The 63,510-nt window shown below is 40.0% G+C and overlaps 1 protein-coding gene across 1 annotated transcript; it reads left to right on the forward strand.

Annotated features, from left to right (window-relative positions):
* Nucleotides 1-7,447: 7,447 nt before the first annotated feature.
* On the forward strand, nucleotides 7,448-57,452 carry INTU (inturned planar cell polarity protein; the record flags this gene model as incomplete). Its single annotated transcript, XM_080629020.1, has 16 exons — nucleotides 7,448-7,536; nucleotides 17,280-17,866; nucleotides 28,871-28,956; nucleotides 35,219-35,422; nucleotides 39,332-39,450; nucleotides 40,887-40,976; nucleotides 41,536-41,613; nucleotides 42,405-42,594; nucleotides 45,450-45,503; nucleotides 46,444-46,506; nucleotides 47,572-47,793; nucleotides 48,054-48,476; nucleotides 48,990-49,087; nucleotides 49,812-50,001; nucleotides 54,866-55,020; nucleotides 56,807-57,452. The coding sequence occupies 16 exons, from the start codon at nucleotides 7,448-7,450 to the stop codon at nucleotides 56,916-56,918; spliced, it is 2,760 nt and encodes a 919-aa protein (XP_080485146.1). The 3' UTR covers nucleotides 56,919-57,452.
* Between the last annotated feature and the right edge of the window lie 6,058 nt (nucleotides 57,453-63,510).

A 63,510-nucleotide genomic window follows, 5' to 3' on the forward strand; every position in this document is an offset into this window, starting at 1 on the left:
AGGAAAAGTCTAGAAATCAGATTTTAATTGATAACTTTTTACACATGTCCAGAATTTTTAAGCTCAAGAACACGCTTTAAAGTCCCTAAAACCTTGTAAATAATAGATAAATATTTAGAAAAATAAGAGCCTATAAGAAAGAAGGAGCAGGAAGCATTAATAATAGAGATAGTGAAAACGTTAAGTCCTTAATCATTTGACCTCAAATCGTGATTGTGAAAGGCGGTAGTTTATCTATACAGCAATAATGTCCAGAAAGTGATTGGAATTGCTCGTAAAAACTTTGCTCAGCACCAGGTGGTGCTATTCTGCTTTTTTTAGAACTTGTAAGCTACTAAAATATTTACATTTGAAAAGAACAACCTCTGATGAAGACTGAATGAGTGAGAAAAGTATGTTTTCTTAAGCCAAAAGTCAATTGTGACTGCCTTCAGTGTTTACACTGATTTACACATTTAAGAAGCAGAGGATTCTCAGCACACCTGATAGGAAAATTAAAAAGGACTTTAGCCTTTAAAATAATCCTAGTCACCTCATGAGTAAACTGGTTACATACATTGTTTAATCCATACAAAACTCTACATATGCTTTCTTGAGTGTCTCCCACAAAAAAAGAAAAATCAGTTTAATCCAAAAGTGCTGCCTGTGAGATGGCGCATACCAAGTATGTGAATTTTTAAATTACACAGGCTGTCTAATCAATGTTTCAGGATTTTCCTTTCCTTTAGAGTTAAATAATATTGATACACAGTCTCAGCATTGCTATTACATGAATATATGACAGAATGGCTTTTGCCGGGGGTTGCTGTCAATGATATACTGCATTGCCAGCCCCAAATATCAATTACAGTAAGTCAGACCATTAACCATTATAATTAAAACCTAAGATCTGAAAAAAATATGTTTTTGCCTTCTCAGTAGAACCAATAATGTTGAATGTTCATGTTCTACTTTGAAACCAATAGGATTAGTTACAGGAACAACATTCTTCAAAATAAATTTTCACATGTCTCTGGGAGCTGGACTTGCAAAAAAAGTGCCTACTTTTGTAAAAACAATAAAAAATCAACAACAAACATTCAAGTTAAGTTTTTGCAAACAAAACCACAATGCAACATCATGCTGCTTGCCTTGGATAAGACAGGCAAACAGGCCTACTTGCTGCTTGAAGGAAGAAAAGAAGATGGAAGGAATGAACGATGTCTTTGCCTCCAGAAACTAGATAGGTTCAGAAGGTGGGGATAAGAGGCAGAGGGAGCCTTAAATCAATTCTAGAAAATAAATCTGAGGTCAAAGTTCGAGGATTTATTTTTAATTTAGCATGTTTGCCAGACATTCTTGTACTTTGCCCAGATGTTCATATAAAACATAAGTTGCCCCTTTTTATGGCTCTCATCTATTTCTCAGAAGACCAGATGGTCACAAACCATATTTATAGACAAATTTACAAGAACTTTATCAGCTTCAGTTTAAGAAAATCTAATTATGTTTTATAAGTCTTTGCAATAAATCAATAATCTAATAATTTTTAGGCTAGCTTTTCTAATTAATTTAAACTCCTCATATGTACCAAAAACTTTCTTAGATGAAGTAATAAGAATCCAGAGAATTATTTTAAAGGTCATGACGTAGACACATGTTGCCGCCCTACTCCCACTGTTCTGCATACTGAAAAGTCTTCGCACAGGGGAACTGATAGATTGATATAAAAGGAGTGACACCATCCTATGCTGCTCTTCATTTCATCACTCTTTGGACTAATGATTTAAACATGGACTACTAACTCTTACTTCCAAGGGTTCTTGTATTGCTGAGTCCTTCAGCTTGTCAAAAGCATTGCCTTTTGTGGCTGGCTTTGGAGAGATCTCAGAATTACAGCAAAGTTGCTTGATAGATAAACTGGATCTTCTCTCTTGCTTCTAGAAGGCTGAACTGAAGGCAGATTTGACAACTGCGCACAGTGTTTAGTGCCCTTGCACTAAAGAAGGACAGATCATTAAACCCAGCATGGCTGTGCTAAACATCCTGCTCTCTGTAGTGCAGAGCAGGTACAATACAAGGGAGCTAACAGGGTAACAGCTTGGGGAACGCAGATAGAGGCAGAAAAGAGTTACTGATGCATTAACAACAAAATCTGTGTGTTTGGTGAGCTTGGGGGTTTGGGGTTTTTTCACTGTTTTGTTGTTGGGGTTTTTTTTAGTATGCATCTAGCCTCAATTAGAATGAAAAACAAATCCAGAGGTGGATGTCCATATTTGACCCTGTCAGAAGTGAAAAGTATAATGTTGCCTCTACCTCTTGTAACCCTGATAGCTGGTTGTGGAAAGGAAGCAGAGCCTGGAAACATCATGGCAAAAATACCCTACAGACTCCATCCCTCAAGCATTTACATGCAGCAACAGACAAACAGCAGCAGCCTTAGTATGCATCTTCTGGTGAGTGAGAGCCTACCCTGTTATCAGAGAACAAATATTCAGTGGACAAAATTGCCATCACTCTCCATTATTAATCAGGAGAAGATCAAATAATACTAGAAATAAACCATTATAGGCTTGAAGAATGTTTCTACACAGAATGGCAGAATTTACGCATGTTTGTTCCTTATGGGTCATGATTCTGAAGAACTATATTCACTAATGCAAATCACTGCTTTTGACTAATCTTTGCTGTTATTCTTCAGTTTTAAGACAGTGGAAGCATATTTGTTAATGAACCCACTTACCAGAGAAGGCAATATAACACAACACAGACCAATCCAGTGCTAATTGAGCAGTTTCTTTTATGGGTTTTCATCCCTTGTGGTAATGTGGAGCCCCTGCTTACCTACTACTTTCAAAGATAAACAATATCCTATTTAAAAGTAAAAGGTAAACTACACATGGCCCTGTCAGATTAAAAAGAAAAAAAAAAATCCTTAGGATGTCAAATCTCTGTATTTTCAGATTAGTAAAAAATGTGGTTCATCATTCCTGGATCCCTTCAGTTACTGTAGCTTAATGCAACAGATATGTGAACTTGTGTCCTGGTTTAGCAGTAGCAGTCATTTTTTTCTACTGGTGCAGTGCTGTGTTTTGACTTTCCGCCTGGGAACAGAGCTGATAACACAGATGTTTAGACTGACCAAGGACTTTGAGAGTCTCATGCTCTGCCAGGGAGGAGGAGAAGCTGGGAGGAAGCAGGGACAGGACACCTGACCCAAACTAACCAAAGAGGTATTCCATACCACAGCACGTCATGCCCAGGATGTAGAACGGAGAGTTCCTGGAGGGGGTGGATCATGGCAGGGTGGGGGTGAGGTACCGGTTGGTGAGCGGTTGTATTCTCTTCCTTGTTATTTCCTTTATCATTATTACTATTAGTGGTAGCAGTAGTGATTTGTGTTATACCTTAGTTATTAAACTGTTCTTATCTCAACCCGTGGGAGCTGCATTCTTTTGATTCTCCTCCCCGTCCCTCCAGGAGCGGAGGGAAGAAAGGTGGGGGGGGGGAAGTGGACTTCGTGGTTCTGATTTACGGCCTGGGCTTAAACCACGACAACTTGACACTCAGCTGCCAGAGTTCATAGCTTGGCATAACAAACTAAATGAAAGTAGACAGGTTTAAGTTAATATGCTGGAGTATGAATTGCAGCTGGTAAGATGCATTCTCAGTGGCTGTTCTGCTGCCTCTCAAACAGGGGCAGTTTCAGAAGCAGAGGTAAGGAAAGATGGAACAGCCAGGAAAGCAACCTTGCGCTCAACAATTTGCCATAGCCCTTAGTTTGGACACTGAGTACAGTAAGGTGTGGTCTCCTTTATAAGCAGGGGAAAAAAAAACCTAACAAAAAACAACAAAAAACAACTTTTTATTCAAATCTATCACCAGGACAAAAAATGTTGCAGGCAAGAATGATCTATAAAACAAATACTCCAAAGCCTCCCTGCTCAGCACTCCTAATTTCCATTAAATTCTTACAATCTTGTCATGCCTTTGGTCTTGTTCAGCTGGAATCACAGTCAATTCACTTTCATTCAAGCCTCATACTTAACCCATACTTAGCAAACAACAGCCCCCAGTTAGCTACTGTCAGGGTATTGGACTAGGAAGTATGTGTTGCCTCAAGAGAAGGGGACTGATAAATAATGATCTAATATTTCCCCTTCCAAAATTCAGTGGAAGGACCACTTCATCGCTAATGATATAAACGACAAATCATAAAAGTGAAATAACGATAAACTGATTTCCATGTTGTGCAGTCAGTGAAAGTGGGTTAGTCTTTGATTCATAGGCATGCTAAAACTTACTAGCCAAGTCAAGGAAGTCAAAGGTCTTCTAGTATAGCAAAAGTAGCTTTACTACCTCTTTTAGCCTTTTCCAAAAGGGGATTATGATTCAAAAACTTCTCACCCTGTCAGCATAGGAAATAGTTTCATAATTCAGAGCCTAACAACTGCTTCTTTAAGAAAAAAACCACATTACGATCTCAGAAAGAGATCTCTGTCATAAACATGGCCTCGTAATACTTTGTTATTTTTTTTCTTCCTTTTACATTAGAAATTGTTCTTCAACAAGCAGAGGGCTTTCATAAGGCAGCTCAACTGGCAGGAAAAGCACCACAAATGGAAGCGGAGCCCAGGCATACTACAGTTATTTGGTGTGCAGGGTGCCTATTTTTTGTTTGTGAGGTTTTGTTGTCATTGATTTGGTTTTAACCTGGTTACATTTCCTTCTTCCCCAGTCACTAAAGGTTTTCTTTCTCTGCACTGCAGAACTTTTTAGTCTTTCTCCAGTTGCACGTATTTCATTGGATTCAGGAAATACGCTCTAATGCCATGTTCTCTATATGTAGTCAAAGTTAAATACAAGAGCTGACAGACTTCAAATGGAATGGTGACATTCCTTTTGCTATGGCCTACTGCACCCACACTAAAATCCTGCAGAAAATACAATGAAATGGCACTTTGTGTTTTAGTGAAACTTCAACCTGTAAGATTTAACTAAAATAATTTTTGTAAATGTCAAAGGCTGGGGGATTTGCAGAAGTTGAGTTAGAAGATTAATGCTAGCTCAGAACTCTCTCTTAACACTCTTTTGTGTGGCTAAGGTAACAAATACATTCAGGAAAATATACATGGCTCTGAAAGTATCACTTCTGGTTTTCTGCTCCTTTTTCATTTCCCAGTTGTCATCTGCAAATACTGAGCCTAGGCATACTAAACATGCTAGAAGCTGCAATTCATACCTACGAAAACATTCTATTTGATATTAAAAGTAGTAATTTTTTCTGTTTTATCAGCAGCATGGTGCTGTTGGATCTGCTATTTCAAAAGCTGCACAAAACCTAAATCACCTTTTTTCATTTTGAGGCTCTCTTTATTTATGTTTACATGTTCTGGTTTTGCTGAGCTGTAAAAAATTCTAATAAAGATCTTCACAATCGATTTGAAGCCCATGTAAGAGTACAGTATTAGTAGCAGATATCACTAAGCTCAGCATTAGGTCAGTAGTTGCAAGAAACACCAAAAAACCTCCCCTGAGAAGGAACCCAGGGACAAAGAAAAGCTGACAAGCATCTTGGAAAAGCCTTCTGGCAACGCACTGTGATTTTGATGGTAATGTTTGAGGGTTTTGTTGTTTTCTACCATCAAATGCCCACCCTAGAAATGGGTTTTGTGTTGTCCTAAGCAAGTTGGGAAAACACATCACTGTTGTGTACAAAATTAAACATCTCTGCTCCCTCAGGGCATAAAAATAGTACTAAAACTGAAAAAAAAAAATATAGCAAAGTAAACCTCTACAGCGTTTTGCTCTGCTGCTGATACATAATGCTGTTCTGAAAACCACATTGTAGAGGACTGATGCAAGTCAAAGCCGTCCAGATAAACTGCTCAGTGCCAGATCTGCATGAAATTCTAGCCTAAAATTTATAGCTTCAGTATGCATATGCAGGGACTTTTGCCTCTCATTTGCATAAGGAAAATACACATAGCACTAAAAGCTCTGGCTAGAAGTTCTCCACTCAGTGCCCCCTGCGGAAGCATTATGCTTATTTTGATACTGTACACCTCAAACCCCTCCAGCTACTCCCCACTGCTCCTTGGACACAAAATCCTGGTATACCTTCAGTTTCCCTGGCACCATGGCCCTGGCACTACAGATCTTCACAAAGGTTTTATGGTCATAATTCTTGATAGTACTGCTGCTGTTACTCACCTCAGTGGCCCATGCTGGCTCCGAGGAGACTGTCCTTCTCTCGAAATTTTTAGCTGTACCATAGAAAGCAAGCAAGCAAAATTTGCCAAAGGAAAAATGGCAACACATCTAAGTACTAGAGACACACTACTTAGTGAGAATCCTAGCCACAGACTCGTGGTGATTCTTCATTCACCCTTTCCAAACTGAGCTGCTGTCACTGTTTACTCAAGTCAAAGCCTTCAAGAAAGCTGAAGCTTTTATTCTGTGTAATGGCCAACATCACATGGAGTTGGGTGCTAAAATATTCAATGGCTTCCAATTTGTTGTCCATTCTGTATTATGCTAATGGTCCTCCCCTTAAGGGTCTTTCCGGTAAACAACTTCATTGCTGTGTTGCTAGAATTCTCAGACAGGATGACTTGAAATTAAACCTGACGCTTTTAATAAATGACTGATTGCAATACTTTATTAACTATTGATCTTAAATTACATATAATATGGAGGAGATCGATAACCACAACTTGAAAGATTCTGAACATTAGAGATAACTGATTTCTTTGTAAAAGGGAGCAAATAACTGATGGCAATCCGTGGGTAAGAAATAAAAATGAAGATATGGGTCACACCACTTTTATGCATTCACATCCTTGATCATTCAATGTATTGTGTCAGAATTTCACAGATGGGAAACCAGTAGGGAGTCCTGTAACTCAGTGATGATCTGAAAGCACTTGTTAATTACTATATTGTGAAAAATGGAAACAAATACTGGGTTATATTTTGTGGGAGTGATAATTTTTCATGTTAAGGAAACAGAATCAACTGGGCAAATCCATTAATCAACAGGACAGTACGTGGGGAAAACTGTTTTCTCACATAATGGGAGCTGGGGATGAAGCTCTGGGAAAACAAACTACGGCCACAGTTTGGCATGATTTCACTGCGTTTATACGAAACTTGTGTTTTGAGGGTTTGCTAGCTCCTGAGAAGCAATACCGCGCAAGTGTAGGGCAGCCCCCTTCGGCGGCTGGTAAGAAGCCTGGATCAGCCCTCGCGGCGGAGCTGGCGCAGCAGATCCCCATCTCTCCAGACCGGTCCCACCATCTCCCCACCGCACGCCCGGCCCCCAGCGGCGTGGAACGCGCTTCCCCCGAGCCCCGCGGCGTGGCGCCGGTGGGTTCTCGGACCGCGCGGGAGGTGCGGCAGAGGCGGGCGGGTGGAAGGGCTCGCACCTGCCCGCGGCCGCCCGCAGTCCGGGGCCGCGGGGCGGGCGATGTTTGGGGCGGGCAGGTACAGCATCCCGCGGCCCGTCACTAGGAACCTGGAAGACCTGGACTCGGTGCAGAGCGTCCTGCTGCACAGGTCAGTGGAGAGGACGGGGAGGCGGCTTCTGCTCCGTGGGTCGTCGCTGCTGGGGGCAATGGAGGTCTGCCTCCCAGGGGGCCGGCAGCGAGGCCCGCGGGGCTCCCCGCGGCTGCCTTCTGTTGTGGAGGCGGGAAGCGAGGGGGGCCGGGTCCAGCCGCCTCTCACCTTTCCCGGGCGCCGGTGGGGCGCGGGCGGGGAGTGGCGGACGACGAGAACCGGGGCCGCCCCGGTGCTCATGGGACGGGAAGGGGGGGCTGCCAGCCGGGCACCTACTCGCCAGCGGGTTTCCCTCCGTCGCTCCCTGAGCAGCGGGGACCCGCATGCAGGTGAGGGTAGCGCCTCTCATGCCCTCTGGAAAGGTGCCGTGCAGCCCCATGGCAGGGCTCCTACTGGAGCTCTAACGCGCTCAATGAAACGGGTTGACAGAAGGAAACTCGGCAGCGTCAATTCCGTAATGACTTAGAACTCCTCTTTAGGGGGAGAGAAAAGAAAATAAATCTGAAGTGCACACAAATCTACGATGGGCACTCCTTTAGCAGATATGCAGGAGGCAAGCTGCATGAGAAGCAGCTTCTTTCTGTCATGCTTCACCATCCTAACGTGCAATTCTCCACGGTGTCTCCCCACAAAGACATCTCAACAATAAGACTGTGCCCACAGGCAAATGGAGGGCTTTCAAAGCCACCCTCAGTGCCATTTTCTTTGTGCTAGGCGAGAGCCACTTAAACTTGTCAAGGAAAACCCCATCCCATTCAGCAGTGTCCAAGAGAAGCGCATCTCCAGTTGTTCTGTGTTCATTTCCTAATGCGTTTTCTCGGCTGCACTGATTTATTTCTCACCCGAAGAAGTATGCTTTCTTTTAGTGCTAACTCCAAACAGCTCTTGCTATGGAAACTAAGCAACTATTAACTCAGCTTCTCTCCAGCTCAAAGCATCAAACTGAATAGTCACTTAAAATCCATTCCTGTGAACACTGAGGATGAAAACGCTGAGTACAGCAAGGTGGGCACACCAGAATCGGCCTGTTTCTGCATTCCACTCTGAAGCTGCTTTCTAAGCAGTAAATGTGTTCCGTTGCTAACAGGAGACCCTCTGAAGCCCTGTGAAATATATTTGTCACTGACTTAACTGAGAATGTTCCATTTCAAAGAAGGATTAAAAACATGCTGACCCAGGGTACTGCTTATATTAGTATATTCTCAGTGTAGTATGGTTCTATTCATACTCAAAACACTTGCGTGTTGACTGACTGCAAATAATGGTTCTCTTTCGTGCTTGACATGCCTGCTATGCAGAGCAGGTGATCCTAAAAAACTCCTGTAGATTTACAATGAAATAAAAACAGTAGGGAAAAAAAAAAATCTTACTTGAAATAACAGCTGCTTTTCATGTTAGGGGGAACCCAGCGCTGTAAGGCTGTTTTCCAAAAGAATGGGATGGGTTGAGCTCATCTTCCCGAATGCTTCCTGACTGTCTTCTGTTGGTTCTGTGTTCTTCTTGTAAAATACTTTCTGTCATGCAATTGCATAGAGGGAAGTTGATACAGAAAGCTTGGAAAGTCAGAACAGTATATTTTACTTATTGAGCACTGGAGTGTTTTCTCACACGATTTCTGTTCCTTTGGTCTGAAGGTAGCCTTTATTCTGCATTTAGTCTGTTTCTATGTAAATAACCCAATTAAAATGACAGTCCAGCATCACTGTTCAATCATACCACCTTGCAATATTGCATGTCTCTATGCAGTAATGTCAGAAAAGCTGTGAGCGGAAGATTTTTTTTTTTACCTCAATCTTAATTCATGTAGTTTTATGTAAACCTTGTAGTCACAAAATCTTATTTATGAAGGAATGCCTGTGAAATGTGCCTTTTGTCTCTTAAAAAAAAAAAAAAAAAGACTTTGCCGGAGTAGGGGAAAGCTGTACAGCTGTCATTAATCTTTAAAAAAGAGGAACTTCTGTCTCAGTTTTCTGATGTTGTGCACTGGAGGAATAAAAAAATCAATAGGAATCAATGGCTGAAAAGTCTGTAACGTCACTCTTTAGCAATCCAGATTTTCTGTTAGTTTTTCTTCAGTTGTTTGAGTAAATCAGGTGTCAGCAGCAAGGAACAGACCTGTTACACAGACATGAAAATATTTTCCTCTTAGTTTTATCTGCTTGTGATGTATCATGTTAAATCTGTAACATCTCATGTTCTGTTTGTCCAGTTGATCGAGCCTTTCAGAAAATACTATCTGCTTGGAAAACAAGCAGAAAGGAAGAAATGAAACAATAAGTCATTCTTATTTCTTTATCAGTAATGAAGAGCTGTAATTTGAAGTGTGGAAGGAGAGGGGGAAAGCAAAAGGATGCTTAGACCCAGTCAGTATAAGATAGATTCAACTACAGTCCAGCTTTATCCAGTGAGATTTGTTTTGCAGTAGTATCATGGCCTGTTTACAGTGCCTGCACTGTACAAAAGATCTAGAAAGCTGGAAGATCCAGTTGTTGAACTCCCCGTTTGCGGCACTGTTCATATAGTGCAGAGGTGGCATTGCAGTCCATGCTCATCCTCACCCATGCTGGCATTAAGCAGGGGGAATGACCCTGATGAAGAAGGAGAGATTGATGAAAAATGAGAGATCTGATATAATTCCTGGAGAGTGCATTGGCACCTCACAGGCATAAACCAGGCACTCCTAATTATCAGGTGGCATTCACTTACAGCAGAGAGAGTGTTAGTTTGCCCCAGCATACCAGAGGCATAACGCTGCCCCTGTTTTCAGCCATGTTGGGAACAGCCCAGCTACATCCACGCCTGCTGAGTGTGAATCAGTGAAATCAGTCTGGCATATCATCAGTGAATCATGGGTCCCAGTAAGATTGCTAAGATCACGCCTGATTGTACAAACATGACAAGTTAGTCGTAAACACTAATCCTAAATTTCCCTGTGCTCTTCCTTCAAGCTGCTAGGAAAGACTATAACTCCCACCTCGTTTCTTCATCATCAAGTTGAAAAAATCAGCTGTCAGTATGTAACAATATAAAAAATGCTAGTAGTTTAAATTGGACAGTGGTTGGAGTAAGGATTCACAAGTATCCATGCAACAGTACTAAAAAGTAGAGTTATGCTCTAGTTACTTTCTTTCTTTATTAGAAAGGACCTGTGTATCTTTCTAGTATGTCCTACACTGTCATCTTTTAACTATGATCTCTTCCTGAATATCAATGTGGATCAAGGCAGTGTTATTTTTAAAATGCAGCAGATTTTTGAAGCATGCTAAGCCAAAAAAGTAAAAAGGAACTCTTGTTCTGAAATGAATTTCCACACATGGATTTAGTTCCTTGCAGGAGCAGCTAATCAGAACAACCTTAAGGCAAAAGAGAGTGCATTTTAATTATTCACTTTTAAATGCTCATTAACCAGTTGTCCAGTAAGGGGGAGCAGTAGTATTGATGCCAGTAATGCCTTGTGGCAAATTTTTACCAGCTGCTTGTTGATAACGGCACCATTGCATGGAGGGTTCCTTAGTGAGAAGCATCAGCCCAACTTTTCGACTAAGTGTAAAGAATCTGCCAGAAGACAAATTATTTCAAGCCTTTTCCTAATATTTATGCACAATAAATGAGAGGCTTTCAGCTCAGGAGGGGTTGTGTGGGAAAATCTGTGTCTTCACTAAAATAAAATCCTGCTGTGTGAGATATGTCTTGCAATCTTTAATTGTTCCCACAGAAGCAAAAATTTCACGTTTATTTCAGAAGAACACTTAGGTGACTTCCAACTACCTCCCAGTGGACCAGGATCTTCCATTGTCCTTTCCTTCATGATATGGTTATCCCTAGAAAATAGCAAGTAGTGTAATACTGCCACCTCCTTTTTAGAGAGCCTGTTTTTCTCACTCACAGAGCAAACAACTGGAAGTAATTAACCAACTCTTGAACTCAGTGAAATTTAACGTAACTAACATGGGACCATCTGGCACAGACTATCACTTCTCTACAGAACCACTTTAGTGTGCTGTTCAGTGTATCAAAAAGGCTTGCAAATAGAAGCAGAATTAGGGAGGGTGGAACTGTATCTCACCTACCTCTATTAAAATTCTAACTCCTGCGGTATTCCTCTTAGAAAATCGTAACACATCAGGCTCTTTGGGAAATGCTGTTCGTGCAGACTGTTTTGTTTTCACAAGGTAAATTGTCTGGGAAGTGGGGGTACTTTTAAAATATTTTTTCCACCTGTTCTTCTGGAATCAATAGAAAGAACAAAAGCTGGTGCCTATCTTGTGTTCTGACACCTGGAAACAACCAAAAAGCTTTCTTTTTTTAAAGAATTGTCTATCATTCATGGTTTATGTAATCTGTGTGAAATGGTGGCTGCCAGCTCAGATAGGAAAAAAATTATCTACAATATCCTGTCCTAAACTGAGTGAAACCATATCAGAACAAACGTTTTTTTCTTCTTTAGGTAGGAAATGTTTCTGTCTCCTCTTTAGATACATTTTTAGTCTTAAAATCCACACAACAGTGATTTATCTGTAAAATCAGATCTTTTACAGGCACTTTAGAATGACCACAAAATTTAATACAGGTGACTCCAGTTGAAGCCTTAAGCACATGGATATGAGTCAAAAACATTTCTGTCTGTTAATTCACTTGAAATCACACTTATTAATGAAAGCTTCCCTAAAACAGTTTTAAGCACAGGAATTTCATACCAGATTTCTGTGCCTCCTACATAGTGCTGCAGCACTATAAAACCTCTCTGCTGAAGCTGTGCAAATATCCCACTGAGCAGAGATTAAACCGAACACATTAAAAATGTTCCAACAATTATTCTCCATCCCACCATGCGTGTCCTGATGGGTTTACTGACACAGCTACACAGCAAGTTGTCTGCAGGGTTGCCATGGGGCTTGTTTTTCAGGGATGTAATTTAAGTCCTGAAAACTGAGGGGTTTTTTCCTCTCTGTGCATGATTTCTGATTCGTAGGCCTCATCGAGTGCTCTAAGGTGTCAGATCATGTAGCTTGTTTGGGTTGGTCTTATATCCTTGCCTCTCCTTCCTGACCTAACTGCTCTCCTGGTGACCCTGAAGAGAAGTTACCGTAGTGCCTCACCAGTCCTTAAAAAGAGCATAGTGTAAAGCACAGTAGTGCACTGCTAACCATTAGACTTGATGAAAATTACTGTTTACCTCATGTTTCCTTCTCCAACTCTTTTTTTTCTTATAAGCACTATTTTGAGGCATTGAGGACTGTGAATTTCATTACTAGTTTCTTCCGTGGGACTGTTGCTCAGACCTTGGTGTCAGACAATTAAATAGTCTTGTACTCCATTGTATGTTTCATATTGGCCCACTGGAGGATTTTCAAGGGGCGGCTGTTTGTTATGAGGAAGTAAACGAGGTGGTTGGGCACTGCCAAGTGTTTATTATCACTGACAGCTAAAGGAGGCAGGTGATGCTGCACTAAAACCTCCTCCGAGGAGGTCAGTGGTAATTAGTGCTCATCGGAGCCCCGTGCTCCGAGGCCTGGGGCAGGGTCTCACAGGCGCCGCCGCCACCGTTAACGGGACGTGGCTCCAGGCTTCCCGCTCCGTCTCCATGGAGCCGGGCCGGGGCCGCCAATGGGAAAGGCACGCCACAGGTCACGTGACCTCTCGGTTCGCTGCGGTGCTGGTGTCATGGCGTCCGGGGGGGAACGGCGGATGCCGAGCTGCTGAGAAGATGGAGCCGTCGAGGGGAGAAGGCGTTGACTCTGCGGACACCGGCAGCAACAGTGAGAGCGGCTCCTGCGCCACCTCCCTGTCCGCCAGCTCCGAGTAAGGGCGGGGCAGCGCAGGGCTAGCTGCAGAGCCACTGGGGCGGGGCCGGCGGTGGTGCTGCCCGGCTGCACCGGTGGAGGGAGGGAGGAAGCGGGTTGGGGGCTTTCCTCATGCGGGAAAGGGGGCAGGTGGGCTGCGGCTGTTTGTTGGCTGTGTCGTTTGTACTAATGGGGAATACGGTTTGCTTTTCGAGACCGTGTGTCTGTGGTGCACCCCTGACAGTAACGGGGCAAGCGGTAACCCCTGGGCCGCTTCCTGCCACCCAGGTGGGCGCTGCCTGGAAGGGACAAAGGGAAAGGGGAACTTAGCTCCTGTATTATAAATGTGTTAGTACTTGAGGGGCTACTATTTGAATGGCCTGTCTTTTGGGAAATGGTAGGTGAGAAGAGAGTTCTGTAATACCAATACATATTTGAAGCCATTTATGTAATCACTCTGGGTTTTGTTTGGTTGGTTGTTTTTTAATTTCATATAAAATTTACTTTCTGTTCCTTGCATTAAAGAGCTTTGCTTGACAGCTCAAATGTGCGTTTCAAAGCCTATTCAATGGGATTTTATTTGGCATGTTACTTTCTTTGTGTAATGCGGTGGAAAAGAACAAGAAGATTTAAATGGGAGAGTTGTGAAGTGTGTTTAAGTATATATTTTTTGTTGTAGTGGTCCCGTACTTGTAGCTCAGAGAGACAAAGCTGTTGGATGTACACCCACCATATTTTGTTCCTGTGTTTATAAGTCAGAACTCAACTGTAATACATTTCTGCCTGAAGTCATGCCTTATTTATTTATTTATTTATTTGCCTTTCTTCTCCCCCCCTTCCTTTTTTTCCTTTTGTGTGTTAGGGTTTTTTTCTTTCATCAAAAATGCCTATTTACTGCTGTTCTTTTAAGTGTGTTCAAGGGATAAAGCTGTCTTCCATGGTTTTCAACATGGAACACGGTGTGTAATACCGTTGGATAAATTGAAATGCATCTTTTTTTTATCTCTGCACCAACAGAACTGTGAAGCTTTAGTTTTAGGTCCCATTTCTTCTTTTGGACCTATAAGACTCCAGCCATCTAAGTACAGGAGCAAGAGGTTAAGATGTGATTTGTCATGAAAAGGGAAGGAGAAACAGTGCAGTTCTGCGAAGTAACAGGCAGAGAGGTAGGACTGTTAGTTGTTTCAAGATAATGGCTCTATAGATCATCTGTATGTCATTTTGTAACCAGCCATACTTGATTAAATTGAAGATAGCAACACCTTAGGAAGAGTTTTCTGAAGTAAAAGTTACTGACTTCCAGAATAAACTTCCAGCAGTTGAAACTGTGCTGCTTCAGACCGCAGCAAATGCAGACAAACCAGGATATGCCACAGAACATTCACACCAGGGTAGAAACAGGAATATGTCAGCCCTGTGATTTTGTGCAAGGCTTATTTTCGGACAGCTGTGAAGTGAATGCCTTTGTGAAAATAGCATGTTTCTGTGTTTGGCATTTTTTTAATAGTTTTGTCTTTTAACAGAGTTTAACATTCACTAACGGTGATGGGTCAGAGCCCCTCTAGGCAGCCTTGGCTATTTAGAGGATGGCAGCTTTGCACATATCAAATAGATGCTGCAGTCTGAAGCGATACTTTGTCGTTGCATAAGCAGAGGTTGGGAAAGGTAAAGATGATGATGATGTTCTGCAAAGTATCATATGGGTGAAATTTAATCATATGGTTATCCTTGATTTGTTGTTGCGTGCTATAAAACAAGGCTAATAGAGGTTAATTGTTTATTGGTTTTGAGTTCCCTTGGGTGAGAACAGTCTTCTATTACTTAAGAATGAGAAGTTGGATTCTTTGTTTCTACTATGTATTTCTTACATACGTGGATGATTTCAGTTGGTGCAGTTTTTCAGACGGTTATCACGAAGAAATGCCTGTGTAGGATCAGTGAAACTGCTCTTAGAGGAATGTGGATCTTCCAGATTTTTATATCCTTCAACTCATATATGTAGAAGCTCAGGTTATTATGTAGGTGCTTGTCTTGGCACAAGAGAAGAGAGATGGAAATTGAGATTTGGAAAAAAAAAAATAATTATTTTTTTTTTAAAACTTTGTTTAAATCAGTTGTGAATCTAGACCAGCCTTTAAGTGTTGTTATAATTCTGATACTTTCTTGAGTAAGACACTTAAGACATTGAGTAAGAGGAAACTCTGACTTACCCATGACCATCAAATTACCACAAGTGGTAGCTCTTCTTCTAAAACTATCAACTTGGGCAAAATAATAAATGCAAAGGATGTACATGATGTCTGTTCCTGTCTATAGCATCCTTAGACTTCTCCAAGTCACTGGAGTTCCAGGAAGAGTGTAATGCCAATGTTTTCTAGATTCTTAATCCAGCCAGATCCTCTTTTTGAACCCTTAAAGGTGCTATGGTGCAGTGTCTTTGTATAATATTCTCTGTTCAGCTAGACTCTGAAGCTGTATCATTTATCTGTGTATTCAGATTCATGCTCTATTTTAGTTACATACCAGTTTTAAACAAAATTTACATCCTTTATTTAGTAGAATTAGCCTGTTCTAGTATAAAGTGTGAGTGTCTATTAATTTTACACAATTAATGATAATAGTTATGATGTAAGTCTCCATTCCAGTTTTCCCTCATTTGATTTTTCTCAGTGTGGTCTCAGATTGCTAGAAAGGAAGACCTATTTGTCATCTGATCATCAGTCGGAAAGAACGAATTGGTCTTGTCTGTGCCTGAAAATCCTTCTGGGGTGTAAGGAACACCCCAGATGTTCCTTACATTGCCTGCTAACACTGATTTTTTTTTTGTTTTTGTTTTTTTTTGTTTTTTTTTTTTTGTTTTTTTTTGTTTTTGCCTTTTTTGTGTGTGAGCGAAAAGCTTTCATAATATTTAGCTTAAATTAAAGCACTAAATAGTCCTGCTTTGACCATTACTGATCCTCACCGTTCTCCAGGTAATTCTCTGTGGTTCATCTTGGAGTGGGGGAGTGGACCACTTGGCCTATTGGCTCTCGGCTATCCTTTCTTCTTTGGGTTTTTTTTCCTCAGCCAAAGGAGCATGATTTTCTTCAGTCTCCTTCCCTTTAAAACATGCTTATAAACTACTTACTATTTGTTTCTGTGTGCTGGGCTCGTTCCAGTTATTACATATTTCTTAAAATGAACTATCCAAAACTGGACATGGTTGACACGCTGCCATTGCCAAATTAGGACAAAAAATTTGTTGTGCTGTGCAGATGGTACTCCTGTTAAGACATCCTGTAGTTGCCTTTTCTTTGCAGCAGCTTGTTACAAGTGACTTTGTGATCCATTCCAGCTGCTAAAGCTTTTTCTATAGCAGCGCTGCCTCTTTAATTTTTTGTTGTGCGTTTTTGCATCTGAGCTTGAGTATGCTGGTTTGAACTTGTCTTTTAAAAAGTGTTACCTAGATCTTGTCTTGGGTTTGTTTACTTGTTTTTATTATAGTGAGGCGATTTTGAAATGTTAATCTTGTCTGTCCAAAGTACAGATTGCAGTACAATCTGTCTTACAAATGAGTAAGGGAAAAAATAATGGGAGAGAACAAACAGGATAACATTTTTTCCCAAAGAGAAAGCCCCATCATGCCCATGAATCTAATTAGTAATTAAAACTTGTATGTGAAAGAAATGGTTTGGGGCTGGGTTTTTGTTTGTTTTCAGAAAAGGGAATATTGCTTTCTGCAATGGCTGTTTTCCTTTAAGACGTTTGAAGAAACTATTTTAACATCTGGGAGGGATGATTTTCCTTGCTGTATCCATCATTTGTCCAAGAAGAGCTCTTGCCTTGATGGCAAACTTAAAGCAATATTCAGGATGCAACTTTTTACCCCCCCCTTTTTTTTTTTTTTTATACACTCTCCGTATTCTGCGTCGCAGTCTTGCTTATCAGAGGTTTCATTGATCATTCTCTTTTCTTTCCCAGTGACCTTGAGCCTGAATGGTTGGATGGTGTGCAGAAAAATGGGGAATTATTTTATTTAGAATTGAGTGAAAGTGAAGAAGAAACTCTGCTTCAGAGCAGCTGTCCAGAAATGCCGGCAGTGAATCATGTCAGGTTTCGTGAAAATGAAGCTGAAGTTATTCAAGAGGGATCACGAAAAGAAAGAAAGTACGAACTGAAGAAATTGACCAAAATGTTAAAAAAGAAGAATCTTTTACCAAAGCATTCTGGTAAGAAAGGCAGTGGAAGCTGCAGCGTGCATTCCACGGGTCCTACTTCCATCTTGAAACACCAGTCCGGTCAGAAAATGGGTGTCACTGTTCAGCAGAAATACAAAGATGTGTATGTTTATGTAAATCCCAGAAAACTGCAGAGTACTGGAGAAGATGAGCAGCACAGGCTTTTGGAGGCCTTAGTAGGGATTGTCCATCAGTCTTCGTGGAGCAGCAGAAGAACAGAAAAACAAGGCAAGAAGGATAAAGTCACCAGAGGAATCGGTGAAGAGAGGCTTGTAGTACATGGATTGGTGCCAGGTAGTTCAGCAATGAAAACAGGTCAAATCTTGATTGGTAAGTAATTGAATGAGTAGTTAACTTCTGCACTCTTCCTTTAAAATGAAGATTTTGGGGGTTTGGTTGGATTTAGTTGTTGAGGCAGCTGACTTGAATCTTCCTGAGACATAAGCAATTAATTACAAATACTATGGCAGTTCTTCAGGAATTATTTTAAGTAAATGTCATTGCATCTGATGTGTTACCTACTCAATTTTACTGTATTCGTGGTTTTAAAAGCGTGACAGAAGCTGGGAGGTGTTACTGTAGTATGACTATCCTTTTAAGTGTACTGAGAGTAAGGAGCTTGAACTTGGAGCAGCTGCTCCCACCACCAGCACCACCTTTAATTTAATGCAGAATTTGCTCAGTAGATAAGCGGGACTGGAGAAAAGCTGTAGTTTTCTAAATACTGTATTTTGTTTTCATTCTGTCCTGTACCATCTCCCTTAAATAAAAAGCTTTACTGTATATGCTTTACACAGATTTTGTACTATAAAAATAAGGAAAAAGTGCTAAGATATATTCATGTTACAAACTTTCTGGACAGCCTTGTTTGGATATTCTTCTGTTTAGCAGGTATAACAGCTGCTTCTTAAGCAGTTGTGATCAGGTGGCCTCCAAGTACCTAGTGGGGCTGCAGTTTGAGGCGGCGGTGAGCCAGTGTAGCAGCTCTCCTCTGTGTTTGTTTGGCTCATCAGACACTTCCATGAGCTGATGCAACTAAATAACCTGGCAGAAAACTAACGCAGAAGAAAAACTGCCTGTCCAGTTTTTGCTGGCGTAGTAAGTTAAACTTGGGTCATGGAAGGTCTGACAAGCACCAAAGTGTGAATAACAGATGGGAATGAACTCCTGTGGCTGGTAGTGAGGGAGCAGAAATACTCTCACTTCCAGTATCAAGAGGCCATTAAAGGGACTTGGCACTTACAAGACCCCAGCCTCGGAAATGGTAAATGTGAGACAGCTATCCTGCATCTGTAAAGGGTGAAAGGTTATTTAATTACCCTTGAATGTGGTCCCTCAGAGAGAGAGAGCAAAGATGTGATGTTGGTTACAAGATCATGAAAAACTTAATGCCGTAGTAGCACAAATCCCACAAAGTCAGCATGAGTGCTTTTGAAATTCCAGTGTTGTGTGTGTAAAAAGGCAAATCGTGCTTTGAGTAGCTGATTCTTCTAGCACGTGTTTTTGGTAGGGATGCTAAAGAATACTCCAGAGGGAAAACTGGATAACTTTCAAATTTTACCAGAAAGAACTGATTAGTCAAAAAGTGGGGGGTGCAGACTGAGGGGAAGGAGAGAGGGAGTTTCATCTTGATCTGCTTATGGTATTTAATCTGATTGGTGCAAGAGTGGGAATTTATTTATAACCTGTAAGTTAATTTTGGGACACAAATTCATATGTAACTGCATGTTTGTATGAGGAAGTGTGAAGTCAAAACAGTGCGGGCAAATACCAGGTCCTGGAGATAAAGCTAAACTTCTAAATGGAGATGGTTCTTCAGCTATAGCACTTAATGCTTCCTGGAGCTAGTGAGGACAAAAACAGTGGGGTTCCTGTTTTATTTTAAATAGAAGAACATTTAACTTAATCTAAAGAGTCTAGCAGATTAATATGTCCTCAGCTATCACTGACTTATATTGCCTTGTTTTTGCACATTGGAAACAGATACTTTTAAGGATACTCTAGTTATTCATCTCTTAACTGAGAAAATTAGCTGTATTCTGTGCCAACAGTATAAAGTGTATAATTTCCATATAAAAATACTTCAAATTGTATATCTATAGTGAACACTGACTACTCTGGAATTTTTATGTGGTGTCTAGAAATAGGGATGCTTTTGCAGAAAATTACGTACTCAGGTTTCAGTGCTGTCTGCATAAAGAATATCCAGTAAAAATAATAAAAAATCTGTTCCTGTCAAAAAACTGGTTTGCTACTTCTGTACTGCACATCAGAGAGCGGGATGGCTGCGGTATACGCCCAGAGCCTAATTTAGAAGTAACTGTAGTTCATGGGATAGCTTCCTCATGTCCTCACAGGATCTGAATTTGAACAGAAAGTTCAAAGAAAAATAAAGTAGAGCTTTGTTTGTTGTTTATAACAGTAAGTTTTTAGGAATCCTATTGTGAATTGTGGAAACGGTAAAGCATATTTCTGTGGTCCCTCCAAAACAGAAGTATTTGCACAAAAGTCAGCAGCTTTTGAGCCATCACAGATGAGGAATACCTGATCAGTATGGCATGATGCCTGCTGGCTGATTTGGTTATAAGATTTTCATCTTCATTGAACTGCATATGCATAGATATTAACCTGTTCTTGTTTTGGATTTTAATATTTTAGTAATCTTCAATGGTGCAGACCTTTTTTTTTTTTTGTAGTATAGACCTTTGTGAAGCAAATGCTAACTGTATTTTCTTTTTAAAATCCATGCTTTGCAGTGACACGTCACAGTCTTCCCAGTGACCAGTTTGCAATACACACTGCAGGTGTGTAGATCTTGACTCAGTGTTGTTACAGAATTTATGTTTTTGCCAATTAATATAAAACACTGTTTCGGGTATTGAGAAAATGAAAACAAGACCCCAAAAACATTAAAAAAAATGCCTCTTTCCCTGCCTTCTTTAGGCTCAGCTTCAACCAATCATGTCTCTTTCCCTTTCCCTACAGGCTCAGGTACCCTTGCCCTTCAGGTATAGGTCCTCTCTGTGGGCTGTAACCCTTCCCCCAGTGACTGCTGCTCTTTCTTGAATACCTTTGGGCAGAGGTGACATGGCTCCCCTGGCTAGGGGATTTTTGGTACACAGTAAGTTGCTTACAGCACCTTCAGAACTGACTGTGAGCAGCACAAGGCAGCTCATGACCTCCTGCCATGCAGGTCCCTCCTGCAGCACTCTGCTACCAAAACTGCCAGTTGCACCCAACCAAGTGTTTTAATTCTTCTGTCTTTAAAATTTGAGCTCTCCCAATTATTTTTCCCAAGACTTGGGTTTGTTATGTGTTAAATAATAACCAAGTTGCTGATTACTTTGTATTTTCAGTGGCAAATCAGTTAATCTGCAAGCGATAATTAAATGGCTACCAGGGTTGAATTGGAGGGGAGATTAAAATCTCTTCATTTTTCTTCATTCTGAATAAATCGTACAAAGTGGTTATTGCTTTAACATTTTTTATTAAAAATAACTGTTCCCCCCCCACCAAATAATCACTCTCCTCAGGTGGCTTCTTCAATTTATTCTGAAATGTGTATCCCTTATAGCTTTGAACACTTAAAACATCTGTTTATTATTTGTGCACTACACTTTAATTTTTTTTTTTAAGATTGCATATGGAAGTTGTAAGCCTTGTTGCTGTACTTCATTAACCAAGTAGAATGCAGGCACTGACCATATGAAAGTAAATACAACAGTTTTGCAGGCTAAAAAAACCCTCCCTCTTTGTAGCTCTCTAAAATGATGCCATTCTATCCATGCTATGCATGTGGTGTTTATCAGCTCCTTTTCCTTCCCTCTCCCCCCCCTATATTTAGCGGTTCAGTATCCATCTTAAATTTTCAGAACAAAAAAGCCCCCCTTTGGTTTTCAAGTCCTTGCTGTCACTTTCATTTTGGTTAAGATGAAATACAGTTACTTTTATCTCATGGCTTTTAAGTGTCTTTTGTATTTTTGGCAAAACTTTTTTCTTGCTGGAGTTCATTATTAACAATATGCAAAGCTTGGTCTGCCATATAAAAATTTGGCATCTCATCTTCTAGTGTATCTTCAAAGATAAAAAGATCCACTAAGTAAGCACTTTTAACTCCAGACAAATGAGGGTTGTGATAGGAAATGCCATTATAACTTTTCCGTCTCTCCTCCCCCTGCAAATTGAAATGGATCCCATTCACAGCAAGGGATACTTTTAAATATTGCTGGTCATCATCTTTATTATAGTACAAATGAAAAAGTAATTCCAATGACACTGAAAATACAGGCAGGCTCTTTAGCAGAGCATCCTGTTGTTACCCGCTTCGAAATTACCTTCTGCTCTAACTGCTCTCGTCACTGAGTATCTGAACAGTTTGCATGAATTCTCTTACCTCATCGGTTGGTATGCTACTCAAAAAAGTGTGAAAACTGCACAGAGATAGGGATTAATCTTGGATGGCTGTAAAGATGGGCCGAAATAACCCAGTTCTGAGCAAGTATGCCAAAGATGCAGGCTGTTGTTGAGAGATTCAGTTGAAAGGTCCAATCCCAACCTCATTTACTGACAAGTTGTTTTCTGTGGGTTTCTAATCCAATGTAGAGTGTTACGTGGGAAGATTATTTGTTTTCTCTGAGTAAAAAACATGTTTAAGTAGCAAACTTTGTTTTAATAGTAAAAACACGGATATTGCCGTTGCAGTTCTGAAGTTTTGGTAAACAAGGCCATCACTGCTAGAAAGCCAAGTATATTGGTTACATTTCTATAGCATAGACCACCGGTTTAAAACAGTAATCAATTTAAAAAATCAAGCATCTCGCAGTCATCTTCCAACAGCCAAAGTAAATGCTGGTTTTGTCCTTTTCAGACCATGGAACTAAGAGTCCTGTCAGAAAAACATTCTTGAAAATACCAGAATACTAGGAGAGTTCGAGATTTTCATTAGGAATTGCCATATACGGTGTACTTGTTGAACAAGCTCTCCAAAGTAGAGAGGCTGGGCATGCAAGCAAGAAATACAGAGTTTGCTTCAGCTTTGCTATGTTCTCACTGTGGAGTTTGGGATGTTGTTTATGTTCTTTTAATCTCCTCTTGAAGCATAACAGCATTGGTTTGGGTGAAAGCAGCCTGCTAACATATAAAGCAAGTAATTGATCTGGCTTTCTTCAGCAGAATGTGTTCCATACTTTGCCTTTTTTGGAAAGGAGCATGTGAACATTTGTAAGTACTTCCACCAAGTCATTACCAAGAACAGAGGAAACCAAGTACCAGGATTTCATGAAAAAAGTGTCTTTGGTTGTCTCCCAGTATGGAAGCAGTATTCACTTATCAGGCAGCATCCCCTGGCTCAGTGCAAAGAGTGTCTACTTTCAGAAATGGTGTTTGGAGATTTATCTTGAGGGTATGGATATTTAACAAATCTAAGTCCTGTGTGTCCTGGCAAAGTGTCAGGCAGTTCTGAAATAAACATTTTAGGGGTGCCAGCAGCCCCACAGACTCTTCTAAACTTTGTCTTTAAAAAAAAAAAAAAAAAAAAGAGGAATAATTTCATCGGCTGTGTGCAAACTAGGTGTTTGAGATCAATAGGCACTGTTCTTAAGTACTACTGAGTGGATGGGACCAGTCTTTTCTAATGAGAAGATGGAAAGACAGCAAAGAAAATAGGAAACAACTCCTGCCTCTCATCTCTCTTCGGTTCCATCAGTCTAGTAAAATTCAGCTCTGCTTGGCATTGTGTGGAGAGTGTATATAGACATCTTACAGGGTTTTTTTGTGGATTGAAAATTTTCTTATAATAAGTAATAGAACTCAAAAGCCTGATTATTCATTATTAGGGGATTCAAAAGAAAAAAGCATACTTCATTGCTTAAAGAGAAGGACATGTATTATTCTAAAGATAAATGTATTGACTCAAGGTCTGATATCCTGGAGCTGCCTGAAGAAAAATTTATTTCCTCTTGCTGTTGCTCACAGTGTTTCTAAAAATGGAATTGAGTGAGACTTTGTTCTGATTTTCTTCACCTTTTAACATATATGCTGGTGACTTTCCTGACAGAAAATAGTGATATTATTACTAGTAGAATTGCAAGCCCATAAGGGCAGGTCAAGTCAAATTTTTATATACAACTGTATTGTTGAAAAAGAAAAAAAGTTTACGTTATTTTACGTCAGGGTTGAAAATGACATTATATACAAATGTCTGCTTCTTGTCTATGTCAGTATATACATCTACTTCAGCAAAAAGGAAAGAGTTCACTTTGATGTCCCTACTTCAGAAAAGTAGTTGGAGGGGGTTTTTCACCCAGCCATAGAGCACAAAAATAACTGAAAAGTGTATTAGCAGTACCATCTGTACAACTTTTTTCTCTCCACTAGTGAAATGTCTCTCTACATGTGAAATTCAGTAATGTTTTAGTCTAAGGAAATTGGGCTTAACTCTGCAAACCATCAAGATAGAGCAACAACTGAAAACACTGTTCGCTCTCATTTTATTTAACCTAAATTGATTAAGCATTAAGTGATATTAGATTAAAATTTACACATTTGTGCTATTCTTTTTACAGACAATGTCTGAAGTCGGACTCACTTTCTGTCAGCTTTTCACACTATTGAAGGGGAAGAAACAATTCTCAAAGCAAGTAGATGTGAAAGTAACAAAAGAACACTTACATATTTAAGCTTGTTCACTGGCATTAATTATCACACTGGGTAGATCCTGCGGTCATGTTCTGCTTTAAGAAATTCTGTGTTCATCATTTACATACTTCCTATTGTGTCAGTGATGCCTTTTATTCTGTTACTTCATAGTCTCTAGTCCTTGAATGCTCTTGTGTTTTGCAAAAAATCACAAAAAAAAAAAAAATCACAGAAGCACCCCATCACTACCTTCCACCTCCAATTCTGGAAATTCTATACTGGTAAATATAGTTTACCAATATAATGACAACAATGATAACGTTGTCTCAGTTGTACATCAAGTTGCAGTTCTTTAATAGCAATACAGCATTTTCTGGCAAACTGATGGCAGCCTTACCAGTGCTGCTTTGGCTTGGGGAAAAAAGTGTCTCTGTGTCTTTGGGAAAGCTGTTCCATTTATGGTACACAGTTACATTTTTACAAATTGAAGGCAATATAAATATTTACTGCTGCAATTCAAGTTTTACCTAGGTACATTAGGACTTGAATAAATAAAACACTTCGAGTATATAACATGTAAATACTGATTACTTTCAAAGTGTCCATATGTAATCCACCCTGGGAGATGCAGTGCAAAAACACTTCTCTAAGTTCTAAGGTGCGTGCTTCTTTGCAGAATGTGTGCAGCTCCTTTGAATGGCTTTGTGAATTAGATGACTGTCGCCTTTACAACAGAACTGGTAAAGCAAACGGAGCACAAGCCACTTATGTTTAAACAGTGCTCCAGATGAGTACAAGAGCAATTTATGCTTTCTCTGCTAGTTGTGAATGATGATCTTTAATACAGTATTCTTCAACAAAGGACATAGTAATTCTGTTTATAATTTTTCTTTGTATTAGAGTAGCTTGAATGCTCTGCTTCTGATTACTGATTTTCAAGCCCTAGGGCTCTGGCATGGACTTACTGAGTTGCTCTTAAATGCTGGTTAACTTTCAGTTTTCCTGTCTTTGAATTATTGTTGTGTTGAAGATTTGATAGGCTAAAACTTTGCTGTGCATCAAGAAATGGAGAGGTTCGGCAAAGAGCTACTAATACTTGAAATAGAAAAAAAGCAATTAATTCCAAGGAGTGATAACATTTTTGTGTGTAATAAAACTTAACCATTTTTTTCTTGGTTTTGCTGTAAGAAAGAGTAGGAATGAATTTTCCTTCAATGTAAAATAACTGTGAGCAGTTGGTTGTTACCCGGTGTATTAAAGAGAATTGTTGCTTGCATTTGGCGGGGGGGGATTTTGCTTTTATTTTTTTTTTGTGATGGTTAGTCAGGAAGAATATTCTTTCTCTCATTGCCCTTAATTGTGTGTTACGTCAATTTTGAGCTATCAGCCTAGTACCTGGGAAGAATTCCAGTTATATTTGATGGTATTTAACAAGGTAGAAGATGGGAATAATAATAAATAATCAGAATTCTTCTAAACTTTCAGATTCCATTGTCTGTGTGAAATTCTCAGGAAACTGAGAGGCCATAGAGACACAGATTCTGCTTTTCCTTACTATCACAGTATCACAGTATGCTAGAGATTGGAAGGGACCTCAAAAGATCATCTAGTCCAATCCCCCTGCCGGAGCAGGAACACCTAGATAAGGTTACACAGGAATGTGTCCAGGCGGGTTTTGAATGTCTCCAGAGAAGGAGGCTCCACAACCCCCCTGGGCAGCCTGTTCCAATGTTCCGTCACCCTCACTGAGAAGAAGTTTCTTCTCAAGTTTAAGTGGAACCTCTTGTGTTCCAGTTTGTACCCATTACCCCTTGTCCTATCATTGTTTGCCACTGAGAAGAGCCTGGCTCCATCCTCGTGACACTCCCCTTTTATATATTTATATACACTAATAAGGTCCCCCCGTAGTCTCCTCTTCTCCAAACTATAGAGACCCAGCTCCCTCAGCCTTTCCTCATAAGGGAGATGCTCCACTCCCTTAATCATCTTAGTTGCCCTGCGCTGGACCCTCTCCAGCAGGTCCCTGTCCTTCTTGAACTGAGGGGCCCAGAACTGGACACAATATTCCAGATGCGGTCTCACCAGGGCAGAGTAGAGGGGCAGGAGGACCTCTCTCGACCTACTGACCACCCCCCTTCTAATACACCCCAGGATGCCATTGGCCTTCTTGGCCACAAGGGCACAGTGTTGGCTCATGGTCATCCTGCCGTCCACTAGGACCCCCAGGTCCCTCTCCCCTACACTACTCTCTAACAGGTCGTTCCCCAACCTATACTGGAACCTGGGGTTGTTCCTGCCCAGATGCAGGACTCTACACTTTCCCTTGTTATATTTCATCAAGTTTCTCCCTGCCCAACTCTCCAGCCTGTCCAGGTCCCGCTGGATGGCAGCACAGCCTTCTGGCGTGTCAGCCACTCCTCCCAGCTTAGTGTCATCAGCAAACTTGCTGACAGTACACTCAATTCCCTCATCTAAATCGTTGATGAATATATTAAATAGTACTGGTCCCAGTACTGACCCTTGAGGCACTCCACTAGATACAGGCCTCCAACTAGACTCCGCCCCATAGACTACAACTCTCTGGCTTCTGTCCTTCAGCCAGTTCGCAGTCCACCTCACTACCTGATCATCCAGACCACACTTCCTCAATTTAGCTATGAGGATGCTGTGGGAGACTGTGTCAAATGCTTTGCTGAAGTCAAGGTAGACCACATCCACCGCTCTGCCATCATCCATCCACCGTGTTATTTCCTCATGAAAGGCTATGAGGTTGGTCAAGCATGACTTCCCCTTGGTAAAGCCATGTTGACTGCCCCTCATAACCCTCTTATCCTTGATATGCCTTAAGATGGCACCAAGGATAAGGTGCTCCATCACTTTCCCAGGGATGGAGGTGAGGCTGACCGGTCTATAGTTACCCGGGTCCTCCTTCTTGCCCTTTTTGAAGACTGGAGTGACATTTGCTTTCCTCCAGTCCTCAGGCACCTCTCCCGTTTCCCAAGACTTGGTAAAGATGATGGAGAGTGGTCTAGCAATGACTTCCGCCAGTTCCCTCAGCACCCGCGGGTGCATCCCATCTGGACCCATGGATTTATGGATGTCCAGATTGCTCAACTGGTCTCTAACCCATTCCTCATTGACTAAGGCAAACTGCTCCATTGACCTGACTTCATCTGAGGTCTCAGGGGTACAGGGCTCTTCAGGACTGCCTCCGGCAGAGTAGACTGAGACAAAGGCGGCATTCAATAACTCTGCCATCTCTGTATCTTCTGTCACCAGGGCACCCATCCCATTCACCAGTGGGCCTACCTTGCCTCTGGTGTTAGTTTTATCTGCCATGTATTTGAAAAAGCTCTTTCTGTTGTCCTTGACCCCTCTGGCCAGATTTAATTCTAAGGAGGCCTTAGCCATCCTAGCTGCCTTCCTACATCCTCTAGCAGCAGCCTTATATTCCTCCCAAGTGGCCAGCCCCTCCTTCCATGACCTGTAAACTCTCCTCTTCCACTTGAGCATACCCAGCAGTTCCTTATTTAGCCACGCAGGTCTCCTGGCCCTCTTCCTTGACTTCCTACGTGTCGGGATGCTCTGATCTTGAGCTCAGAATAAGCAATCCTTGAATGCCAACCAACTATCTTGGGCCCCTTTACCTTCAAGCAGCCTTGCCCATGGGATTTCCCCTAGCAATTGCTTGAAAAGGCCAAAGTTTGCCCTGCTAAAGTCCAGGGTTGCATGTACTATGCATGTCATTTTCATCCCTGAGTTAGTAGAACTGAGCAAGTCTTCTCCCAAGAAAACCTGAAATATGTACTGACCCTTACAGTTGTTCAGTGCTTTATTTCTGCAGTTTAGCACATTTTTGTTGCCAAGTCAAGGCTTAAAGTCTTAGGTATTCAGTCCCAGATGGCTGGAGAAACACTCTGTTTTGAGACTACAGAACCTTCTGCTTTCTACTCTAGCTGCTTCTGCACCTGGCCTTTACTCACCCCATCTTTAACCAGTATACATGGGTTCTCCATTTCCCTGATCACTGCAGTATTACTTCCATGTATCTCATCACATGTGATTGCATTTTTATTGAGCACAGGTGAATAGAATTGTGATACTCTGGATGGGATTCTCTCAGGTCTTATATTTGCATAGATTCAAAGGAAATGCTTTTCCTAGTGCATCCAGGTATTGTGTTTGTCTTTTTGTCATGTAGTGTTTCTTGGCTACCTTCTTGAGAATTAATATACTATTAATTCTATTAATGATGGCCTAGAACTTGTAAGCTGCTACAGGAAGGGGTGAGTTTTGGTGTGCTTTTGGAAACAGTAGTGTTTCAGTGGAGATAGCAGTGGAGAAGGATTGGCAAGTAAACAGGGGTGGTTTTGGAGGGAAAAAAAATAAATCTTAGGCATAACTTGATGGGTGAAGTTGTTTTTTGTGATCAAGTAACAAGAGTGATATAAGCCTCGATAGAGGGGGGGAAGCTTTGACAGTTACTCATGTAACTAGCGTGGCAGTAAGGCCTTAAGAGCATTGAGTTAATAGACTGATGTTTCTAAACATACTAAATGTTTCACATAGGAACCATCTACATGTAACAAAAGGACATTTATGATGGTTTGAATGTCATATTTTTAAGGCAAAACACTTGGCTTTGTATTGTGTAATACCATCTAATTTTCTCATGCTTTTTGTCTTTTTTATCTCCAGGAGATGCTCTAGTTGCTGTAAATGATGTTGATGTGAATTCTGAAAACATAGAAAGGGTTCTGTCTTGCATTCCAGGTCCTATGCAGGTACAGTAGTTGAACATTTACTCCAACTGTCCTCTGTAAAAACTGATATTGTATCTAACCTTTTTTCCATAGGAAACAGAATTTAGGTGGTCTTTTTCTTAGAACTTCTTCATCCCCTCTTTGAACACATTGGTTGACTTCAGTCAAACTTAGAGTAGAAATTTCAGAGTTTATTTCTGGTAAATTTTGTGAAAAATAGGTAGGTGCAAGTCAGTGACTCAAGCCAGTGTCCCGTTGAGACATCAGCATAGTCCAGCAGTTACATGCTCTGTCATCAGCCAGAGTCAGAAAGCACATGCAGCATTGTACAAGAGGTAGCAGCATACTTGTAGGTTTAGATTAACCATAACACCTGATTTTTTTTGCCCAGTGAGAGTATCAAGGGATTCTGTGCATGCAGGATTCTGAGTATTCATGTTTCTCTGTGAGAACTAGTACATACCTGTGTGAAAAAGCAAGTTTTGTTACTTTTTCCGCTCAGAAAACAACTTATTACATTGCCACTTGCATCGAAACTAATTACTTGTTGTTGAATACAGGGAAATAACTCCTTTGAAACCTGCACAAACTTTTAACCAGTGATAGTTGTAGTTCTGGGTAAAGATGGCAAGAATGGTTGCTTTGAGAGTTGTTCATTTGAACACTCTGCTCTCAGCGAACGAAGGACAAGGTTATTTGATACTATGATGTCTTGCTCCTGCTGGGTAATAAATAGAGCTGGAGATGTGCAGTCTGGCAGCAGCATGTCTGAAGCAAGATACTCATGTCTAGCTTAAAAATATGTCAACTGCAGGATAGTAGTGGCTTTTTTTGTCAATTACTATTCTTAAAATGGTAATAGTTGCTACGAAAATGCTTCATAAAATAAATAGCTCATCATCAGTATAAGAGGCTTACAGACCACAGGAGAGTAAAATGAAACCGGAATTAATAAGTAGTGCTATTAAAGGTATTGAAGAGCATTTAAATGGAAAAACTAATACTGCTTTCTTATTTAAATAGAAAAATAAATTCTTGGATATTTAAAGAGCTTTTAGATTAAATATTCTGTAAGATCTTTCAAAACTGAACAGTGATGAAGATTGACAGAACTCATGATTAAAAATTGATAGGAAAAAAAGACCCGAAACCTGACCTGATGAATAGAGTTCCTTTCCCCTAAACCTTTTCTGCACATATCTTTTTCTTCTAGCTGAATTGGAGCTATAATGAAGAATTAAGTAATAAAGAATTAGATAGCTAGTTCAGAATTAAACCAGGAGAGTATTAATTACCTTGGTTGTTAGTAGCATAAAATTAAGTATTTTGAATTATTCTGCTTAAATCCACTTCCTGGATTTAAGGAAGGTAAAGTCAAAGTTGCAATTTAGGAGACTGAGCAGGTTAAAGTTATCATGTCTCTTACAGTATGCCTGTAAGCTCATGGCAGGTTTTTTTCGGGTAGAATATATGAGGTGATGATAATAATAGAAATCTTTTACTTTCCAGAGATGATAAGTTTTTTTAAACATGCTTCTGTTCACGACTTACACAGTGCCTGTAGAACTACATCTGCAACTGCAGTATGATTATTAGTATGTCAGGTCAGGAAGCTTTCCAAGATGTTTGACAGTATGAGGCTTGCCTAAGCTACCAGAGTTGTGGTCAGGTATTGGCAGAGCTCCATGGTAGAAAAACCTTGTCTTGCCTGTATTTGACCAAATACGGAGTTGCTGTAACTGTTATTAAATACAGAATGATTAAAAAAGCAGAGGTTATATACTTTACGTAATTGTATCCTTGCTAGATTAGAGTATACCTATTACTTGTTGCTAAAATGCAGTGCAACCCTTTATATAGTAGTTACTGTTAATGCAGCATTAATGTTTACGTTGTCAGTAAATCTGTCAAGTAGACAGCGATTACTTGAAATGTATAACTGTTTGTCATGTTGGCTTTCCAAAGCCTTTTATTAAAGTGCAATTATTCTTTTTTCTACTGTGCAGTTTGAGTCAAGCCAGAAGACTGATTGCTGAAATACACCAGTGCAGAATTTAAATACAGAGCTCTGAGAGGGTTTTGCAGTATAGAACACTGTTTGTGCTGCTGAAGAAAGAGAGGGTGGTTGTTTCTAAGAATTAGTAATAAAGATGGCCTTTATACAAGCAAAATTTTTAATGTATTTTCATGCATCACATGTTGCAAAACGTCAAAGAAAATGCAGTTTAAAGCAGTTTTACTGCAGTTGTAAGTTATTTAGATAAGTGAAGTCAGTGCTTTTCTGGGCTCAGTATTAAAAATTACTGGGAGTAATTTCAGAAACTGACTACCTAGATGATCTCAGTTGTAGTATGTGGCATAACATCTCTCATTATTATATTTCCAGAATATTGTTAACCTTACCTCAGTTTAGGCAGACTAGCTTCTAGGCATGCAAGATAAAGCGATATGCTGCAGTCTATGCAGTTTTAAATTCCTGTCATCAAAATAGCTGCTGTTTCTTAACACTACAAGACAGAGAAGACAGAATAGGAAAAGGAAGATATTCTAAATAATACATTTTTCCTTACCCTGACACTTGGAAGTTGCAGAACCATTTTACCCAAAACTTTCTGAAAATACTCAGCCTAAGGCAGACATTCAGAATCAGAAATTTCAGCTTGAAATTTTGAGTTAGAGTTATGCAAACCATAAGCATATGGAAAACAGAGACTTACAACAGGAAATGACAGGCAGTCTTAAAAGGGAGGCAATGCCACCAGCTCTGGCTATAATAAAATCCATATTCTAAGACATACAGCTTTCTTGCTGATATACAGAAAGCATGTCTTTCAGCGTCAGACCAACAGTGTCACAGCTGCATCTTCTGTTTTCTTACAGTGACAAAAGTATAAGTAAAAATCATTAAGAAACAAATTGTAGCAGCCTTCCAATACCTAATGAGGCCCACAAGGGTGATGGAGAGGCATGCAGTGACAGGACAAGGGGGAACGACTTTAGTGGTGAAGCACTGGCACAAGTTGCCCAGAGAAGCTGTGGCAGGGGGTTGGAACTGGGTGAGCTTTAAGGTCTCTTCCAACCCAAACTGTTCTGTAATTCTATGAAATTAAATACAGAGTGACCTTCCCATCCTACTTTTCCAGCTTCCAGCGGTCAGTAGTTACTTGCAGTCAGTAGTTACAGCAGTCAGTAGTGACTTGTTGGATCACGTGCAAGTTTGTACCTTTTCCTCTTTTTAATCTAGTTCTTAAAATTCCTTTGGCCTCCACAGCATCCTGTAGCTGTGATTTACAGAACTGATTTGTGTTACGTTTGTTTTTCTTGTTTTTCAGACTGCTGTCTAATGAAGCACATTTCATACTCCCAGGTTCCTGCATTATGAGTAGTTAACTGTCCATTTATCATTCCTTGACTTCAGAAAGCTCTGTCATCTTCTGCTTCTGCATCTTTCCTAAGCAGAAAAATTCCCATCCATGTACCTCATAGTTTGCTGTTACTGTCCCTTCATCAGTGCCTTCTTGCAGGTTGATTAAATTCTTTTTGACAACTGTTCTAATGTTGTAGTGTGCATGCTGTATAGAGTTAGAATACTAATTTTTTTTTTTGTGTCTCTCCCATTCTTCATTTCCTTTCCTTTTCCATTTTCTGCTGTGCATTGAACTGATTTTCTTTAGGAGAAATGGAATCAAAGTTGCAAAAGACTTCATCATCATCATTTACAGAAGGATACTTTAGTAGTCATATCTAATCAGATCCAGTGTACTGCTCGGGATGAAGATTGGTTTCTCCACCACCAAAAAAAAGTGGGGGGGGTGGTGGTAGGGCACATAGAAATGTAGTTTCTTGGTAATTTTCTATTGCAGTATTTTCCAGCTTAGATTTTTTTTTTTTTTTTACAGTGTTTTTTTTTAAGGCAGGAAATAGATTAGAACTTGTACAATAGTAGAGAGGAACAGAAAGTGTCATGTTTCAAGCTGTTAGAATGAAGATTTGGAAAGGAACTTGTCAAATTGTGGAGAGAGATCTTTCTCAAAACACAGCGATTTCACATCTGAGTGGGGAAGTATTGTCCACAGAGGTGTGAGAGGCAACATGGATGCCTGCAGGAGGAGGAAGAGTTAAAGTTCTGTTTGTCCCCATTTGTTTTGAGCTCTTGCTTGGGCAGCCATCTGGTTGCATCTCTAAGACAAGACAGACTCAGTTTGGGTTGCTTTATTTTTAATCAAGGGACCCAAAGATACACAGCAGCAAGAATTACATCTGTGCATCATTAGTGTAGAGACTGTAGCCTGAGTGTCATGAATGAGTGTCCATAGACAAGATGTAGAAGTTAAGAGAAATAACTATTGAGCCTTGAGGAAATCTGCAAGAAATTACACAGGGTATGAGGAAAATCCTCTGAAATACATGCAGATGGCGTGCCAGAGAAAGAACTGAGTCACTGAATGCCAGAGGAGAAAACATACATCTATAAAACTGTGAATGATCAAGTTACTGGGACTTAATAAAGCCACTGCTTTTAGCTGGGTGTTTCTGTTCCTTGAGTCCTGTTAATCTGCAGTGTAATTAATCAAAACTGAAATGATGAGGAGGAAGCGAGGGATGAGTTACTGTCAGAAAAGAAAATGGTAGCACGTGGCATGAGAGAAGGATTGAACGCAGTGCTGTTACAGGGAATGGGAATAAAAAAGAGGAACAAGCTGACAGCAGCCAAAATGGGAGAAGAAAAGATTAATGAGAAGCGTTGGGAGGGAGTGAAGTGGGAAGGCAGCAGCCGATGCCGTAAATGTTGTAACTGGAAGAACTGATGATGGCACTTCTCTCTGATCTAGTTTGACAGGCAGTGGGTGTTTTAAAGCATCATTATTTCTTCCTGGCACTCCTCACAGTTACGAAAATGTAAATTGTCTGTATTTAAATGTATAAATTACCTCTGCTTGGGCTTTTCAAATTCACTGCAACTGGGAAAATACAAACCTTTTTTGTTGCATCAGTCATTAGGCTAAACTGTCACCAGCTTTAAAGAGAAGCAGGATTTACTGTGATGTATTATGTTTAGAACTTCCCAGTCAGTAGGTATGTTAAGGATACTTCAAGGCAGACAAAAATCTTGAGTAAAAGCATATGAAGGAGGGAACTGAGAGTGTGCCTGCTTAGTCCCAATAGATACATTTTTACTCACTGAGCAATGATGAAAACTAAAGTATCATCCAAAAAAATAAATCAGTTTATACTTTATGAAAATTACAATTTTATGCTCAGTCAAGAGCAAGGTATTTCTCACAAATCCTTCTTTCATACTTAGAATTAAGTGTTCATTCACCAAAAAAAATAAAAATTACTCCTTTTATTTCACCACTGCTGGAACACCTACCAAACATAATTTTTGTAAGGCAGTGCTCATAAAAAGGGGGTCTGTAAAGCAAATTTCCACACCAAGTGTGGACGTTGTGTTGCTTGTGACCCCCGAAATATACACTTACTCTAAAATTCCTGGTGTTCACTTTATATGGGAAATAAAGGACACTAAACAACATAATTTTTTTACAAAGTAAGCTTGATCATCGAAACTCTTATTTTTTAAGAGCAAATTCTCCGTGCTTTGCATTTTTTTCATCTGAAGATAGAATGCAGCAAGTGGTGTAAATAAGTTTCATGCTTCTTGCTAGCTGTGTACAGTTGCTAAATACAGCAGCAGAACCTATTTGCTGACTGTACAGTTTAAAAAAAAAGAAGTTAATCTACTGAAATGTGGGCACATTGAAAGAATTGCTGCTGAGTGCTACAAATTAACAGACTTCCAGTCTAATGTAAATTGATTTCCCTGTGCAAATGTACCTGTCAGTGCACTCGAATAGCAAAGCAATGTTCATGAAAGAGCCCTGAGGATAAATACTTCAAAGTGCTGACATTCTGAAAGAAGTCAAATATCGTGTGCGTTTCCAAAGCATGGTAATAGGTTTTGTGTTCAAACAAACCCCAGAGCAGTAAGTATATTTTTCCATTCTCAAACCCATAAGAATTAAGTATGAAAACACACCAAACCACATGCTTACTCATATGGTTCATAGAACATGTGATAGCTGCCTTTCTTCTTAATAGTAGGTGGCTCTGTAATGCTGAATATTTGTCTGGTTTTCTTCAAACAGCAGGAATTTTTGATTGCTTACATCTTTGTCAGTAAGACTAAGAAAACTTAAGGGCTCAAACTGCATTTATTCCATCTGGGATTAGAACATAATTGTAACAGCCTCATTTTCACAATAATTAATTTTCTTAATAGGTTAAACTTACATTTGAAACGTCAATATTTGAGCCTGAAGAAACTTCTCAGCAAAGGTATAAACGGGCACAGTCAAGTATGAACAATCTGGTTCGGCTTTTGTGGGGAGAAGATAGCATGGACCATCAACAGGCTCTGCAAGACGTGCCCCATATTGTTATGTTCCTCACACTGAAACTGGACTCTGAAACATCTAAGGATGAGGTATGTGGCCAACTAAATAAAACTGAAGATGAAAGGTAACAACTGACAACAGCAACTGCTACACCTTTTGATATTAAATAAAAATAAATCTTACTGATCATTTTGAGTCATGAATAGTCCATAAAGTGTCCATTTTGACAGAAATAAGGCCTGAAATTCCGGGGTGGGTGAGAATTAGTATCACTGCTGACAAACTCCGGATTTGAAATCTCTTTGGTGCTGAATGTCTTTACATGAAGAGCCTTGAGGTGTTAACAGGCAAAGCAGAGATCAATTAAGAAGGTCATGATTGTCTCTTAGATGCTCACTGAGCTGTTTTCAATACGCCTCTCGAACTATGAAATCTGCCTTATCAAAAATATTCTCCCCAGCAGGAGCTGTTGGCAGGCCACATACACAGTCTGCCTAGCTCCTCCTGTTTTGAAATGCTGATGTGCCTTTTTGTAGAGGACTCTCCTATGTTTACTGCTTGCAACCAACTGTGGATTTTCACTTGAGTGACATTTTTGAGCTACTGGAGTTCTTTTCCTTTGTCCTGAAAAGCTTCCTTTCACATCTCTTTCCTTTTCATGTTCTTCAGAAGAATGTTGCCAGTGTAGGTATAACCCATTGTAAGTTTTTGTGTAGATGTTGTTCATGATGTAGCCATAGCTACAAATACTCCATTCAGAATGCAGGGACACAGAACAGCAGGGAGGGCTCAGTTTGGCTTCTTACCCCTGCTGAGAATAACAAATGGACAAAGTGGACTTTTTGGGAACAGACATTTGGAATAAAACTCTTCTCCCCTTCTGTCAGTTCAACTTAGATTTATCATACTGCACTAGTGATATTATCTGATACATTATTTGATATGAAGACATCAAATGAAGGACAGGTTTTGCCAGTCCCCAGGGACTGGGGTGGCAGGAAGAGTGATGGAGTGGGGAGCAGAAAAAAGACATTTTCCTTTCAGTCCCCTGAAATTAATCCTTAAATCCAGTCAGTGTTCATCCCCTCTTTGAGATGTCTTTTTTTTTGTTAATACAATTTTTCAAGAGATAGAAGTCTGTATTGCTCTTTTGATGTTGTGTAATAGAGAAAATGTGTTTCAACCACACATAATGGAGTTTGATTTTCTAGAGACAGGGCTGGGGAGGAGAACCCTAGAAAATTACATGATGTCATGAAAAACTGTCATGATATCATATAAAAACTGTTGTGAGGTCTGCAGAATCAAGTGGTTGAAAGCTAGGAAATGACAGATTTATGGCTACTTGTGCAACTTTAATTCAGCCCTTTCATACGTACACAGCATGATGTTGTCTTGAGTATTACATTTTTTCTGAAAGATGCCTGTCTTATGCAGAGGACAAGGCGGACAGATGAGTGGGTATAATTAAAGCTGATTAGGCAACCAGAAATCCAGTACTTCCTAACTCTGGAGTACTTGATTTTACAATATAAATCATGCTCTTAATGTAATATTTTTAAGGTAGCATATGCTTCATTATATATTACAGCAAGATACTACACTGTAAGCTTTGGTTTGCAGTCCTTTGCAGTCCTGTTTAAGAGACTACATTTTTTCATGGGAGGTACCTTCAGCAGAAGTAAGTTTACACGAGTGTTTGTCATAATTACTACTTTTTTTAAGAGCATTGCAAGAAGGCAAGGTCATTCTGTGCCATTCGCCACCTGGAGACTGCTTCCATTAAAATGTGGTACTGTGGTATTTTTCTGCTTTGGTGTTTCCTTATAATAAAATGAAAAGAGCTCATTTAACTGTGAATTAAATAAACCCAAGATGCTTTATGAAAGTGAACCTAACGTTATTGCAGATAGTTCTCTTTTTCAGTTGTAAGTTTGTAGTGCAAGACTGCTATGTTACGTGGCTGGAACAGCTATGGACGGTTGCTGTAAACCTGAAGACCAGTGTTTTCTTGGCCACATGAACTTTATGAAATATTAAAAATATGTATTTCAGGGCCTCTGGCTCCTCTGTTGGTAGGTGATAGATATGCAAATGCCTGATTGCAATTCCTGCACTTCGGGGTAAACGCAGGAAGAGAAAGCAGGAGCCCTGCTTTCTTGCCCCATTATTGCTTTACACTCTCCCAAGAAACAGGATTAACCATGAATGTTGAGTGGAGGTAAAAGAGGGGTTGTAATGTGCTTGTTCTCCCTTCATACCATGGAACAATTGTTTCTTGAGAAGTCCTGGCAGCTAGGGAGCCCCAGAAGGTCTCTAATGTTGAGAGATGCTTTGCTGGTGCAGTCAAGCTCTGTTTTTTTAACATTTCTGAACAAAAGAATGCTGCCTTCTTCAAGGCAGTTGTCTTTAATTTTATTTGGTGAACGGTAATAGACATTTATCCTGTAGATGTCCTGTTCCAGATTTAGTTTCCAGCAGTACTTCAAATTTGCAGTGAAGTTACTATATACTTATGCCATATTGCACAATAAAAATACAATGATCCTTTACTTTCACTTCTTTCACTTGTGAGCTTTTGGCACCTAAAAATAGAGTTAATGAGCGCTACGAATTGTGAGCTCTAACTGCTCAACTGTAAAGGAAAGCAGTATTAGAAATGTGGGATGTGGGGGGTGTCCCATATGGTAATGGTTTCAGTGAGTATGGCTATCTTGTATGTTTTAGTTCAAGGTAGGTATTACAGTTATAATTGTTCGTACCAGCATACAAACTACACATCTTTATGTGTTTGAACTCATTTTTGTTTTAAAATGAACAATGTTCCTATTCCTCCTATGTGATAGTATTTTCTGGAAGCATGCGTTTAGCATACTTGCAAAGTAGGTATTAGTGAATAGCTGTTAAGATAGCTTGGTTCATATAGACACTGACTTGTACTTCCTGCAGCTTTTCTCTCCAGTTTTATAATTTCTGAATTAATCTCTAAGAATTCATAGTTGTCTTTCATCTACTGTTGCTTTTTTAATTGTACTTAACATGCAGCTTAAAGACTATTGTCAGTGAAGTGTGTTTGAAGATTATAGGTTTTTAGCTGGTTGGGACCATTTTGACACAGTTTCTTTTAGCCATTTCTTACGTTGTCAGGACTGCACTAATGCGTTTTTTAAAATGCTCTTTAGGCTCAGTTTGAGAAATGGATAAAATAAAAAAGAGAAGCTGTTTGATAAGCCATTAGTTTAGACAGTCTGTCCAGGTTTGAGTGTTTTGGATTGAAGGAGGGTTTATACTTTTTAAGAAATGAGCTACTTCTTATTTATGAATTCCATTGTCATTGTCCTATGAACTTTCTCCTTGCTTTGAAGACAGTTGATCTTGCATGGTGGTGTGTGCTGAACCTTGCTAACTCATTAATGTATATCTGTGATACAGCAATGACCTATTGTTACAGTTGTCTTTTCTTTCCCTGGGAAATGAATTTTGTGTAAAGGCCCCAGCTCATAGTGAGGAGAAAGAAAGGCTCTTTCTAGCCCTTTGTAGTGTTGTAATTAGGAAATGGCAGGGTTTTTTCCATCTGAGAGATTCATTCAAGGAAAAAAAAATCCTTGTTACTAATGAGTATTTGAAAATAGAGCTAATTAAATTGGGTAAGAATTCAAAGTTTGCCAGGTCCTTCTGTAATTAAACTTTATATTCTTTTAATCTTGATGAAGGAAAATTTCCTAACGGGTATTGGCATTGGCTGGATGTGCTTAGTGACATAAATAGGGAAGTTAATCATGTCTGTGTTTCTTTTGTTTATGTAGAAAGATAATTTACTCTGCACTGGATATGCTTATATACTGTATGCATTATTTCTGGCATGTCACAATTTGGCAGAAAGCAATAAATGTGGAGGAACATTTTGATTGATTGGTTTTTTTTTTTTAGTTTTGGGTTGGGTTCTTTTGGTGACTTTGGTTTTGTTTTGCTTAACTAACAGCTAACTTTCTTCACAGCAAGAAATCCTTTATCAGTACCCTGTATCAGAAGCATCCCAAAAACTGAAAAGTGTGAGAGGAATATTTCTCACACTGTCTGACATACTGGAAAGTGTTACTGGTACCCAGATTATCAGGTAAAAGTATTTGAAATGTAATGTGCTACTACTCTTATTATTTTATACATATGTGTACAGAAAACCACACATGGGTCGTGCATACAGTTCCAGACAAAAGAAGAGTGACACTACCTGTTAGGCAGGAATATTTTAACTAGAACAGTGTGCCTGAAGTTGGGCTGCTCAGCCAGGATGTACGTTGATTTAGGGGAATTTCTTTGTCATGGGTGGCAATGACTAGGATTTTTAGTTCAGTGAAATTGGTTTTAGATCCTTCCTTAAATCTCTTAAAGCACCCTTATCTAAGCTGGGATTCCATGGCACTGTAGTATGGAGGCTGGAAATTCTGCAACAGCTGCAATCCTATTTCTAAGAGTAAATTGTCATTATTGTGTCTGCATACGTATGGTGTAACTTTTGGGGTGGGGATGTTTATTTCTTTGTAGTTATTTGCATTTTAAATATATAATTTGTTTTGTTCGCAAAGCACTTTTGGTAACATGAAGGAAAGAAATGTTGTGGTGACCTGCGGAAATACTAAGGTATTTCTTACCTAATGAAATAACACTATTGTTTTATTTAGCACCGTCAATTTTACTGTATGAGTGAAGAAAGTTATTCGTGGAGCCATATCCTAAAAATTAAGTTCCTGAATCTTTCAAGCTTAAGCTTGTTACACTTTTTTCACTTTGCAGCAGTGTCGTGTTGTTATTTAAAATTTCTAAGGTGATAGTAAGAAGGGTGGGGGTTTACTACAAATTTAGTGTTTGAGATATTTATAGACCTCGGTTTTAGCAGCAACCAGTGCATTTAATGTGATAACCTGGTGCATAATGTATGATTTACTGCTAATTTGAACCTTGGGTCTAATTCTGTTTCATGTTCTAATTCACTCTGTGGTTCAAATGAAAGTTCTGTTGGTCTTTCTGGGATTGCTGTGCTTCGTGGAGCAATTTTCTATACAAGGAGGTAGCATGAGAGTTCAGGCTTATGTTTATCACTCAGGTAATATGTTCAAATACCTCTTTGGCTTGTTTGCAAAATGTGGAGTCTTTTTAAATGATTTTGTGACTGCTATGTTCAGAACCTTCATTAGTACCTCTGATTACCTCAGTGTGATCTGAAATGACATTAATTTTGTAAGCTGATTGTGTTAAAAGCTAGGCAGGAAGACCTTTAAAGAGCATCTGAGCGATTCAGAAGATGACTGTGGCGCTTCAGTAATGGTCGTTCACTTGAAAACATTGTTAATACTGGTGTGATCTGTTTGGAATCGAAATCAGAGAGACTTCAAGTTCTTTAGTAACAGCATTACCTAGCCCAGTTTCATGCATGTGATTATAGATGAGCGTTAAGTCTGCATATAAAATACATATAAATCATTCTGGCTTATAAAGGTGGTGTTTTTTAGCTTCATAGTGTTAACAGAAGTACTTCTGGTTTAATTTTTCTAGTTCCTCCCTTTTCTTATGCGAAAAACTGGTTCAGGTTGTTTACTGGAAAGAATCTGACAAGTTGCTTGTAATGGGTCTTCCTGAAGAAAAGTGAGTTTCAAATAAGATGCTTTGTTTTCCTTTTAATTTCATTTCCTATTGTGTGTCCTCAAATTCTACTCTTTGATCAAAAAAGCAAGAAGGGGAGGGCTTACAATGTACTCTTTTTACTATAACTAGTTCCTGTTTCTGTGATCCCACTTTTTTGATTTACCTTATTCACATCTTTTATATATTCATTGTTACAGTTTCTTTTTCATTTCCTCTAGAAGGAATAAGGTCTCATTAGATCTCAGAAGTAGGTGTAGCTTAGAAAACAGTGATTGTCAATGTTTGGTAAAGTCAAGTCTTGATTAGACACTACTGAATAACAGCAGTAATATTATATATTTATGTGTTCTAGGACTTTCCTTCCCCTCCCAGCTTTACTACCATCTGTGTCATTATGGGCAAGTCACTCAAAGGAAATCTCTCACCGAGCCTAATGAAGAATTTTTTGTTTGCGCTACATTATTAGTTAAGAATAGAGCTCTTCAGGAGATGCCTATGATTATTCATAGTAAAGGTATTATAAACTTAGCTGTACATTTGAATTGGTTTTTTTTTGTAGTGTGCCACTTGCTCAGCTGAGGAACATGATTGAAGATGTTGTCAGGACCTTGAAATTCATGTACGGTTCTTTAGACAGGTGAGTTCTTTCAAAAGTATTTTCTCTTCAGTCACTAATTTTTCATTGATGCTCACTGAAGACAGCTAGTAGTGGTAATGTTTACATGGAGTTTCTTTGCATGTTCCTTTACACTTGCACAAAACCCAGGATTCTATTCTCCTTGCCTTTTTGTTTCAGTCTTAACACACATTAAGACACTTTTTAAAACAGTCTGTTGATTCAGAAAGTTTTGTCCTTGATTAGTTTAAATCATTCACATAATTGAAGTCACTGGATGTCAGCAACACTCTGCAAGTGCTGCCCTTTGTGTTAAAGCGCTGTTTGTAAAACACAGGTATGAATCATTGGTTTGTTTTTAATAAAGTAAATGCACCAGACTTCACAACCTCATTTGGCAGAGTGACTTGTCTGTCTCTGCATTTGGAAAACACACAGAAAACGTTCAGTCTGACTGTAACCTAATGGCCAAGGTAGGCTATTCACATACTTGCATTCAATTCGGGGTTAACGTCTGTGTGCCACAGAGAAAGAAAAAGAATAATTTCCAAAAAGGATGAAACTGATCATTGTTGCATCTTAAGTTGCTCTGAGATACCTGCTATTATACTGTGTTGCTGTAGCTTTTCCTTTGTTTGTAGGTACTGCCTGGATTAGCCTACTGGGTTTTTTCATGTTTAAAATGACTGTTTAAAAAAAACCCAAATCCAAATGTAGTATCATGCTGTAAAGAGCCACTTTAAGCACAGCAGGTTATATGGACAAGCTACAAGTTCCTCTGTTATTCTAACTTGTAGTTCATGTTTGTTCAGTGCTTTTTGCCAGGTGGAAAATGTTTCTCGCCTGGATCATTTTTTCAACCTGTTCTTCCAGCGGGCGCTTCAGCCTGCAAGACTCAAGTCAAATGCCAGCCCCAGCACTCAACACTATGATACTTGCAGTGCGTTATTCTTAAACAGTCTCCCAGGCTTGCGCTGGCTGACATTGCCTCAGGAAGTCAAGGTAATGTGTTTTTTTTCAGAGCTTTCTAGAAAAACTTGTATATGAAAGGCCAGAAAATTGATCTCTGCTGTTAGCGCGTAATTTACTAAAGCCCTTTGCCCATCCCCAGACCACCCCTCTTCCTACAGGATCCTTTATTTCAGTTTGAAATTACACAGTCATTCGCACAAGAAGCAGATTGCTATTATGAGCGTAGTTTGGTGACTGGTTACCTAGGAGGAGAACATGATGACAAAAAAACTAACTTTATGTAAAATCTCTAACAACCAGCATATGCCATAAGGAAAGCAGGCCCTGGCATGTAGCTTTATGTTCGATTTTGACCATCTAAGGTTTTTTCCAGTTAGAAAATATTACTCCAGAAACCCTTGTGTAACTTATAATTTAAATGGCTGTTATAGAATCAAAATAAATATCCATACATCATTTGTTTGACACTGTAAGAGGTACAGCTTTTCAAGTCAATGGAAGAAAGATTCAATGCGTTTTCATTTTCCATCCTCTTGAATGTTAGTGAATTTAGAATTCATTTTTGCCTTTGTAGTTTTAAAGTATTTTCAACTCTACATCTAGGAAGTTATTTTCCACATCACGTGAAGAGTTCTTTGCGTATTATATTTGAGTCAATACATGTATAGCAGTTTTTAAAAAATTTCATAGGGGAAAAAAAATCACAAAGAGGGAATGATGTTTAGAATATGTCAGTCTTGTCATGGTGGAGTTTGGTTTTTAATTAGTATTTCCCATGATGTAGTGCAAATGAAACAGCTGGGAAATTTTAAACACAAGAGTTTTCCTTCGTGGATAGACCCAAACTGTTTGTAAGTTTGTAGATAGCACAGTTAAGGCTAACTGTAAGTATTAGACAATGATTCTAATCTGAGCTGACAACAAACTCCATTATCCAAGCTTATTTCATCAGCCACAACAAAAGAAATGAACACTAAACCAACTGAAAGTAAAGAGGCTGTATGGTGGAAAATTGAAAGTGCTTTTCAGAATGGGTCTGCAAAAGGACAGAGTTTGGATGTTAAAAATTACCTTCTGCAGTGGCATGTTTTTTAACTGATAGGGTCTTTATTTGAGGATAATATTAACTAGGACTTTCCTAGTTTGCTGATTTTTCCATTTAATAAGGCCTTGTTTACAGATTTCAAAAGTGTGTTTGGAGGGGAAGGGATGAAGTGGTTTCAACTCTGCTGTTGTCGGGATTTGCAGTTATTTCAGGTTTGCTAATACTCAGTAATGTCAGTTGCCACGAACATTACAGCACTGACAGATGCAGAGCTTGCTTGTTACCAAACAGATTTCTGTCTGCTGGTGTAGTCTTCTCTCCCTTTTCTCCAATATATGGATTGTCTTCTCCTTTACCTCGAGCAGCACACTGATAATGATTTAGTTCTTTCTACCTTGACCCATAGGATGCTTGAATGTGCTTGAGGCCAGTATGTTTGCAACGATTTTAAGCTGCTGCTTTCATAATATGTATGTATGAACACCCTATTAAACATGTAAAGAAGTACCTACGAGTGTCTCAGAAAAGTCCTTTTCATGTCATAACTCCAGAGCTAAATGTGCTATCCAGGTGACAAATGTAGAGGTACTCACATAGTCCTGTAACATGCCCATCCACTCACTTGCAAAATCTATGCTCCATAACCAAAATGTGTTATTAGCATATGAAGAGAATAAAATGTTTATGCATCAGTCAGCAACCTAGTATACATTTGAAATGCAACTTAGCCCACCTCAAACCGTTGTCAGCATTTTTGTCCTATGCAGAAAATGACTTTTTTTTCTTGCACTGTTTTGTGATCAATTGTATTTTCCTCTGTGCTTCCTTCTTTTTTTTCAAGTTTCTACAGAAACACTCCACTACACTTTGTTCTCTAGTTTAGCTTGCAGGTTGTTTCTCAAACAATGTAGTTGATATTTATGATACAGATATTGCTTTCCAAAATTGTCTGAGATCATCCCCCTTTCCCAGAAAAATTTGTTGTTGCAGAAGATGAAATTTCCACTTAAGTTTTAGTGAAGATCTTTATATTCTCTAAGGAATATAAAACTAAAAGTGTCAGTTCTTTGTTGAGCAGAAAGCCATTTATATTTTTATATTTCAACTGAGGAAAAGCTGAGACTGGTTAGTTGTCAACTGCCAGCAGCCTCTTTGACATTTCTCTGTTTGAAAATTGGCTGTATTTCAATTAGAGGCACCCTGTTAATACATCCCAAGAAGTCTGTAATGATGGATTTTAGGTTCTTTTCACTAAGAAGCACATTTATATTAGGAACTTCTTTCAGTGCCTAGTACCATGTTCTTTAAAGGAAAGTATTTTTAGTAAAACTTGTATTAACCAACAGCTCGTGCAGTTAGAGAAATAAGCCAGTTTAAAGCATTTTCAGTAGAACAAAGATAATGTGTGAGAAAGTCTGGCAATTTCCATAGAGACAAAAACTACATCCATTTGAAAAAGATTTTTCTAATAACTCAGTTGGCTACAATAGCTTGCCAGATTTCAGAGCTTTCTCTAGCCCTCATGTTCTAAAGCACTCTGAAAGTAAGAGTGACATCTCCTTTATACCGAACCATGGGTTCAGCAGGCACGCAAGCAGAGAAATGTTACAGCTTCAAGAGGGAAACACGCAGCCTTTAAGAAGGATTTTTCTTTAATCTGATGAATTGAGGTGTTCATGATAACTGGATATTACTACTGAAAATTGTGTGCAAATTTTCATCCATTCGCTTTGTACTCATGAATCATCTTCTGAGACTAGCAGGATGGTACACACCATGCTATTATTGTAAGCTCATGTGTGGGAAATCTATACTAAAATTCATTGCTTAAATATTTCAGATGGAGATTGACACAGCACTGAGTGACCTGGAAGCAGCTGACTTTGGAGAGCTGGTAAACATTTTATTTTTGTTGTTTGCATTGTACAGGATCTCTTTGCCTTGGTGTCATGTTCAGTAGTTTAATAAAGTACTAATTCCAAATTAATCCACTCTTCTTAATCAAATATGAGCTTTCTGGAACTTACATTCCAGAATAGTTATTCTAAATTTATATTCTTCATAGGCATGTTAGAATTGAGCATAAAGATAATTTGTTTGATCACATATATAGCATAGCAATTTGGGACACATATATTCTTACTTACAAAAAGTTACTTAATGGCTCTTAAAATCTAAAATACAAGGTAGGCAGACATACAGTCCATCTCGCAAAAGAATTGAAAAAAATAAGTAAAACCATTGTACTAAACAACTTGGATGATTACTTACAGAAAGCAGTATTCATAAGTTGTAGTTCATGGGACAGAAATTGATTGCACCCACTTGATGTAAAATACGCTATATCCACCTAAAGGTAGTTTACTAATCTGAGAGTACTGGACATCTAGATTAAAAGATCCAAGGAATGGGTATATTTGGGGTAAAACATCAAATTATGGGGGGGGGAGGGAATGCTTTGACTTGGAAATTTTACTCTAGGAGGGCCTCTGGTGTCGATAGTTATGTTTCAGCTGTTTTGCTGTTAAGAACTCAGAAACAGCATATCCTAACAAAAATAGCTTATGGACAGATTAGAACTAAACAGGAAATCTGGTATTTTTGAGCTGGAAATTTGTAGAGAAAATAGTAGTGACATGAAAATTGACAACAGAGGGTAAAAACTTAGTAATTCACTGAACCGTTCAGTATTAATTGTTGCACTGATAAGAGGAGGTCAAAAATGAAAGTATTACATGAGATACTGATTACAGTTGACTGGAATTAGGTGACTTGCATTTGGTAACTAAAGCAAAAATTCTGAATTAGAAATCCTATGCTTTTTTTCCCCACAGTCTGAAGATTATTACGACACGAGAAGATTATATATGATTATGGGCTCTTGCCTTTTCTACAAGGTAGTATTAGTGATTAAGGCCCAAAGATTTAGAAAATGCATCTGGAAATCTAAGCCAGTCATGGAGTAACTCTTTTAAGAACCTCACAAATATGAAAAAAATGTATGATGGATTTTAAGTATGTATTTCTAGTAAGAGACCTACAACTCACACACCATAACAGAAAAAAATCGGTGTCAGGAAGTGGTAGGTATGTGTGCTGTATGATAAGTAAGAACAAAATGCTTGATTGAAACTGTCTCATAGGAATTTCGCAGGGTATGATTCAAGGAGAGACAGTAGTAAGAAAGTAGTAGGAGTCAACTCAAGGGAGATTGTGTGAGATCCTAATAGGAATGTTTTGGTTCATTGCCATTTTTTTAATAAAGGTAACAGGTGATCTATCCTTAATCTGTCTTTAAATCAAAGACTTGAGGAATTGTATTGACAGCTTTTTTCACTTGGGCCTCATTTGTAAATTTATGCATCGTTATTAAATGTAGACAGTACATTTAACAGTATAAATAGGAAGGTAACAACCTTTCCTGTAAGAAAATAACATTTTAAGGATTTTATCATGCTGTTGCTCTTTATGCTGGTAGTGTTATGGGACTAAACAATTTGCACAGATGGAACTGCTCAGTATCTACCATGGCAGCTTTCTAACCATAACACCCTTAGTGCTAGAAGTGGTTTTAGACTATATATCTTCTTTGGAAATTTTATGAATTCCAGTGACAGCGTAGTATTTTTGGAGAGAGAATTAAATGAGAATTAAAGCACCTTAACTCTGTATCTGTTTTGCAAGTTGTTAAAGCTAGCGTTTCGCAGCTTGCCTTTGATAACTTGCATATATGCTGACGTTTTCTTTCTTTATATTTCAGTATTCTGATTCTTCAGATGTGGTTCAAAAGCTTAGTGTTATCTGTTGTACAAGGGTACACCAAGACGACAGTCTCTGCCAGAAAGTTTACAGTCTCAATGCATATGGAGTGTGGATATCTCTACGTGAAAAGCACTCTTAAGTGATAAGTGGTGATGCTGTATTTCTTACTGAATACACTTCCTTTTCTGTGTTCAATTAAGGGTTATTTGATTGGTAATCACTTGCCAAAGGAAGATCTTACTGATATAGGTTTATATTGTCGGCACTATTGTCTGTTACCCTTGGCAGCAGAACAGAAGATCAGTCAGTTAGTGATATGGCGGGAAGTATTTCCACATCACCATATCCAGCCATGTGAAGTTTCAGCTATTACAGGATACATGGAGCCTGAAGCAAGATACTTTTTACTGATAGTTGGCTTGGTAAGTTAACATCTGCAGTGTGTCTGTTCTCCAGTGCTCTGTTTGGCTGTTGTGTGTTGTCTGTTGTTCAGTAAGATCAATGCTTTCATGCATTTTATTCAGTAATTTTACAAAATATTTCTATTGTAGCTGTCTTGTGGGATAGAACCTCTCAGAAGGTAGCGCTATTTCTATATTTGTAAAACTTGCAAGTTTGAGTATAAATTCTCCAAAGGCTAAGTATAAACCAAACATTAATACTGCTACTTCCATATTTACAGAGATACTTTATGCTGTGTGTCCTGCTAGAGGCGGGAGGCTGTGCTTCAAAAGCAATTGGGAATCCAGGACCAGACTGTGTATACGTAGATCAGGTCAAAGCCACTATACTTCAACTGGAAGGAATAGATGTCAGCATAGAGGAAAGGCTAGATTCTCCTTCCATTCCACCTTTATCTTGTGCTGACTGGTTCCTCTCTGCAACACGTGACAAATCTGAGAACTTGACCACCTCACCCATGCTCAGCAAGCTACAAAATACTTTGAAATCAGGAACCACTCCAGCAAGCAAAAGGACCCTGTTTGGTGACTCATATTTAATGACATGTAAACCAAGCCCTACGAGGAGCAGTGGAGGACCTGACCATGGTAATGAAGGTCCTGCGGAAGATGAAAGCAGTAATCCACAATCTGCAGTGGATCAGGTCTGAGAACAAAGACAAAGAGTATCCATAAGGTTCTGGTGGGCCTTGGGGGAGGTGGCAGTTCTTTTGAAAACTCACTCAAGTAACTCTTAAGACTAAATAAAGAATCCTGAATTCAGTAGGAAATACTTTTGTTGCTTTGAGAAGCTTTGGGTCAGCCTCAAAGCCATCACATTTTTTTATTTTATCATTGCTTGTAAATTTTGGGGTTTTTTTCACAACTCAAAGTGGGCATAGTTGCATTGGAAGCAGCAGAAATGATTGGGGAATACCCCAAAAATAATAATAGTGTTAATAATACGTTACCAGAACAAATTGCTGCATAGTTGTACATGCTTCTAACCCATTTTAGTCTAAAATAGGCTGCAAAATACACTTACATAAATTAATTGTTTAGGCCTTTAAAAAAGAAAATGCTGTTATTTTTTTCTGAGCAGGTGATTTGTTTGTTTGATTCTGTTCTTCTGTTTGCTGCTTTTTCTCTCTGAGTTCATCTCTATGCTTGTTTTTCAGGCCACTAAAAAAAAACATACCTTACCAAATCCATTTACTTTAGGAAGCCTCAAAAAGAACCTTTCAGAGAAAGATGCAGAACTTCTTAATGCTGTCAAGTAAGAAATGATTTTTTAAGTATTTCATTTCTAAGGCCAGACTTGGATCTTTTTTAAACACACACAGATCACTGAAACTCCTGCGTCGTTTTATTCTAACCAAAAATTTGCTATGCAAGGATTCTTGGAAGTTAAGCTTTTAAATGGAGAGCTTAATTAGAAGAGACCACTATTTTTCAAGAATATGTCAGTAGACTGTATGTACTTGTCTATACATATGTGACCTTGGAAGTTCAAATATAAGAGGTTTTGGACCATACATGCACCTTGTTGCCTCCCTGGTATCTCTAGATAGTTATACAAAGGACAAGGAAGCCGTGATCTTCCCAGGTCTCACTTGTTGCTTGTGACAGCACAGTCTGCTCTGGAGCTTTGTCTGAGCTCTAAAGAAAGGTTTGCTTCCCCCCCCCAATAGAGCTTTTATTTCTCCTTTTCTTTGTTTTTGGTGAGAATTTTTGAGAACACACGTGCAATAGCTACCTTGTACCGTAGTTTTTTGCTTTATTTTTAAATTGAGTATTAACAGTCCAGATTACCAGGATTTCCTTCATGTAGAAATAAGCACCTTTTGAATGCCTGTTTCCATTTTTGTACTGTACTGCAGTTACCAGAAAAACAATTCTGTCTGAAGAAACAAAAGCATATTTTGTTTAACTGAAATTTCTTTCAAAAATATTTTATTATTAAATGAATGCTCCTATTTATTTTTATGTTTCATTTTAAGGTTGACATCTGGTCCTGAGAATACCCTCTTCCACTATCTCTCCTTGGAAACGATGCAAGGAATCTTTATCACTCCAACTCACAAAGAAGTAGCACGGCTTGGTGGCTCCATCCACCCTCAGTTAATTGAGAATTTCTATCGTTGCTGTCTTTCAATTCGAGACATTTTTCAGCAGTCCATGAGGAAAGAAGTATGGAGGCTTTGTTTTCTGGTTTTCTATCTACAATCTCAACACAGTATTTCAACATTGTTTTCGCTTCATTATTTAAGTAGCTCACTGACAGGTGTATTTGCATGTGTGTGGTTGTTTTTAAAGCTCCTGGTATTTTTAATTAAGGGCAGCTTCTTCCTCTGACCATCGAACCAAGTTTGCATGCAATTATGGCACTCGTTCCCACTAAAGATGCCCTCAAAATAAGTAGTCCATGTCTCCAGTATAGTATTTTCTTAGTATCATATTAGGACTCTTGTTTGTAACTTAGCTAAAAGTTTCACACTCTGATTTCAAGAACTGTAAGTAGGAAAAGAGGGATTTTAGCCATTTTAATGCTGGGAGAGGATTTCAGATTGGCAGCAAAAGGAAATTTAGGCTCTCTTTTTTTCTCAGAAAATGTTTAATGTGAGCAGTGACAGTGCAGCCTTCCCTCAATGTGCTGTCAGTGTCTGAACAGTGATCTCTAGAGGGCTTCTGACCATGAGATGGTTGGTCATTCTTGGTGTCTTTGGTCTCTAATACTACTCAAGATTGCTTACAGGTTCACCATCCACTAATGTCTGTAATCCCTTGTTCATGGGGATATTGGTCTAAAAGAAGTTTGGCTATAACGATTGATTCCTCTTAATTATGCTGCCAGATCTCTTGGATTTTAGATTAGGTGGGATGCCAGAATAGGTGAGGAGGCTGGTTCCCTTTCTGAAGATACCAGTCCAAGACTTGCTCTTGGCTTGGGCTGAAGTCTAATCCCAGCTGCCAGAGCTTTACGTGGGTACTTAGATTAGACTTAAAAATGGACAGATCTGATGTCAACACCTGTATTGCTTTGTGTTTGACTTTACTCCCAATGATCTGTCTAGAGTAAGGTGGTAGTAGTAACGTAGAAATCTAAACAATAGGTATAAGAATCCATTTATGAGATACTCCCTTCAGTTCAAACACTTTGTGTTCAATGTACACTCTGTTTTGCTAAAAGTCTGGTTTTTGTTAATTGCACAGTTAATTTTTACTGACATCAGCCAAATTAGGATAACATTTTGTCCCTGCTAAATTTGTGTCCTGTTTAGTTCACAGTATCACAGTATCACAGTATGTTAGAGATTGGAAGGGACCTCAAAAGATCATCTAGTCCAATCCCCCTGCCGGAGCAGGAACACCTAGATAAGGTTACATAGGAATGTGTCCAGGCGGGTTTTGAATGTCTCCAGAGAAGGAGACTCCACAACCTCCCTGGGCAGCCTGTTCCAATGTTCTGTCACCCTCACGGAGAAGAAGTTTCTTCTCAAGTTTAAGTGGAACCTCTTGTGTTCCAGTTTGTACCCATTACCCCTTGTCCTATCATTGTTAGCCATTGAGAAGAGCCTGGCTCCATCCTCATGACACTCCCCCTTTATATATTTATATACACTAATAAGGTCCCCCCGTAGTCTCCTCTTCTCCAAACTATAGAGACCCAGCTCCCTCAGCCTTTCCTCATAAGGGAGATGCTCCACTCCCTTAATCATCTTTGTCGCTCTGCGCTGGACTCTCTCCAGCAGGTCCCTGTCCTTCTTGAACTGAGGGGCCCAGAACTGGACACAATACTCCAGATGCGGTCTCACCAGGGCAGAGTAGAGGGGCAGGAGGACCTCTCTCGACCTACTGACCACCCCCCTTCTAATACACCCCAGGATGCCATTGGCCTTCTTGGCCACAAGGGCACAGTGTTGGCTCATGGTCATCCTGCCATCCACTAGGACCCCCAGGTCCCTCTCCCCTACACTACTCTCTAACAGGTCGTTCCCCAACCTATACTGGAACCTGGGGTTGTTCCTGCCCAGATGCAGGACTCTACACTTTCCCTTGTTATATTTCATCAAGTTATTCCCTGCCCAACTCTCCAGCCTGTCCAGGTCCCGCTGGATGGCAGCACAGCCTTCTGGCGTGTCAGCCACTCCTCCCAGCTTAGTGTCATCAGCAAACTTGCTGACAGTACACTCAATTCCCTCATCTAAATCATTGATGAATATATTAAATAATACTGGTCCCAGTACTGACCCTTGAGGCACTCCACTAGATACAGGCCTCCAACTGGACTCCACCCCATAGACTACAACTCGTAAGTTTAAAGAACTAAAACTAAGACTAAAAACTAAAAACTAAAACTAGACTAAAACTAGTTGTTTTGGAAAAGAGAAATAATTAACTACAAACCTAAATGGAGTACTGTTTATCAGTTGGAATAATTGCTTATCAGTTGTAATTTTTAGATCCTAAAGTGACGATCCAATTAAACTAAACAAGAAATGGGAAGTAATAGTACAAACTGAATGAACATCATTTGCAAATAGCAGTATATTTTTTTCTTAATGTTTTCTTGAAGTTACCAAAAAAGTTACTTCTCATTTGACTGATGTGCTTTGTAAATCATCTAGGAATTTTTAAGTGTTAGAAAAATAGGGAATTTGGTGAATTGTTTTGTTAACTTCTTACAACCCTAGGGTTTGGCTGAGAACTTTCGCATTGAGCCATTATTTTGGGCACTTTTGTTGGATGATGCAGAAACGCAAAAGCAAGCAGAAAAAATACACAAATACTTCTTACCATCAAAGTGCTTTGGTTATAACTGTTAGACAGTTTACAGTTCAAACAAAAAAATCTGAATAAAGAAATCATTCAACTATTAAGTATAGATCATAAAAAGTGAAAAACTCACGCTTGAAAGTCAAAACTTCTGTTTTGGCCACAGCTATCTCAGCACATGTTTTCCTGGCTGCTTAAGAAGCGAGTACAGTAGGCAGCAGCTGGGTTCATTTTGCTCTTAAAATCAGAAAATCACCACATGATGAACATGTGTTGCAGAACAAAGTTTTTCTTTTTGAGAAATTTGGGGCAGTTTTTGCAGGTTGGCTCTGACAATTAATACTGAAATTGGCAGGTTGCATGAGGAGAATGTGAAAGAATCAGTAGAAGCTTTCCTTGTGCATAGTGCACAACAAGAGGGTCAAATATATAAAGGTACAATAATACTGCTTATTCTTTGACATCAGCTAAATATTGTTATAGTTTAGGATTTGTAAAATTGTGCCAGTAATGCAAAATTATTGTAAACTGATCAATAATTGGCTTTGCCTCACTTTCTGAGACCTGAAGATTCACAGTTTAACTTTTAAATGTGTACAGAAATTTTCAATAAATTTTAAATTGAGCAAAAACAAGCTCTGTAGTCTTAAACCCTAAAAAATATGTCACTATAGGTATTAAGCAGCCCTGGCCTCATTTCCTTCATCATCACCTTAGTATTTTCTTACTCCTAAATAAAATCAGAAGAAAAGAAGTTTTAATGTGTATGAAAGTATAGACCCTCATAGTCCTGTCAGATATCCCTTCTTAATATATAATTTTTCTTGAGTATTTTCAGTATGAATAGCATAATATTAAGAGGTGCTAAAACATAAACAAATTTAAGCTTGGAAACTGCATGGCAACAACCCCCTGTTTTTGGTGGTGAAGATTATCAGAGTGAGTACTAACATATTCGTGAAGTCTTTTTCAGTAGCACTATTGGCGAGAACAGGGTTTGAAACCATTTTACGTACTAAGGAAAGATACAGGAAGGGTTAAGTCATCTATCTTGAAATTTCTTCCACTCTATGAACTAGCAGTCATTTAGAATATACTTTATGAATTCAATCCAAAGCATGTTTAGAGAAATTTAGAAAAAGATATTTTCTCACGGGAATATTTTGTTTCTCACATTCTGAGGTGCATGCACTACTTCTATCATTTTTGAGAAATTAAGATAGTTGTGATGTTTGTACTGTCTTTTCCAGATCTTTGTGGGTTTGGTTTGGTTTGGTTTAGTTTGGTTTGGTTTCCTCAAGAAAAAACCCTTCACCCTTTCTTTCACCTTTGAAGCAACTGTTTGGAACAGAAGTTTCATTGGCAGACCCAGAGATGCCCTGGTTTAGCAACTCTCTTAAGACAGATTTGTTTCAAAGGGATTTCCACGCCTGTTTCCATAATCTCATCCTACTTCTCACGCTTCAAAACAGAAAAGGATTTAAAGCTTGTTTTTTCATTATTACATAGATACTTACAAAACAGTAATAAACTTTTCTTGATTTAAGTGGGAGAAGAGTTAAACTAGTGACAAGTGTTTTCAGAATTCTTTCTCTGCTTATCTCCATGTTCATTCTGGTCTTTTTTCCCTTTCACCTTCCTGGTGAAAGACACCATGGCCTTACTGGATTCACAGGACTGTTGAGCACCAAGACAGGGACAGAGAGTAAAATTATTTTTGTGCATGCAGTGTGGTCCTCACCAATGAGGTACCAGGAGTTCAGTTAGAAACCACTTTTGCAAGGTTTATTCAAAAGCTCTGTACAAAATGTAGTCCTAAAAACTCAACTGTCTTTAAACAAAAATGTCGAGATTTTCTGTACATCTTATGCACTCATACCAAGTAAGAGCAAGAAAATGCTCTAAGCAAAGTACAACTGTTTGTTTACAAAAAAATCCTGCCTGGCCAAGTTTATGCAGTAGACTTTTACTATCACAGTTCATAATTAGGGAGGCACACAGAGAAATAAAAATAAGACCTTTAACTGCTGTAAGACACTTTTATAAAGAACCTGTATTATCTCTACCTCCAGTGTATAACAATGGAAAAGCCTGTTAATGCCAAAGTAACAAAACTGGAGAAAAGAATCATGTAAGCGTGTTAGTTCTATCTTCTGAGTCTGGCTTTTTGACAGCAATATCATTCATCAGAGATTCCTGAAGAAATCACAGTTATACTTGCTAGTGTTTATGTAAAAATAGTTCAATCTATGCCAGCATTTCTCCAATTGTTTTACAGAATAAACAAAAATCAGGCAGTGGGATTTCGGAATTCAGTAAGGCAGCTGAGGACCTAGATCTGATAACAGAACACGGACTTTTGTTTGAGTGCTCTCCTGAAAACTGGACTGATCAGAAGAAACCACCACCAACAATGAATTACTGGGTTGTGGGGTGAGTTTAAAGACAAATGAATCTATTTCTCACAGTTTTCCATTTTGAACGTGCTGCTGTATTCTTTGAGAATTAATTTAACTGCAGCACATCACAGAAATACTTGAGCTCAGTGAGGTGGCTTTGATTTGGGATTTGGGAAGTTGCATCGGTGTGCTGTTGCACCTGCTGTAAAGCATAGGTGTGTTAGTTAACTCAGGGGAGCACCACACCAGCGTGTTAACACCACAGCTGGCAGCCTCCGTTGTGCTGCGCTTTGCTAATGCAGACCTCTCATTACCCTCTTCAGATGCTTCCCTTGTGCCCCTCATGCACCTCCTCACCTCGCCATTCCCTGCAAGTCACTCCCACCTGTCTCGCCTCTACACACAGTACTAATTCAGTGATACAAAGAAGGAAGGTGAACAACTGTAGTGGTTAGTTGGTTCGGGTTTTTTTTTCCATTAGGAAGATTAAACCAATCTACCAGTCTTGGAGATATTTTAGAAAGGGTGTTTTCCTTCTCAGGTTGCTTTCAAAGTTCTGCCATTATCATTATAATTCATGTTGTTATTTAAACTTGATTTTAAGTGATATTTATTAATGATGCATATAGTTATTGCTACATAGCTAAGCCTTATTTGCATGACAGAACAGCATACTGCCCTAGGCATTAAATATTAAAAATAATACATTTTTGAAGCAATTAAAATCAGGTGTAATGAGAAAGTAGTATGTATCATTTCTTCACAACTCAGAACGTATCAGAGCTTGTGATTTTGTAAGTCTAGGCCAATAAGCCGTATTCTGTAGCCGGTGCTTCTATGTTGCTCTTTCCTCCATCTACCCTATTTTGTGTTGCCTACATTTTAGCTGCAATAAGTAGACCATCATGTTAGGAGTGCCAGTCAACAGCATGCTTTCTTTTCTACATTTATCTTCTCTATTTGGTATTCCTACTAGATAAATAGAGAAAAAAAATGCAAATGCCCAGTTAAATGGAAGTTGTGCTTTCACCATATGAAAAGAAATTCAGTATAGGCAAGGGCTGAAAGGCAGATAAATGATGACACTTGATTAATTCATTAGGTTATAATTTTCTACTAGTTCAACTATTGCACAAATAGGAAAGTCAGAAAACAGCAAAATATATTTCTGAATATGGCGTAAGAACCTTTTTTCTGCTACGAGGCAAGGAAGCATCATCCACAGGTAATTATATTGGCCAGGAATAAAAATGTAGAAATTCTCTGACAGAGCTTTTGTTCAACCTGTTTGCCTTCAAGTCAGATGTTTAAAAAGAGAAACAATTGTTTCCCACCGGGAAGGCACAGAACTGCAGTTTGTATTACCAACTTGCCTATTTTAGCTCTTCCCCTGAAAGAGCTTATTAGATTAACCTGTGGGAACGCATCTACCCAGATGTATTAAGTCTAAAAATTAGTAAATATGTGAATACTGGGGCTTGCTCCCAAATACCCTTATTGCAGGTTGTAACCTGGAAATATGGATTACTGCAAGCACACCAACTAGTTACCATACAAATAGGTCCTGAAAACCTGAAGTTTCTTCCATACACATGCAGTCATGAGAAACCTAAGCAGAGAATAACTTTAATTTAGAAATCTCATGTATTGAAAGAAGTAAGGTGATGAAGGAGAGGCACAGGAATTTCCTGTGTTACACAGTAGTTGTTTTTAACATCTTACTGACACCTCAGAGTACAACCAGAATATCTCAAACAGTTGAGAAGAAAAAGCTGACACATACGATAATTTTGTTTTAATTCTTTCTTTTTTTTCCCCAGGAGACGCATTCTGCATCCCAAACCTCAGGAGTGTTATGTCTGTTTCCATGACTCAGTCACGGAAGCTGCTGTTGAACTGGCCTTTAAACTTTCCTTTGGTTTAGTGACATAGAGGAGTTTCCTGAACACTGAGCCCACCTCATGGTGTTGTCATCTCTTGAAAGTACCTCAATATAAAGACAAATTAACTCAATTGTGGTGCCCACCACATCCTTGAAATGCTTTTAAAAAAAATAAATCTACCTTGTGGTAGGACACAGGTAGAACTTCAGTGATGATTCTTATGATCTCATCAACTGGATACTTAAAAAGAATTCAGAGAACCAGAGTTCTTATTTTTATATACTGGTGAATTATTTATCCCAATCATAACTTTATTATATGAAAACATTGCATAATTTGTACATTCAGTGCGGTTCAGTGTATAATATGAAATGTAAAATGATAAGCTCTCTGAGTATCTGGCAATTGGTGATGGAGAAAAAAAAAGTATTCCAGTTAATTAAAATTTTGTTCCCCCAAGGGCATGAAAAATAGCGAATGTTTTCAGTAACGCTGTGGTAATCAAAACAGAAAGAAATCTTTTAGACAGTTCATGGCAGTTGGCCACCCAGAGCTAATGGCTTACTGCTTTTGCCAGTATCGTCTCCTGCACACTCAAGGACTATAGCGTGCTTGATGTTTTACTTGACTTCACGAGTTTTAACTATAAATAATGCTTATATTTGTTAAAACATAATTTTGAAGTTAGAAAATGGGGAGGGCAGGGAGGATGAGGGTTTTAAGCATGGAGTTGGCTTATTTTATATTCAAAATTTTGCAATAAAAATATATATATTTGTTAAAGACCAGTAAAGCACTATTCTAGTTTTTTACTTAACACATTTTCTCTTTTATTTAAACACTATTTGTTTAGCTAGATCGTCCACAGTTTACAAGTGGATTTACACAAAATGTGAGGTTGCATCTGTATAAGGCAAGATGCTTGCAAAATCAGAAGTCTTCTACAAAATTCAGCTTTCCTATAAATTGTTAAAATGTTTGTAACCTGCAGAGAAGCTGCTGTTAAAGCTTTTTTTTTTTACTGAAGTTTAGCTTAAAATGTGAGATTTTTGGGTGTCTTTTTGCCCCCAACCAGCCCATTTAGATCTGGTCATCTGCACAGCGTTTTATCAGGCTCCATGTCAAAAGTGCGTATTTTGTTTCCTTTCTGCTGGTTTTACTCTACTTTTCCTGAGTGCTTTTCATAAAATGTATGACTAAAATTGCTTGTTAAACAATAGGATCAAAAAGTTTAAGTATTTAGGGAAGTAAAGGCAGTCCCATCGGCTCCCATGATCAAATCTGTAGATTTTGTTTTCACTAGTAAATGACACTGTTTAGAGTACTTCAAAAATAGTCAATCCAATGCTTGTAACAGCCCACTCCCCCAGACTGATTCACAGCTTGCCTTGAATCACACACAGTTGCTTTAAATCCAAGCAGTAGTGGAAGTCTTAGGTCTGAAGTTAAAGCATATGATACTGTGTGGAAGACAACTTCCTTCTGCAAGTAATAGAGGAGCCAACAAGGAGAGATGCCATGCTTCACCTTGTGCTCACCAACAGAGAGGGGCTGGTTGGAAATGTGACGCTCCAGGGCAGCCTTGGTTGCAGTGATCATGAGATGGTTGAGTTAAGACATCCTCAGGACAGTGAGAAGAGCGTGCAGCAAGCTTACTGCCCTGGACTTCAAGAGAGCAGACTTTGGCCTCTTCAGGAGCCTGCTTAGTAAGGTTCCATGGGATACAGCCCTAGAGGGCAGGGGGGCCCAAGACTCTTGGTTGTTATTCAAGGATCACCTGCTCCAAGCTCAGGAGTGTTGCATCCCAACTAGAAGGAAGTGCAGGAGGAGGGCCAGGAGACCTCCTTGGATGGATAAGGAGCTGCTGAGGAAACTTAGAGGGAAAAACAAGGCTTATAAAAGGTGGAAGCAAGGACAGACGGCTTGGGAAAAATACAGGGATGTTGTCCTTCCAGTACTGAAGGGAGCTTATAAGGATGCTGGGGAGGGACTCTTCATCATGGACTGTAGTGACAGGACAAGGGGTAACGGGTTAAAACTTAAACAGGGGAAGTTTAGATTGGATATAAGGAAGAAATTCTTTACTGTGAGGGTGGTGAGGCACTGGAATGGGTTGCCCAGGGAGGTTGTGAATGCTCCATCCTTGGCGGTGTTCAAGGCCAGGTTGGATGAGGCCTTGGGTAACATGGTTTAGTGTGAGGTGTCCCTGCCCATGGCAGGGGGGTTGGAACTAGATGATCTTAAGGTCCTTTCCAACCCTAACTATTCTATGATTCTATGAGTAAAGATTTTATTAAATTAGCCTTCTCCAACATTGATGATTCCTAGGAAATGAAAAGCAGAATTTCAACTTGAAACCTACAAAACTGAGTTATATCAATAGTGCCTTAGATTTGTTCCTCATCTGTAAATCAAGTGATGTGAGATTTATTCTGTTTGAAAAATAAAAATATATATTAGTATGGATGACATCTGAACAGCACCTTTTAGAAGTCTAATACTAGATTGCCACTGTAGATGGAAGAAAGAATATGGAAAAGTAAGCAGTCTCCCCTGCACTGCTTTTACCCTGTTTAACAGCTTTTACAGAACTTGAAAGTGTGTTTGTGTGCAGAACTGTTTCTGTATGGAAAAGGGTGGTTTTGCTCAGATTTGTCTCGTTTCAATTTTTTAAATGCTGGGTTATATGGTTTCAGTGCAAAAAAAGAGGTTATTTGAATGTTTTAAAAAGAAGACAGCTAACTTTTATCTAGATCATAGAATCATAGAATAGTTAGGGTCGGAAAGGACCTTAAGATCATCTAGTTCCAACCCCCCTGCCATGGGCAGGAACACTTCCCACTAAAGCATGTCACCCAAGGCCTCATCCAACCTGGCCTTGAACACCACCAGGGATGGAGCATTCACAACTTCCCTGGGAAACCCATTCCAGTGCCTCACCACCCTCTCAGTAAAGAATTTCTTCCTTAGATCCAGTCTAAACTTCCCCTGTTTAAGTTTGAATCACTTACCCCTTGTCTTGTCACTACAGTCCCTGATGAATAGTCCATCCCCAGCATCCTTGTAGGCCCCCTTCAGATACTGGAAGGCTGCTATGAGGTCTCCACGCAGCCTTCTCTTCTCCAGGCTGAACAGCCCCAACTTTCTCAGCCTGTCTTCATACGGGAGGTGCTCCAGTCCCCTGATCATCCTCGTGGCCCTCCTCTGGACTTGTTCCAACACTTCCATGTCCTTTTTATGTTGAGGACACCACAACTGCACACAATACTCCAAGCGAGGTCTCACGAGAGCAGAGTAGAGGGGCAGGATCACCTCCTTCAACCTGCTGGTCACGCTCCTTTTGATGCAGCCCAGGATACGGTTGGCTTTCTGGGCTGCGAGCGCACACTGAAGCTGGCTCATGTTCTTTTTCTCATCGACCAACACCCCCAAGTCCTTCTCTGCAGGGCTGCTCTGAATCTCTTCTCTGCCCAACCTGTAGCTCTGCCTGGGATTGCTCCCACCCAGGTGTAGGACCTTGCACTTGGCATGGTTAAACTTCATAAGGTCGGCATCAGCCCACCTCACAAGCGTGTCGAGGTCCCTCTGGATGGCATCCCTTCCCTCCGGCGTATCAACCCAACCACACAGCTTGGTGTCATCGGCAAACTTGCTGAGGGCGCACTCAATCCCACTGTCCATGTCACCGACAAAGATGTTGAACAAGACCGGTCCCAACACCGATCCCTGAGGGACACCACTCGTTACCGGTCTCCAGCCGGACATTGAGGCATTGAGCACAACTCTTTGCATGTGGCCATCCAGCCAGTTCTTTATCCACTGAGTGGTTCACCCATCAAATTGATGTCTCTCCAGTTTAGAGACAAGGATGTTGTGTGGGACAGTGTCAAAGGCTTTGCACAAGTCCAGGTAGATGACATCAACTGCTCTGCCCCTGTCCATCAGTTTCGTAGCCCCATCATAGAAGGCCACCAAATTGGTCAGACAGGATTTCCCCTTAGTGAAGCCATGCTGGCTGTCACCAAGCACCTTGTTGTTTTTCATGTGCCTTAGCATGCCTTCCAGGAGAATCTGCTCCAAGATTTTGCCAGGCACAGAGGTGAGACTGACTGGTCTGTAATTCCCCGGGTCATCCATTTTACCCTTCTAGAAAATGGGGGTTGTATTTCCCTTTTTCCAGTCATCGGGAGCTTCACCTGACTGCCATGATTTTTCAAATATGATGGACAGTGGCTTAGCAACTTCATTCGCCAGCTCCTTCAGGACCCGCAGATGGATTTCGTCAGGTCCCATGGACTTGTGTACATTTAGGTTTTTAAGATGATCTTGAACCAGATCCTCTCCTACAGTGGGCCCAGGGTCCTCATTCTCACAGTCCCTGCGTCCGCCTTCCAAGACTTGGGTGGTGTGGTCAGAGACTTTGCCAGTGAAGACCGAAGCAAAGAAGGCATTAGGAACCTCAGCCTTCTCCAAATCCAGGGTAGCCAGTTCTCCCGATATCTTCCAGAGGGTGCCTATGTTGTCCCTAGTCTGTCTTTTACTCGCTACGTACCTCTAAAATCCCTTCCTGTTATCCTTAACATCCCTAGCCAAGTTCAATTCTAACTGGGCCTTAGCCTTCCTCACCTAGTCCCTAACTTCCCGGACAGCATCCCTGTATTCTTCCCAGGCCACCTGTCCCTGCTTCCACCTTCTATAAGCCTCTTTCTTCCTTTGAATTTTCCTGAGCAGCTCCTTATCTATCCAAGGAGGTCTCCTGGCCCTCTTGCTGCACTTCCTTCTAGTTGGGATGCAACACTCAATCCTTGTGTTTAGTCAGACTGCCCAGTCTGCTGCCAGCGTACTGGGCTGAATTCAGCTGGGCCAAACACAACTGAGTCAATGCAGAAGAAACAGTGTGAATATGCAGCTGTGTGTGGAGAAAAGAACAACCGAAGGAACATGGGACTCCTTTGGAACCCATGAGCTATTCAGATGGGCTTGCTCCTTCACAAGAAACTGTACCTTAAACAGTATTAAGGGCATCTGAGTAGGTGTCGTGGTTTAAGCCCAGGCCGTAAATCAGAACCACGAAGTCCACTTCCCCCCCCACCTTTCTTCCCTCCGCTCCTGGAGGGACGGGGAGGAGAATCAAAAGAATGCAGCTCCCACGGGTTGAGATAAGAACAGTTTAATAACTAAGGTATAACACAAATCACTACTGCTACCACTAATAGTAATAATGATAAAGGAAATAACAAGGAAGAGAATACAACCGCTCACCAACCGGTACCTCACCCCCACCCTGCCATGATCCAGCCCTTCCGGGAACTCTCAGTTCTACATCCTGGGCATGACGTGCTGTGGTATGGAATACCTCTTCGGCTAGTTTGGGTCAGGTGTCCTGTCCCTGCTTCATCCCGGCTTCTCCTCCTCCCTGGCAGAGCATGAGACTCTCAAAGTCCTTGGTCAGTCTAAACATCGGTGTTATCAGCTCTGTTCCCAGGCGGAAAGTCAAAACACAGCACTGCAACAGTAGAAAAAATGACTGCTACTGCTAAACCAGGACAGTATCCACCCCTTATTCCATACCATTCACGTCATGCTCAGATCCCACATTTTCAATATACCCTCACTCTCATCTCAGTGCACTGTTATCTTAGTGCACAGACCAATCCCTATAAAGCTGCTGAGTCCATTCGGTCCATGATGGTGGGCTCCATCTCTTGTAACAGTCTTTCAGAGCAGGAGAGGCCCATTGCAAAGTCCACCCCTCGATCATGAGTCCATCTCTATGTTGCATCTCTGCCCTGATGGCCTGAAGTGTCATGGGCCCATCAGGCTCAAAATAATTCACCCTCCCCTGCAGCAGTTTCTGCAACTTGTCGTCGGGGACTCCACACAGCTGCCTTCCATCTCCGACGCTTCCAAAGCACTGGAGGGGCCCAGTGGATTAGATACTCGCCCATACTGTCCCACACACCATGACACTCATGACTGTCCAGCCTTGGGGAAAACCTCTCGGTCCCCCTGTATTGTCTAAACCCAGATAAGACCCAAACCTGACTCTGCTTAACTCTCGGGATCAGACAAAATGGTCGTGGGTAGAACACACTCTGTGTGTGTGCCAACATGGTGATCCCCATCACAATCAGCAGGCAGGTTCCAAGGGTACCCAAAGGCCATTCAAACCCTTCAGAACTCTCAAATGCTGCTGCTGTACTTGTCACTGGGGCTGGTGTAGCTGCTGTGCTTGCCGGCTCTCTCACCACCAGCTTCTCTTTTTCTGAGTCCAGATCTTTCTCCTCTGCCTTGCTGGAAAGTGCTGCGGGGTCTCCTGCATCCTCCTGCGGCTCAGGCTCACGGGGCTCGGCGGACGGCTGCTGGGGAATGCTCTCGGCCGCCGCGGGGCTGGGCTCGGCCGTGGGGCTCGGCTCCTCCGCCGCCTCCTCCTGCTGCTCGGCAGCTGCCTCCTTCCCGGCCTCCGGCCCCGCTCCCGCCGCCGCTTGGTCCCCGGGGACGCTCTCCCGGGCCGCTTCGGCCGCCGCCGGCTCCCGGGGCCGCTCCCCCTCGGCTCCCCGCAGCCTCACAAAGACGGAGGCGAGGACGAGGGCCAGGACAGTGAAGAGCAGCCGGACGACCAGGTACAAGTCCACGGCCAC

This window comes from Psittacula echo (assembly GCF_963264785.1).
Source record: "Psittacula echo genome assembly, chromosome: 1".
In the NCBI taxonomy this organism is placed as follows: Eukaryota; Metazoa; Chordata; class Aves; order Psittaciformes; family Psittacidae; genus Psittacula; species Psittacula echo.